Raw genomic sequence first — 72,089 nt, 5'->3', positions numbered from 1 at the left:
ATTTTTGAATGCTCTTGATCTAAATAACAGTCTTTATGGATTTATCACTTACTTTAGATGAAAGTACTGATGCAGAGCAAGGAGTCCCAAAATAGTAAGTGCGCCAAAAACAACGACAAAGTGAGCCAAAGGGTGAGTTTGGCGAAGTTCCTTCTTGCTGTAAGGGTTGCACCCATTTAGGAATCAGTAGATAGTTTGCATAGCTGAAAAAAGGCGACCTGGTTACGAGATGACACACCTGGTGAGTGAATCCTAGATTCTTTCCCCTTTGTATTACTTAATGTATTGTAAATATGTAACCAAGAATATTTTTATAATTAAAATATAACTTTAAATATGAGTTTTCTAATTTTAACTCAAATTAACATAATTCCTATCAAAGTGATACCATCAGGCGTATCAATGGTGCCGAGACACCTTACCACGCGGGTTAAGGAACAACGCAGTATTTTACTAATCTTAATTAATCTAGCTTAAATTTAAAGTTTCATTCACGCAATGTCTTTTAAATGCATTTATTTATTAATTGTTTTAGAGAATTTAGTTTATTGCTTGGTTTAGAATTTTTTTGAATTAATTTGTTAAATACTTATGTTGCATTATGCACGTGCTGAAAATTTCATGTACGTTATTTCATTTTCATGTCTCAAATGCTTGCAGGTCATAATAGAATTAAGATTTATTTTATGTATTTGTAAGCGTTAAGGAAATATTTATTTCATGTAATTGTTTCATTTTGAATAAAAATGAATAGAAATAGAGTAGGTAGACGGCAACCGGAGCCGTACGACGCGGGTGCGGAACAAGGTTTACGAAGAATTTCAATGCATTTAATAGAGTTAATCCCAAAATTTAAAGGAAAGAACGATTCAATTCATAGTTTTATAAAAAAAATAGATGAAGTAGGACGTATAAATAATTGGAATGACGAGGAGAAAGTTACCGTATTAAAACTTAAATTATGTGATGATTCGGAGAAATTCATCGAAACTTATTCAGCAGTTAACGAATATCATAATTTAGTTCATCTACTTAGGACCCATTTCGAAAAAAAAATTCCGTTAACTACACCTTTTCAGGAACTCGCGACTTGTACGAGAAAGCATATTTGAATTTGAAAATCGCCTTCGTCGATTGGGCGAAAATATTCTATCCGCTCAGGCGAATGGCGCAAATCCGGCAGTGAGAGAAGTAAATAATGGAATATTATTAGCAAGATTTTGTGCGGGTATTAAGCCAGAACTACAGAGACAGGTGTTAGGAAACAACCCTCAAACATTTGAAGACGCCGTTCAGTGCGATTAGAGAAGAAGCTAATTTTAAGATTTTTGAGAATTCGTCGAGAAACAGGGAGGGAACGGTCACTAACAGATTTCAAAAACAATTAATAGGTGAGTTGACGGCTCAAATTTCCAAACTATCAGTCGAGGTAGACACATTAAAAAATCAAAAGAAAACAAATGAGGCCGAGGTAAACAATCATACTGCGAGAAGATACCCCCCCATTGTCGGTTAGGTGCTATTATTGCGGGATTCAGGGGCATATTCAAACAAATTGTTATAAAAAAGAGAGAGATCAAAGACGAAACAGATCAAAATCGCGAGAAAGAGTTGGATATAGAAGACCAAATTATACTAATGCAAGAAATTTTGTAAACTATTCAGATGAAAGGAGAAATGCTAATACTCAAAATTATCGGTATTTAAACTTCAGAGGGAGGTATTAAAATCAAGGTCTGCTGTATCTCCCGGAAATTCTTGTAATTCAGACCAACTTAAATTGCCCGTTATTAGCGTAGTATCAAATCAATGTAAATTTAATTGTTTAATAGATAGCGGAGCAACAATTTCATTATTAAGTCCAACATTTTCGATAAAATAAATAAAAATGGTCAAGTCTCAGAATTAAAATCAAAAATAAATATAAAAGCAGTAAATGGAAGCCAGGTAGACATAAAAGGACACTTTAAACTTATCATAGAAATAGGAAATACATGGCTTGAACAAAATTTTTACTTAAACGGATAAAGATTTTTCAAGAAATTATGAAGCTGTTTTAGGAATAGATTTTTTAAAAGCCAGAGATGCAACTATTAATATTAAAGAAGATAACATTGAAATCATGGAAGAAAAAATTCCATTAAATTATGTATCAAATATAACTCATGAAAACAGTAAGCATTTAAAATTACGATTAAATCAGAAATTGTTAATTCCACCTGAAATTTCGTCAGTTGTTTACGTCGACGTACCAATGCTGCATGAAAATTGTTCTAAAATAACAGTCGATAAAAGTAAAAAATTAATAAGAAAAGGGGTTTCTTTTGAAGATACCAATAATTTATTAAATGTAATTGATAATAAAACTCGTGTCGTTTTAAATATTAAAACAGATAAAGCCATTATGTTAAATAAGCATACCATTATAGGCTCAATAAATAATTTTGATGATTTGCCAGAAGAATTACCCGTATCCGGAGAATTACCCTCACCAATTAACGAGCATGATTTTAAATTAAAACATTTGGATTCCAAGACGAAACACAGAGTTGCATGAAAATGCGTTTAAAGCATGAAAATGCGTTTAAAGCATGCGTTATAAAGCATGAAAATGCGTTTGCTAGATCGACAATAGAATTATCGGAAGCTATTGCTGATCCTCACGAAATTCAATTACTTCATAACAATCCCATTAAATGTCCTTCCTACAAAATACCTTTTCATTTGCGTGAAGAATTTCGAAAACAAATACATAATTTAGAAAAGGCTGGGATTATTTCAAAATCAAACTCAAATTATAACGCTCCTGCATTATTTGTTAGGCAAAACAGTAAATATCGCCTCGTATTAGACTTTCGAAAACTCAATGAGATAACGGTTTCCCAGGATTTTGTAATTCCAACTTTAGATGATATATTTTTCGAAATTTCTGGATCAAATAATTATATGAGTACACTAGACCTCAAGACAGCGTTCAATCAAATAAATATTAAAAGGAAAGATCGTCATAAAACAACATTTACCACTCCTGATGGTGTTAAATATGAATTTAATCGCCTTTGTTTTGGTTTGAAAAACTCGCCCAAGGCATTTCAAAAGATAGCACAGGAAGCGTTAGGTGATTTGCTTCACAATGGAGCTCTCGTCTACATAGACAATATTATAATATATAGTAAATCTATCACAGAGCATTTAACTCTTCTTAATGAAGTTTTGAAAAGATTTTCTAAATTGCAGTTAAAATTTAATCCGGAAAAGTGTAAATTTCTCACAAAAACGTGTAAATTTTTAAGGTTTGTCTTAACACCTCAAGGGTTGTCAATAGACCGCGATAAAACAGTTAAAATAAATGAATTTCAAGTTCCTAAAGATCAGAATCAGATTAAATCGTTCTTGGAGTTAGCTGGATTTTATCGTCGATATATAAAGAATTTTTCAAAACGCGCTTTACCTCTCACTAATTTACTCCGTAAAGATGTACCCTTTGTTTGGAATGATGAACATAAAACGCATTCGACGATGTAAAAAATGCAATTTTGAACCCACCTGTTTTAGCCCTACTTGACCCGGAAGCCGAATTACAATTAACAACAGATGCCAGTTCTTTAGGGATCGGTGCAGTACTCAAACAAAAATATCCAAAAGGGGAGGTTAAACCTCTTTATTTTTACTCAAAGAAATTAAATCCATCCCAAGCCAAATAAAGTGCTACAGTTCTAGAATTTTTTGCAATCTACTCAGCATTGATTTTTTTAGAACATTCTTAATAGGTAGAAAATTTAATGTTTACACTGATCACAAACCTCTCGGAGGTTTTTTATCCAATAAGAATCCCTCATCCAAAATTTTGAGGTGGAAACTAGCTCTGGAAGAATTTAATTATAAAATAATTTATATCAAAGGCAAACTCAATGTAGTCGCTGACCATTTATCACGATATGTCAATAATCTAACAATTGTTTTTCCAGAAAAATCAGAACTAGTTAATTTACATAGCCAAGGTCCTAAATTGAGAAAAATTATTGATAAAATAAAAGATAATAACAATTCTGAATATACAAATTATTTGTTAGATGAAAATGGAGTGTTAATTCATTTGTCTAAACGGAACAGTAAATCTCCGAGAAAAGATGTTAAAAAGCAAATTTGTGTACCCACTTCTTTAAAACCTAAAGTATTAGAATCAGTCCATTCAGAGATAGGTCATCTCCGATTTTTTAAAACCTATAATAGGTTAAATGAAAATTTTTATTGGGACAAAATGTACAAAGATACTAAAAATTTTGTGAATTCATGTATTCTTTGTTTATCAAGACGTAGTGTTTTTAAAATGCAATCAGCCCCGATGCAGATGGTCGAACAAAGTACATATCCTTCAGAGCGTTGCCACGCTGATATTTTTGGACCACTGAAAGTCACCACATCAGGGAACAAATACGTTTTCTCAATGATAGACGCATTTTCTAAATACATCCATTTAGCAGCCTTACCAGACATGAAATCAGAAACCATCTCAAAAGCATTTTTTGACAATTATATAGTTCACAGGGGTTGTCCTAAAATAATAGTAACTGACAACGCCAAATATTTTTCAGGTAATGAATTTACAGAGTTTTGTAAGATCCAAGGTATTGAAAAAATTCACACTTCAAAGTATGCACCTTGGGCTAACGGTAGGATAGAAAAACCGAACCAATCAATTGCAAATATTTTGGCAACAATTTGCAATGAAAATAACGAATGGGACAAACAACTTTCAAAAACTATGTTGGCAATTAACGAAAGCACACAAGCTTCCTCATTTTTTATCGAACACCTTAGAGACATGAGATTGCCCTACAGTTTGGGGGAGGGTGACAAATTTCAATCCCAATCAGAATATGTAACTAAATTAATTCAGTCCCTAGACGAAATTTTTTCCAAGGTTTTAGAAAATTTAAAAACTCAAGAAGAGAAGAATATCGTTAAAAATATCGACAATTTTAATTATCCAATAGGTTCCCTCTGTTTCGTAAAAACTCCAAATTTAAAGAAGTCAGGTCTGTTAAATAAATTACTACCAAAATTTGAAGGGCCATATCGCATAATAGAGCGTTTTTCCAAAGTGAATTATCGAGTTAAAAGTGTCGAAAATAATCGAAAAGTTTTTAACTGTCATGTAAACAGATTGACACAGTATATTCGAAGATTTAATTATTTGCATCTTACTCCTAAAAACATTGCAGACCTGCAGGCAAATTTCAAGGAGACAAATAAACCGGTTAGTAAATATAATTTACGTCACAGTAACAATTAAATACAAATGATAAATAAGTTCTAGATAAAATATTTTAATGTTCATAAATGCTTGTAAAATAAATTTTTTGTCCATTAAGATAAATTTATCACCAACATGAGTAATTTTTTTTTAAGAGATAGGTTAAGTTTATTTTAATTTTTTCAGTCTGATCACCTGGAAAAATTGTAATGAAATAATTTATTTCTTACTTAAGGTTAATTTTTAAATTGGTTCTAACACCCTGATCAAGTGTTTGAATTCATTTCAAGTTAGTTTAAATAATATAGTCATATAATACAATCATTTAAATTACGGGGGAAATCTAGGATGCTCACCAGGGGCCTGTGATCCCTGGCTATTTTTGGTCCAATTGGACTAACTAATATTTTTACTTACAAAGCTGTTGTTATTACTTATACTTGCATTTAGAGTTTAGTGAGGACGGAAGACAAATAGAGCGGACAATTAGGACTGCCTGCTAGCACAATTAAGGTGAAGTCTTGGCTTCAAAGCTACTGCACCAGGAGGTGTGCTGACCATCCTCATAGATTGTTTGTTATTCGTCCCCATGCTGATTATCTCATCGCTGCTGTTTGCTGATTATCTCATCGAGTGTTTGCTAAGGCTCTACGTACTGTTGGTGCCACAATGACTGTTCCCACTCACATGGTTCCTCCACCTATCCTTCAACTGGATTTCCCTGCTCCTCCAGTTTTATCATTTGATAGGATTCCTCCACAACCACCTTCGTTGCCAAAACCAGCTGCATCTCAAATACATGCTTCACCACTTCCTCCGAAAGTACTCAGCAGCCTCCATCTGACTACGAGGGACGAAGCATTAGCCTGTGAGATCCAGCTCGACATTGTTTCCAGTGCCAGAAGATTTCTTCAAGGATTGTAACTTCGTGGACTTTTGCCTTGGACACTAATGAAATTTTTTCACTTTGATTCAGCTCGACATTGTTTATAGTGCCAGAAGCTGTCTTCAGGAATCGCAACTTCGTACACCCATGGACTTTTGCCTTGGACGCTAATTTTTTTTCACTTTTAGAGAACTAGGTTCCTCACCAGGTGCGTCAATGAATTTCTCGGTAGTTCCTCGTCTGTGGCGGGAAAGGGATGATGCAGAGCAAGGAGTCCCAAAATAGTAAGTGCGCCAAAAACATCGATAAAGTGAGCCAAAGGGTGAGTTTGGCGAAGTTCCTTCTTGCTGTAAGGGTTGCACCCATTTAGGAATCAGTAGAAAGTTTGCATAGCTGAAAAAAGGTGACCTGGTTTCGAGATGACGCACCTGGTGAGTGAATCCTAGATTCTTTCCCCTTTGTATTACTTAATGTATTGTAAATATGTAACCAAGAATATTTCTATAATTAAAATATAACTTTAAATATGAGTTTTCTAATTTTAACTCAAATTAACATAATTCCTATCAAAGTGATACCATCAGGCGTATCAGCACGTCAGAACCTTTAGTTGACCTGCAGTTGTTAAAAAATCGCAAGCACCAAGAGATGACTAGAATTAAATGTGTTCATAATGAAAATTTCTCAATAATTGTTTAAAAAAATTTTTTTTTAGAAATTGTATTGTAATTAATTCACGTACATAATACTCTATTAAAAGTTCCTCACTACCGAATCGGTTCTTTAAATTTTCAACAGCTTTTAAATTATTCTCGGCGTCGGATGGTAGCTATCAATGATTTCTTTGGCTCGTGTCACTGGAGCCATGCACTGAATTAGGTATTGAAATTTATCTTCTGACTGAATAAGTTTATCATCGTGAATTCTGCTAAATAGGCTCCAGATAGCCAGTCTCACTTCTCCGCCAAATATCATGAGTTCAATTTTGGGGAGTTTCGGTTTCTCAACATTTGAAATACCAGATTCTACATTCTTATCAGCAATAGTTTGTAAAATCAAAGCTGCACGTATACGTGCATCATCATATTTTTCATTATATTGTTCAATGGATTCGTACTCGGCGTTGTACTCAACATCAGTTTTTGTTTCGTCTGCTAACAAAGTTTCTAAAATTTATTCATCAATTTCATTTAAACTAGCTTTTATCCTTTCTCATGATTATACATATAGTTTAAAACCGTTTGTTTGGCGCAGCATGTCCTCCTGTGGACTTTGTGCCACTAAACCCTACATTCAATCCAATCCTTTCTCATGAAGCAATTTGAGTTGTAATAGTTTCTTTCTCTAAAATAATCACAAATTGATTACAAACTTTTGTAAATGACGCTCGTAATGGCGATCTCTTTCTTACCAGTATCCATTGTTCAGTTGCGTTATGAACTGGCAATTGCAAATTTTGTTTTATAGCAAAATAACTAACCTTAATAAGGCATCAATCATATCCGGGACACCACGTTTTGGATATGACAATTAAAACCTTTAATTGTCTCTTCAAAATCTAAATTTAATTAATATATTTTATCAGACAAAAAAGGCAGAGCAAATCGACTTATTTTATTTTCTAAACTAACTTTGCCATCCAAAAAATTATGTACAAAATGATGGTAAATTTCAAATGCAGGAAATGATTATAGGTGGCGCTTTTAAAACTAGTTGCCAACGCAACAGACTTCGAAGGGCAGATTTTGAGAACGGCTCCAAAACGTTACCATGAAGTTGCTAAAGAAATATTCCAATTTTTGCGTGGTCATGACATATTGAAGTGGAATAACAAAGGTGAAATTATTCACGAAGAACAAGTCATTCCAAAAACAGGTATTGTACACTTAGTGAATGATTTATTACGAAATAGAAAGGACTCTCCGAATGGACGCACTACCTTTTTGAAAATTTTAGCTCGTAAAACTGTAACGAAACCTGCTTAACTCTAAACTTTTTGGCTATTGTATTTGTGTTTGTTTCATTTCTTTATTGCTTTTAATTAAATATACTAAATATCATTTTTCAAATACATTTTCTTTCAAAATACCTTTAACAAAAACCAACCGGACCAACAACTAAATGGCTAGTAACGGACATATTATGTTTTTCAGAAATAGAAGAAAGTAAATTTTCCAATTTAATATCAAAAACTTTTATCAATATACGCTTCGGAATCATCTATTTCTTTAATAATTTCTTTTTCATCTCGAACTTCCGAAAACAACTCAGTTCTTACATTTTCTTCAGATACAAGTAATTGCTTACCTTTGTCTGATATAATTCTTAATTTCAACAATTTCTCTTCATCGTTCATTTCAGTCTCAATTTTTGCGAAATCATTGCATGACTGAGTAAACAATCCACGATGCTGTGTTCTCACTTGCTTCAATACTTCCATTTTCACACAGATTCAGTAATAGTCGTTTTCTAAAATCTCAACAGAAATTCGAAGTCCTGTCGCGGGCGCCATATGTCAAAAAATACTTACTGACCTCAAATAAAACTCAAAGGACTTCGAATCTAATAATTAAAACTACTATTACGTTTAATATAAAAGGAAGATTTATTAACTAACCAATAAAATTACAGCATCGCAGTTCCAAAAAAAAAAAAAACAATCTCTTACTCTCTGAAAACTATTTACATTCTAAACCATCACCATGGCAACCACAAAAACTCTTCTCTTTGCCATCTATAAACTGATATATAATAAATAAATTATTTAACAAAAAATACGATAAGCATAAGTACATAATATTTTACAACAAAGGTGAAATTATTCACAAAGAACAAGTCATTCCAAAAACAGGTATTGTACACCTAGTGAATGATTTATTACGAAATACACTGGTTATCATAAATTAAGGAAAATTCACAAAAATCGCGATAACTCAAGAAATTACACATGGAATTTTATGAAACTTACCCACAATATACAACACATAGTAAGGTATTAAACAACATAAAAAGAAATTATCAGACATTAATAGTAGTATAGAAATTAGCACATGTATAAAATAAACAAATTGGAAGTATCGATTTGCAATAGAAAAAGTACCTTTAATATGGAATATGATTGCCTCTAGAAGCAATACAGCACAAACAGCGATGTGTGATGCTTTCAATTATGCGGTCTATCAGTTCAATAGGAAGTGAGAGCCATTGCTCTTGTAAAGCAGTTGCAAGCGTGGCAAGGGTCTGAGGGGGCGGATTGATGGCAGATACACGCCTCCTTAGAGCATCCCAAACGTGCTCGATAGGATTCAAGTCCGGGGATCGAGCTGGCCACTCCATGCGAGTAATTGTTTCCTGTTGAAGATAATCATCAACAATGCGAGCTCTGTGTGGTCTTGCATTATCGTCCTGTAACAGGAAGCAATCACCAATTGCCCCGGCATATGGGCGCACATAAGCATCAAGGATGTTGTCTCGATAAACCTGAGCATTCACGGTTCCCCTTGGAAAGACATGGAGGTATGTGCGCCCTCCTAAGGATATGCCTCCCCAAACACAGACACTGCCTCTTCCGTATGCATCTCTTTCACGGATGTTTGATGGATGATAACGGGTCCCAGGTTCTCTCCATATCAAATAACGTCTACTGTCACTTTCTAGACTAAACCTGGACTCATCCGTAAAGAGAACAGGCCTCCATTGATCTGACGTCCAGTGGACATGTTGTCGGGCTCACTGCAAACGGTCTCTCCTATGGCGTGATGTGAGCGGCACGCAAATGGCTGGTCGTCTCGCATACAGACCACCTTCGTGGAGCCTTCTGCGCACAGTTGACGTTGACACCAACCTTCCGGTGGCTGCAGCAAGAGAGGATCTAAGATGTGTCGGAGTAGCGGTTCTATTCCTGCGTGCACTTAATGTCAAATATCGGTCATCGGCACTGGTCGTAACAGTTGGCCGTCCTTGACTGAACCTCCTAGATGCCGAATCTGTGGTTTGAAATTGCCTCCAAAGTCTATGAACCACAGATGGACTCACATTTAGCCATCTGGCCACTTCTGATTGACTCTGCCCTGCCTCTAGTCTCCCGATGGCTCTCCATCGTAGTTCTTCAGGCAAATGATGCCTAGAGGTCATTATTACGAATTGGCTATCTCAGATTTTCAATGTCGCAATCACAGTAAAATTTGTGTGCTTTCTCTCAAACTTGGACTTTTATGCTCCAGGCAGATGACGTAAGCCGAGTGCAGCGCCACTAATTTGCATATTGCAATTTTACTCAGCTACTCTTAGTGGACAACATATGCAAATTTTGCACGGTTTGGCTTACTTTTGAAAGAGTTATCGCTATTTTTGTGATTTTTCCTTAATTTATGATAACCAGTGTAGTAAGGACTCTCCGAATGGACGCACTATCTTTTTAAAAATTTTAGTTCGTAAAACTGTAACAAAACCTGCAAAAAGACCTGTAATTTATGCTAGGAAAAATTCATGGATTTAACTCTAAACTTATTGGCTATTGTATTTGTGTTTGTTTCATTACTTTATTACTTTTAATTAAATATACTAAATATCATTTTTCAAATAAATTTTCTTTCAAAATACCTTAAACAAAAAGTTGCAGTTTTAAAATAGTATTTGTAAATGAATAGACACTTTTATTACAAATCAGACAAACTGAAATATAAACAATTTTCTTTTTATTTTGACAAAAAAAAAAAAAAAAATTGCAGAATTTGATTCCGAAATTTAACAAAAAGTCATTCATTTTGTTTTTAGCAAATCGTACCCATCGGTACGGTCCAAAAATCATCTACAACAGCTCGTTTATCAAAACTAAATAAATATTGTTCAGTTTCCTCTTTATTATCAATTTTAAGTTCTTAAATTTTCAGTTAGAATAGGATTTCCATTACCGTTAACAATAACGTTTTTTAGGCATTTAAAGTTTAACTTACAAGAGTTCTGATAATATAAAGTAATACCTCAAATTTTCAGACAGTATTTCCAGTTACAGTTTCATAACCATAGTTTTGCCTCTACGAATTCTATGATATGCGATCCATCTAGTTCGCCTGAAAAATCTCCTAGGTAGTTTCCGATCTCCGGGTCGTTTCTGCCGTTGGAAATTTAGATCACATCTTTGTCCAGCTTTATTAAAGCGTCCATAAAGGCTGCTATGAAAACTTTACCCCGGGGATAACATTCTGCAAAGTCTCTCTTAACTTTAAATTGTAGCATGGTGATCTACTCTGTCGGAAAAGCCACATTATGAATCTGAAAAATAAATACAACAGTTTAAACTGTGCTCAGGTAAAACTAAAATTTTAAATAGAAAAGGAGCTAACCTCAAATTCTTCACTTGAAAAATATGTGTTAAATTCCTGAATTGAAGATACAAATACTGTTCGAAGCTTACCTTCATTTGGACCAAATTTGCTCCATAAAGAATTCAACATTAATTTTGACAGAGCTTTTAACCCTTGTTTTTTTTAATATTGTTGGCATCCAGAACTATTCCTTTTCTGAAATAATCTGTAATGTAGACTTCTTTCTCCTCTTTTGATTCACACCCTACGGGCCAACCCGAAAGTGCCTCCTGCTTAATTTTCAGAAATAAATCTATATAAGGTTTAAACAAGCTATGTCTCCTCTCATCGAAATGATAAACTTCATGAATTTCCAGTAAACTATAATTCATATCAGTTGCTTTTTTGACTTCGATGGTAGTCCTAGTACCTGTTAAAGCTCGTTCGTTTTGAGTATGAACACAGGGAGAATTTTTTCTTGTTTCTATACAGGTCTGGCATAGACCAAATATCAGTTTACCTATTGATCTCATTAGTAGAACAGGGTGAAAGATGTTTTTTGCGGGTAGTATCCTACACAAAATCAAACCTAAGTAGTTTTCAATTGATTTATAATTATTAGTAATTATAGTAGGATTCCCTACCGGATAGGAGCAATATTTGTTTACGTAAGGATATAGACTTGTAAAGTCTATGCATTTGATTTTTTCTGGGGCTTTGGCATGGTGATAAAGTTTGGAGACTCCTGTTCTTCCTCCGTAAAAAGCAGATCGGGGGTTCAATCTAGGGATGCAATGTAAATATAAAAACAGACCTTTGTGTTATTTGCTAATACCGAATTGAGTAAATAAATAAAATAAGAAATTACGTTACCTTAAATCTTACAAGCCATTCTTTTAAGTTTTTTGTTACTTTTCTTTTTTTCTATAAAATCCTGCTCCCACATATATGTTACAAAAATATAACCAACTTTTTGAAGGGCCTATCTCCTTTCTTTTGTTTCGCTTTCCGATTTCCATACTTGTTTGTTTATGCTGAGATGAATTGTGGAGGGTTGAAAACATTTGGTGCACCCCTGAAAATAACATCCATAAAATTCGTTTGCAGTTTTAGCTCCTTCGTGAAAACCATCAACATATCGGTTCAGTATCTTAACTTCGCCGGTTGCTCTTCTCGGATGTTGAATAGTGTGACCTGAAATTGAAATTTTTAAAGAATGACAGAATATGTTATCTATAAAAAAATAAATAATTAAAAACTCGACTTCTTACCGCTTATAATTCCATGAAACCCAGCCATTCTAGGGCTAATTGACTTGCATTAATATTCTTTACGTATTCATTTTGAGGAATTATGGGTATAGAGAGGGGCTGTAAGAAGAGGGTAGAGTAAACTCTCATACAAGCGGCTGCGGTGGTTATTTGCTGAAAGGTATCCATAGGGATCATTTTTATAAAGTCCTCTCGAAAAATTCAGCAGCGCCTTAATATATTTACATCTGATCTGAAATTGATTAATAAAACACATTATTTATCAATTAGAGGATATTAAAAGAAAACTCCTCCTTTTATACCTGCTGTACTCTGTCAATTCTTTTCGGAAGTTAAAAAGACTCCTTTTGTCGATAACTATACCAGTCGAAAAACTTAATTCAGGGTTCATACTCTTTCAAAGAAAGTAAATTTCAGGAGTTTTTCTGGAGTACAATACAATAAATTCAGGAGGTGCGAGGAAAAATTATATACTTAGTATAATTTTAATATAGCTATTTAAAAAATTAAATTTACAACATTAAAAAAAAGCATAAAATAGTTAAGGTATCTCACTACTTGCGACAACTTTTTTTTGAAATAATGTTAGAAAGTTATTTTTTTATTAATTTTTTGTTTAGTTTTGTGCAAAAACTTAAAGAAATGATGATAAATTTAATCATTAATTTTTTTTTTTAAAATGCCATTTTTGGACAAAAATTTAGCGTGATTCGATCATTGCGGCAGACGCTCTAAAATAAATTCTATTGAAACAAATAAAAAAATCTTTTAGAATGTCATTCTGAAGATAACTAACTATGCTTTGAACTATTATCTTTTCATAATTTACACTTATAACTAAATTAGGTCACAAAATGGTATTTTTTAAAAAATTTCAGACTATTAGCCATGAAAAACCTATATAAAAAATGAAAATGCCAACAGATTTCTTATTCTTTAGTTCAAAGCATGTACGGTACTATACTATGCATTGTTGAAAAAATTTAGACAATTATCTAAAGAACTTTTTGAGATATCATGTTTAAGGTGGCACAAGATATGCAAAAAAATTATTTCTCAGAAAACACATTTGAAGATTGAAAATGTTTATCAACAAAAATTATATGAATTCAGATACTTGAAATCACTCATTATCAAAAGAACAAACCTTTCTTTGAAACATATCAATGTTTTGTGTTTAAATAACAAATATTTTTTTAATTTCATTTAATGTTCATTAGACCAGAAAACATTTTTTTTAATGCCGAAAGTTGCAAGTATTTTTGAATACACATATTACACAATTGAAAAGCAACATATATATTTACATTTTTAATAGCTGCATATATGTAGTAATTTAAGCATTTAAAAATATATGGTTTCAATTATATATCATAATAAAATTTAGGACTATATAAACCAGAACACAATTCAAATAATAAAGAAAAAATCACTTGATTCGCAAAATTTTATCATATAGGTTAAAAAAAAAATAATATATAAACAACAATTAAAAATAATACAGAGACACTTTAAAACCCTCCATAGGAATACACTAAACCCTCTTTTTTTCGAGATAATTTTGTCGAAGCTGAAGAATGTCGTTTTGAAGTTGAGATGCGTATTCTGTCAAAACTTACAAACTCCTTCAAAAGGCTTTCATGGACCGGATATGTAGTATTTTGTAACACGGATAACAAACCACAATATCCTGAATTAAGAATTATAACCGACAGCAATGCACCCTAAGCGAAAAGTTTCAAGTCCTATAAATGTGTCTTTGGGTAAAATGTTCCATAAAATGTTATTGTAACTTTCATTGCAGTTCTGCGTTTTTCCGTGGAGGCATTTTCTCAATAAAGATTCCGTACACAATTTTAAATACGTGGGTTTTATTAAATTGATAATTTTGTTGGATAAACCCGGTTTTTTTTCTCGGAATGGTGTTCCTAGTGCTTTTAATTTTTGAAACTGACACCAGCTTTTAGGGCCTTCAGGACATTGACCATGCAGAGAATTATTGGAACCAGAGACACTGTGAAAAAATGCTGCTACTACAGCGCTCATCATATTTTGAAGATTGCCGGCATTGCTTCCAATAGCTATGCCGCAGTAATTTTGTATCTTGTCAATCAAATTATCGGTAAGTTTACCTCTTCCACTCAGTCCTTTGGTTGTTTTCTTCAACTGACGTAGCCGCCCCCCTACACGCTTCTGTACATGACCAATGCATTCAAGTTTGGTAACCGTATCAGTTCCCTAAAATTTTTTAACCTTTTCAAATCCTTTTGAATCTCCGTCACCATAGTATTCAATATATTGGACATTTCGTAAACTGGAGCGTTCAAAAATACGGTACGCACCAACAACCTCCATGCTTCCGGCAGAACCCTTATAGTTTGCGCAAACATGGTTTGTTTGTTGATTCTGGAGTTCTGCTTCTCGAGCACATGCGGCAATATTGAGACATCACTTCTATATCTAATATCTTTCCGGTATCAATTGAGATAGCACTTACACAACCATTTAAATATAAGTAGCCTCTCCTTTGCCAAGTGCCATCAACAGATATTCCACATTTAATAAGATCATTCTTATCTCTTATCTCATTCAAAGCATTGTCTATATTTTTCTGAGCACATGTTTGAACTATTTTCAGCAATTTCTCTTCATGATTGCGAAAACTAAGATTTGACATAAAAGGTAAGCCAAGAAAAGCAAATAATTTTTTCCATACTGAAAAGCCTTTTCCAATTATCCTTAGAGCTAAAGTAATGTAAGAGTTGATGGAACAAGAATTTTTCTCTTTATCTGTTGTAAAAAATGCTTTGCTTACACTGTTGTAAAAAAAATCTGTTGTAAAAAGTGCAATGTTTACACTTTATGACCATATTTGAATACAATCCACTAACAGAGTCTTCTATTAGATCCAATCCCTGAGAATAACAGTTTGGACAGCAAACCATAGCAAATAATGACATTAAAGTAACCAAGCTTATGATTCTGTTACCTTGAAAAGTTTCAATTTTACTTTGAAGGTCCTTTTCCATCAATGTAAGACTAGTTTTCAATTTTTTTGAGCTAGCTGACTCTATGTTTGACATATCAGACGATTCACTATTCTTATCACTGCTGCTAGAACTACTAACAGTGAAGCGATTTCCGCAGAACTTTCGCTTCTTAGAACGCATTGATCTAGTTTTAGGCATTAATGTTTTGTCTTGAAAAAGACAGTTTTTGTTCTATAAATTAGTCAAAGTTTGAAGATAAAAATCTAATTCAAAGCTAAATGTGAAACAGTAACAAATCAAACGTAAACAACAAATGTAATATGCTGTTGCCAGGTTTTAAGATTATTCAATTCAAATATTTTCAATAAATTGACCTTATATTCATTATAAAAGCTTTCCTCCATCAAAATTTCGTCAAATATTCTAAAAAAAATACAAAAAAACATTAAAAAAATCGGCAATTTAATGAAAACTTCCGGTTTGTTTTCACTGCTGTCACTTGACGCGAAAACGGCTATAACTTTGCAAATAATTGGCGTAGAAACAAAAGTAAAATATTTTCGGAAACCTTAGAGAACAGGCAACTAGAATTTACAATAAATTTTTTTCGATGATCGAAAATGGCCTTTTTACACTAGTGAGATACCTTAATTAATAAAAAAGTATTTTAAAATATTATTTATTTTAAACACTTTTTAAAGACATATATGTCTTATTCAGTTCTTCTTCACATATTTTAAGCTCAGACATTTTTTCTTTAGCATGACGCCTTAAGGTATTTGCCTTAGAAATTAATGAGAGATCGCATTTTTTTTCTGCCTGATCAGAATAATCATCAGAAGTTTTATTAAGTTCTTAAATATCATCCTCCAAATGTTTCTTTTTCTTTAAATTATCAACATTTTCTGCTAATAGCTTTCTTTTTTCACTCTTAGCTTTATTAGTTGTAATTACTTTCTCTACTTCCAAATGTGCAAGATATCTTTGACGTGCACCTGTAGCTGAAACAATGAGTTCTTTTTAAATAATGACTTTTTCAAGTCCACCAACAAATCGTAGATGGTCATCAATTATTCTTTTAGCCACAATTGTTTGGTTTGCCAGATTTTCAACCAATAGGTTTTTTTTGACCGAAAACCCTCTCTCAACAGTTGCCTGGCCATGAGAAAGTAGAGGTTTAATTACGTTCCACAAATTGGGATATTGTGAACTTGATAAAAACTCATAGTAAAACACATCTAGTCTATCTACGCTAGGATCAAAATTATCACCGATGCTGGGTCTAAATTTTGTCCTAGTATCCATGCTGTTAAAATCTTCAACAAATGTAACATATTCCTTCGGAATGCTATCACAATCTTCTTCTTTTACTCTACCTGCATTGGTCAAATGAAATAATATTTTTCGAAGCTTGTTTAAGTTTGCTTCTTTATTAACAAGCATTGTACGAGGATCAAGACTAAAGATAGAATTAATAATTCTATCTTTGGTGGACATAGTATCGGGGCAGAAATGCCTCGAGTCAGGTAAATGTCCTACGTATTGTTGGTTACTTCTGAAATTAAAACATGGGACATGAATGGAATGCTTAAAATTGTTTTTAGAAATATCTAGATTGTAGAAGATTTTATTATTTACCTTGTATTGAAAATATGTGGAAAAAACCCTTTTTTAATCTCCTGTAAACTTAATGCCTCTAGTAATCTTGATAGTGGCATGGGTAGAAAACTACGAGAATCGATCATTCTGATTTTTAATGAGAGCAATGCTAGGCAGAGAACTTTACACCAGTTCATAATTACGTTTGGCTTTATTGTTTGTTTAATTAAATATGACATCAAAATTATGCCGTCATATCCTGGTATATTATGTGCTATCACTACATATCATACCCTTCAAACTGCCTCTCTGTTCCGTCCATATACTGCATTATGATGAATTTTACTACGTGTTCACCTGATGACTAATCCACCTCAAAATCAAAAGAAAATGTATTTCTCTAAAGGCAGACATATTTCTGTCCGTCTCATAAAACATAAATGTTTGGATGAAATGCAGGATTGTTTGCAAATATTCTCACCACAAATATGTGGAAACTTTTTTTATAGACCTTGTAACAGTCTCCGGAAAGTCCGAATTGAGCACATAGAGATATATGCTTTTTGTTATCATTTCTAATACTTTCAAAGCATTCTAATGAAGGACACATCTTGTAACAGTCTGGGCAATTTTACGGGGTGGGTTATAAGACAGGAGTCTTGAAAAACATGTAGGGCCTTTGTTTTTACATCTGTGGGCAAATTTAGTATTAAAGTAAAGTATCTAGGACTTTGGATAGCATCTGAGGGAATTGAAACAGACACAGATAAAGTAAATGCCGTCACCTCCATGCCTCCTCCAAGAAACGTGAAACAAGTTCAGTCGTTTATACAAACATGTTCATGGTATCGAAAATTTATTCCTGGTTTTTCCGAAATTGCCAGACCACTTACAAATTTGACAAAGAAAAATGCCTCTTGGGAATGGGGTGTTGAACAGCAAAAAGCATTTGAAGAACTGAAACAAAGCTTGATTTCTCCTCCGATTCTTAAAGCAAGCGGATGAAACTGAACCATTCCTCTTACGAACAGACGCTAATAGCTACGCTTTGGGTGCCGTCCTTTTGCAAAAACACGGAACTCAAGAACATCCTGTGCCTCCTCAAGAACATCCTGCGGAACGGAATTACTCGACAACAGAGCATGAGGCCCTTGCTGTCATTTGGGGACTTCAGAAATTCCGACGATACGTGGAAGCCACCGAAGTCATCAACCTCTCAGGTGGCTCATGAGTTTAAAATCTCCATGTGGACGACTGGCGTGATGGGCCCTGCAGCTGCAAGAGTTCAATCTTAAGATAGAATGCCTCCCCGAGAAATCGAACTATGTGGCAGGCATGCTTTCAAGACCCATATGTCAAACTGATGAAGTACTCTGCGAAGCTTCCCCTATTTCCGTAGACTTCCCTAAGAAACTCAATTCGCCTCTGCTGTCATGCATCAACTGTGTTTCCTTTTGAAAATAGATCAGAACCTCACACCAGTATATCATCCACAGGCGAACCCTGTATAGCGGAAAAATCGTGATCTGAAAACACGTCTTGCAATCCACAAGACCACACTTCCTGGGCTGAAAAACTTCCTATGATTAGATTCGCCATGAACAGTGATGATGTTACGAGTGATTTTCGTGCCATCGTCAACAACAATAATTTCGTGCCCGTGATCACTCCCTACCTAAAAAGATTAGCCAATATCTCAAATGATATCCGAGATAGAAGTGGTAGAGAGAAAGACCTACACAGATCAAAAGCGTCGAAAATCACCACAGTACGCACCTGGTGATAAAGTATGGGTTACTTTGCATCCTAAGAGCAATGCTGCAAAATCAAAGTCGGCCAAGTTCATCCAAGATATATGGACCGTACATCATCCTCACCCAAAGGTCCCCAACATCGTATGAAGTGGCCCACGTTGATAAGCCACATAAACCGTTAGGACAGTATCGTGTCTGCATTGAAAAAGTGTTCTGGTGAAAATGCAGTGCCTGTTCGCGTAAACGAGGCAGACCAAAGACTCTTGATCCTGACCCAAACACCTTGATGACCCTCAGAAGAAGCAAAAGACCAAAAAGTGCTCGATGTTTAATCGGAAAATGTTTAATCGGAACCAGAGGGGGAGTGTAACAAACTTTCCTCTTTCCCCTCACTATTACAGCGCCTCTGGCGGTGAACTATGACAGTCTGCTGCTGCCGTAAAATACGGTAGTTCAATTCGGAACCCTTAACCCCTCTTCCAAATTCTTGTAATTTTTTTAATTCTTATTTTATATGTGTTTTGTCCTTTTCAAGAAATATTTAGAGTTAGTTAATTTCTGGTTTTTCATTATTTATGTGAATTGGTAAAAATACAAATAAACCAGATTTTCCCCTACAAGATCTTAATAATCTTCTAATAAAAATTAAATAAATAAAAGAAAATATTTCTTTTGAAAAAATAATAATAAATAAATTAGCAAGAATTCGTTCATAATTAAGGAGACGTCAGTTGGTTCAATATAACATAACCATCCAGAGTGCGTTGCGAGGACCTTTCTCTTGTTGGTACTTCGAGGTATTTTTAAGTGGGGCGTCGTCACTACATTTTTTAAGGTGTTTTGCATCCACTATGCACGCTCTTTTCAAGTGGGTCGCCTCCACTAGCCAGTCCTATTTTATAAATTTAAAATCCGTAAGGAAGGGTCGAAAAATCAGCTGGGTCAATTACCCTTTTATCATATACCATCCCGTAATTTTTTGTTTCTGCAATATTGACCACTTTTCTATTCTTGGGTTGTCGTGTGATCTTTGAGGGGTTGTGGATAGGAATAGTAACATCTTGATCTAATGAACTCACAAGATGTTTCACTGACAAGATGTTAACATCTTGATCTAATGAACTTACAAGATGTTTCACTGACTCAAAATTCGATACAACAGAGTTTCTAGCATTTAAGGGGGGACCCCACCCTGAGATGGTAAGATATTAACGTTTTTCTTGACTCTTTTTTAAGTAATAGAGACAATGCAGAGACTCCTTGTTTTTTTTAATGTTATTTAGCTACAATTTAATAGTCTATTTTAAAACTTTTTCTTTTACAAAATAATAAAAAATATGTTGGTAGGCAGCTCCGTGTGTGGCTGGTCATCAAAAAGTAGCACCTCACTGGCCTCATGGATTTAGAAGTCCTGAAACATAGGAAAACGCTTTTTTTAGCTTTACGTTTTTCATTAAAAATATATTCATTAATATACTAATATAAAATCGATATATAAAAATATCAAAAAAATCTTATGCTACTTTCTAGAGAATATATTTTTACGTAATTTAAAATAAAGAACAGCTTATTTCGTTGTATAGATCATGAGAAAAACGTTAGGGAAGGTCAAAAAACAGCGTTTTGAGAAAAACGCGTTTAAAGTTTTGACTTATGTTCAATCTAGTAAATTATTAAATTAGTAATGACTAACCTTTATTCTGCAATTCCAAGTCAATATATCTCTCGTTCGACCTCCAGAAAACTGTCCTCGGCGTCCTTTCTAGCAGCGGCAAGCATTTGCCAGCCTATTTTGCTACTTTTATACTGCTTCACCTCTGGCTTGGCAATTCGTCTCTCATCCAACTGCACTTGATATGAATGGCTGATCGGTCCAATTTCCAGATGCATTTATTGCATCATTAATAAAACACTTTTATAGCCATCGTTGAATAAACAAAATGCTAAATAACTAGCAAAATCGATTTGTTTGCCACAAAACTTCGTTTTAGGAGCAATTGACCAGATGACAGAGTTGAAGCTTTCGTTAATATTTTGATTGAAACCTCCGACTCATCGTTCCAACAAATTATCACTCGAAAGTTCTTCATATATAGGTTTAATTGCGTCTTACACGATTTTTGGTAAAGGTTCAGGGTGAACATAACTTTTCAACGTCTTGGAATCTTTCGCCTCCAGATATGAACACCAAGCGTCAACAGAATGGATGAGACGCAAAAAGAATGTCGCCCCTCCTAATCCGGCCGAACGGACCTTTCTACCTGCTTAGCGACGACTCTCTATTTTCCGGTATAACGTCCAAACGAAGTTAGGTACCGAAGAAATCGTTTTAGACAAGACATTAGGATGGGTACAAAGATTCGGAAAAAAAATATTCAGGGTGGGGTCCCCCTTAATAAGAAGCCTCTCACTATACAGCATGTTTTGCCACCCCTAGTGGTGTAAGCGTAGTTCTTTGCTCCGCCTGAAAAATAAACACTAATAATAATAGAACTCATGAAAAGAAATACAAATTAATAATATTTTTCCTTTATATATATTTACCAGACACGAATGTAGTGATTACGTCACCATCCAGCTCATCTGTAAATTCTCCCAAGAAATTACCCAAAGGTGGATCATTATCACCCTTAGTAGCGTAAATAATTGAGTCTGTATCGTGATACAATACGTTCTCTCCTAACTTATCCATTTCTTCGTACAACTTGCGGTGTGGCTGTGGTAAATGTTGCAATAAAGATGTTAGTGGAGGTGTCTTGCTCTATAAATTCCCTGTGGGATTGTCACTGCAAAGCGGCTACCTCGGGGGTAGAGAAATAAACATCTTTAACCTATAATTGAAGAAAAAAAATTAAATTTTTTTAAAGAAACTATGAAACTTATCTCTTTTTATTTAAAATACAATATACCTTCTTGGTAGAATCCGCCATTATCTTATTGAATTTTGGAAGATCGTGGACATAGGTCAAATGAGTTTTGGAGAGGTTCATACTCCATCCAAAAAAATAATAATTATAAAATATACATTACGTAAAGAACAAAAGAAAGCGAACTATTCCGCACCTTCGCCCAAAAAGAATTTTGAAATTTGCCTGAGACCTGGATTCATCTCAATTTTGTCGGGGTCCAATAAAATTCCTTCCTTCTCTTTGTAATCTTTAATATATTGCTCTCTTTCTTCTGCTGTATTACACCCTCTAAGCCAACCGCTACTCTCTTGCTTAATTTTTAAAAAGAGTTCAATATAAGAGCGGAAAAGTTTATCCGAGCTCTCATTGATGGATAGACCTCGTAAATCTGCAATAAAAATAGAAAATTACAACAACAAAAAATTGGCTTATTAAAATGAACATCAAAAATGTATCATGATACATATCTACTTTTTCAACTCTAACCTTTATCATCAACAGCTAATTTCACTTCCTCGGATACCGATTAGAGAGCGCTCCTCGTCTTCCTGGGGGCAACGCAACGGTGTCATACTCTCCACACAAGTTCTACAGAGAGAAAACATTAACTTTCCATTACATCTGCAGGGAAGCACAGGCAAAAAGAGACCTCGTGGTGGAACAACTTTGCACTTAATTATCCCGAAATAATTGGATATATCCTAGAAACTAGATGTAATGATTTAGGGCGAGGCAGATTGGGTATGTGCAGTATTTGTTGACCTGTAAAAATAGTATGTTAAAATATAATAACATCAATAGAATTTTTAATTTATAATTGAAAAAATTTTTTCAAAAAGCAAAAGTTTATACTCATCCATGGATATAATGATGTGAAATCCACATATTTTGCTTCGCCTTCAAAAAATAATTTTAAAGCATTCGTCCTTCCACCGAAAAAGGAAACTCGAGGGTTGAGGCTTTGCTGAATTTCATGATTATCTGCGAACATCCTGAATTCTGCATTTTCTTTCATCATGGCTTTAAATCGGTGCTCCCAGAACTCAATTACCTCATATACTGGTGATCGAAATTTATCAGAAGTTTCCTTAGTTTTCGCCAGTAAAGTTGCTATAGGGCGTTTCTTGAGAGGGTGAATTGTATTTCCCTCATAGCAGTCTGAACATCCATGATAAAAACAGCCCTGTGAAGAATAAAAAGCCATAAAGATTTAATCAAACAATCATTATATACAATGAAAGTAATCATGCATTAAATTAAACTCACGTGAAACTGGTAATGGACTGGAATTTGTCTGCAAAATCCATCAACAGACACACCTCCAATCTTCCATTCAAAGCGTGTTCAATCGTTATGTCGTGATCAGCAGCAACAAAAACTAGCCATCTGATTGCATCAGAGCTGTAGTTGGTACTATTGATGTATCCATTTACAGGAACCATCACTATTGTACCTGATCGCAAATGTCTACTCCTTAGACAGCTATGCAGGATGACGCAATAGTGGTATAACTGAAGAAAAAAAAGTGTGAATCACTCGTTTGAGTTAAATTACAGTACAGATTAAATGAACTAATAAAAACCCACCAGAATGGGTCTACACCAGATATTCTAATCATCTCTTCTCTAAATGTCGAACAACTTCTCCTCAAAATATCTACATCAGATCTAAACATAAAACAAAACGCATTTTTTTTCGTTGCATTAAAAAACACAAATTAGTCATCGGTAAATATTAAAATTAATTACCTACAATACTCCAACATCTCCTTTTGAAAATCGAACTCTTTATTTTACTCATACCAGACAAAAAACTCGGACTTGCTTTTACTGGACATCGTGTCCGGACAAAAGAAAGACGGTTCAGGAAAAAGACCCACATATGCCTGATTTTCCCTTCTATTGAATAAGTGCAAGGGTGCTACGCCTGCGCCATTTGCAACAAACTGGGACAAAACGGCATAACTGCGCCATTTTGCGACATTCAGCTCAATTTCTGCCAAAGCTGCGCCATTCTGAGACAAAACGTCCAAAATTTGACAAACCTGAATTCAGTTTCAAATATTAATCCGCATCGCCGTGAGTCATTGGAGAGCATTTTGCTGTTCACGCTTCCTAAATACGTCATTTAAATGTCAGAAATTCCGTTTGGCGAATCAGCTATTGGAATGCATATAGAATATGCCTTTCGTGTCTACAATTGGATTATGTACAGCAGTGAGTAGCAATCAGTATCGTATGCACGTGATCTTGTAAAAAAAGAGGGACACAGTTACGTCATGAGGAGGGAAATCGTAGCTTCAGCTCTAAGAGCGGAGTGAACTAGCCTTTCTATTCTCTTTAGCCCTGATTAATTATAGCTAATTTAGTGAGTATTAGCTAATTTAGTGAAATATTACAATAAACTTTCCAGTTTAGACCAAGGCAATTTAACTGCTATTTACCTAAATAATTGGACCGGTAATCAAAGGCTAAAGAAAAACAGTCCTTTTAGTCATGTTAAATCACAACTGCTAATCGCTGAAAATACTGAACCTCTTTATCTTCATAGCAATCTCAGTACTTGCTTGGATCTTTCCAATGTTAGTTTCCATGAAAGCCTCCCTACCGTGCTTGATAAGAAAGACTGTGTGTCTGACTTCCTCAGACAATTGTCCCTGGAAATCATCAATAAAATCCCTCCAAACGACATCAAAATATTCTCTGATGGCAGTAAAATGGATAGACAGACTGGCAGTGGAGTATTTATTGAAACACCTCGAGAGAACTACACTCTTCATCAACGAAACCCTGATTTTTGCTCTGTCTTTCGATGCGAACTAATTGCAATCGACAGGGGACTAGAGAAAATCTTGAGTGAAGGGCACCTTGGAAATACTTGGATACTATCTGACAGCCGTAGTTCAATTCAACACCTCAAAAATTGGGCCCTCATTGGAGATAAAACCAGTTTTTCGATCTTACAAAAAGTAAAGCTCATTTCCCAGCAGCATGAGGTCCACTTTCAATAGATCCCGTCCCACGTCGATATCCACGGCAACGAGTTGGCTGACACTCTCGCAAAGAAAGGACTAGACCATCCAGTCCCTTCCACCTCAGAGCTTACATACCTTGAACTTTTGGCAATGCAAAAGGCCCAGAACAAACAAAAGTGGCTGCTTCCACCTACTCATTACTGGTATAAAGCAAAAAGACCAGGACTCTCTCTATCTCTTCCTGGTGACAGGCAAACCAACACTTGTTTATCCCGACTGGCCAGTGGACACCTGAAAAGCCTCACATTTTCTGCTAATCAAAAAAGCTTTCCTCTTTGCCCTAAATGCCAACAAAACCAGGCATCTCCTGAGCACATCTTGAACTGTTTAGGGCTGGACTGGAACGACATTCATTCCACTCCCATTCTGGTTTCGGATTTTCTTAATGTTAACGGATTTATTGATCTGGTCTGACCCCGTCAGACCAGATGGGAATTAGCAACAACAACAACCTGTGGGCACGGGAGTTCTCCAGGGGTCCGTTTGGAGGGAAGGGTATAGAGGGGACAGAATCCTTTTTTGGGGAAAAACAACCTGAAAGGGAAAATAGATTTTCCACTTACTATCGCTTAATCATATATTCAATCGACGACATTTTTTTTAGCCATTTTGAATAATGTCGGATATAAGCTACTTAAAATCTTCAAGAGTGGGGTATTTGATACTGTATAAAAATTATTTGTTTACTTTGCACAGTAAATTTAAAATGAAACTAGTTATTGGAAATGTGAACAGAAAAATTGCACAGCGAAACTCACTACAATAAATGGATTTTTGAAAAATGCTATGGCGACACATAGCCATGCTCCGGATTTTCATAAAATTCGCAGGAAAACGTTTTACAACAAATTAAAAAGCAGGTGTGAGACGGAGTTCTCTGAGGCTATTCCAAGAATATACAGGTAAGAAATTTATTTTTAAAAATGTTATATAGTATGATTTCATTTTAATTTTTCAATCGAGAATTTAATTTCTAGATAAGTCAGTTTATATATATATTATTATTATTCAAGTATTAATTTCTCTACTAGAGTCTCATAATTTTGATTTAACCTATATTTGATTTAACAAAACTGAGGATTTGAAGGGAAAAAAATCCCTTATTTGACTAAGGCAATAAACAAGAGACAGTGTTTTTAAACTAAAGTAACATATTGAAAATTGCTAATTTAAGAATAAAAATTTTTTTTTGCACCAATTAAATAATAATTTTTACAAGTAAATTTAAAAATAGAATTTGTTAATTTATGAAAGTCATTAAAAAAAAACTCTCTGAAATTTAATTACAAATTTTCCAAAAGTTTATTCAACCTAAAATTGATTTATTCAGAAAGTATTGGAATTATTCCCAGCCTTGTATAGAAAACTTTTTTTTAGAAAGTAGTAAAGCCATGAATAATTTATGGTACTGCAATTCGCTTATTTAATTGTAACGTTATTTGTTAAACTTTCTCTTTTAAATATAAGGACATAACAATTTATATACCTATTATCAGTCATGGAAATTTTTTTCCATATGAAAAAATTAACCATCAAGTAAATATTAAAAGGAAAAAACTGAAAATAAAAAACCTAAAATTGAAAATCAAAATAAAATAAATTTCTTTAATTAAAACAGTTAACGTAAGTTGTTTTATAGAACTTAATTTTTATAAAAATTACTTAATTTAATATAAAAAACTATTGAAGTGCCATATTCCAACACACTTCATATATACATTTAAATTAACAAACCATCAGATAATCACACCTGGCAATAACTCATAGATAATATGTTAGAGATATTTTAAATACATATCTTTAATGCAGATCTTATTTTCTCCCAGCTTATCGTAAAAATATTAATCAAATATAATTTCAGAAATAAACCAAAGAATATTTAATTCTGATTTTTTTTTTTCTTCAAATTTTTAAAAATTATTATTTGCTTTTGAAAAAGCAGTAAAAAATTACATAAAATTTAAAAAAATTGATGAAGTTGTTATTAAGAAGGGAAAAAAATGGTTGTTTCAAAGTGCATTTTTAAATATAGGGTACTTATTTTTAAGAAAATTATTACTCCTTAATTTTGGTAACTAGCGTAAAATGTCTCAAAGTTTCCCAAAACATTATTTTTACATTTTGAAGGATTTAAAGAAACTGTGTAGGATTGACTAGCATTTTAACTTTAAAATAAAAAAATTAATTGCTGTTAATTCATCATTAGACATTTTTCTCTCTATTCTAAAAAAAAGTTTTAGCAGTTAATTTTGTCCCCTGAAAAACTTTTTAACTACGTGATGAAAATCTAAGATTAAGGAATCAATTCATTCAGAATCTTTCAGGGAAGACATTTAGGGCATTCAAATCTTTTACATAATTTTAAATTTTTATTTATTTTAGTTTTAAAGCACGATTTTGCAGTTAATAATGAAGAATAACCGCCGTTCACAACAGCCAATCACATGTCTGAAAACGGCAAGCTTAAAAAAGCGATTTACAAGTCTGAATTTTCTTTTTCAGAGATGCAACCAATCACAAAATAGTTAGAATTTCATTCTTCAGTTTTACAACATCTCAACTTATTTCGTATTGATATATTGATTAATCTGATTATTTGTTTTCTAAAACGTTAATTCGTAAGTTTAATCTGGTTTTAAATCTTAATTCGATTTGTTTATTTACAAGTAATGCATAAAAAGAAAAGACCTAACATTACTAAAAAGTCGCAACTCAATGCGAAAGCTAATCGAAAGCGGGAAAAACGTAAACTTCATAGTATAGAAGAAAATAATGCTCTTTTGCTTATACAACCTAATGATGATTCAACTAACAAAAAAAAAGTTAAACTAACAAAGGTTGAGCTAAAAGAGAATGTGTGTAATTGCTACACAGTCGCAACAACATCGACTTTCATTTGCCCACATCAAACCAGACCTGTAAATACAGAAAATGTGGTTGGAATGCACACTGTACCAATTCGCTTTCGCAATGTTGACAATGATATGGACCAAAATCCTAATCCACCTATTTTAAAATCAAAACAACATGAGTTTGCTGGTGATTTATCGAAATTGTTACCTATCAAAGTGGCAAAACATAGTCTTGGCAAAATGTTTTCAAAATGCAGTTATTGTGGAGCTTTGAGATTTGCTTCTGCAAAAGGGCGCTCTGTTAATTCTTGCTGCCATAATGATAACATACATATACCTCCGCTGCATGAATATCCTTTATTTTTGAAAAACTTACTTCTTTCTGATGAGCAAGAAGCAAAATTATTTAGGCAAAATATCCGTGTATACAATTCATCATTTGCGTTTGCCACTTTTAGTGCTAAATTTCTTCAAGATGAAAGCAGAGGTCCACCGTTGATAAAAATTCAAGGACAAGTATATCACCATGCGACAACATCCCTAAATTCAGCAACCAATGCTCCAAGGAATGGACAAATATATATTTATGACAGTGTTGAGGAGGCTATTAAACTACGTATGAATTTAGACAATCTTCAGTTGACAAGGCATATTGAAAAATTATTAAGGGAAGTCAATCCATATGCACAGAAATATCGGATGCTCAGAGATTTAACTATTCATGATAGTGAATTTGTTTTACAATTTCAAAGATTTATATTCGATGATAAAAGAAGATACAATAAACCTACTTCTTCTGAATTAGCTGCCATTATTGTTTCCAAAGATGGTGTTGTTCCTGTATGCGATTTAACTGTATATCCTAAACAAGAAATAAGAGAAACGAGTATAATAAACCAAAGATCTCAACATGCTGATCCTATGGTCTTTCCTTTACTTTTTCCTAAAGGCGATTTAGGATGGACTTATCAAATGCCTTCGCAAAAAGGAAAACAAATAAGTCCAATTCAATATTATGGGCATAGGTTAGCCTTACGACCTAATGGTCCTTTTAACCCGTTATTGCATGCTGGAAAATTATCTCAGCAGTATGTGATAAATTGCTATTTGTTGGTTGAAAGTCAGCGATTAGATTTCATTACAAACAATCAAGGAACCCTGCGCACTGAATGCTATCAAGGGTTAATTGACCATGTTGAAAGGAATTCTTTAAATGAAACTGACAGAGTAAGGTTGGGCACAGCTGTTATACTACCAGCTACGTATATTGGGTCACCTCGAAGTATGCAACAACTGTATCAAGATGCAATTGCTATTTGTCGGAAGGTTGGAAGGCCTGATTTTTTTATTACGATGACATGTAATCCGCAGTGGCCAGAAATTACTGAAACTTTAAAAGATCATTTCATTAAAGGTACTACTGTAAATGACATTTCAATAATCGTCACAAAGATTTTCCAAGCTAAAGTGGATGAATTAATTCATGACTTAACAAAAAAACATGTTTTAGGCCCTATTGTGGCATACGTTTATACGATAGAATTTCAAAAAAGAGGGTTCCCACATGTTCATATTCTTGCTTCACTCCGAACAGACTGTAAGTTGTTAAAGCCTGAAGATGTTGACAGATTTATAACTGCTGAGCTTTCTGATGATAACTATCTTCGCTCTCATCAACTAAAACACATGATGCATGGACCTCATATTGCAGGCCTTATTTGCTGGAATGAAGAAAAAAAAGAATGCTCAAAAGGATTTCCTAAAGAATTTATCAATGAAACAGATATGACAGGTGATGGTTTTCCAAGATATCGGAGAAGAAATAACATCAATAAATTATACCAATATCCTGCTAAAATAAAAGGCACCACTGTGTATGTAGATAATCGCATGGTTGTACCTCATAATCCGTATCTTTTACTCAAATTTAATTGCCATATAAATGTTGAATATTGCTCCTCAGTGATGGCTATTAAATATATACATAAATATATTCATAAAGGCCATGATAGAGCCGGAATTGCTATTGTTCAAGAGGACAATGAAATTGCAAGCTATATAGATAGCCGCTATATTGGGCCAATGGAAGCTGCATGGCGATTAAACGAAATTCCACTGCATAATAGAAGTCACACTGTTGTTAGGCTTCAAGTGCATCTTCCTGGCCAGCAACACATCAGATTTGAGGAAGGCTGTGAGTCTGCTGCAGTTTCAAATAAAAAAGCATCCCTTACCATGTTATTAGCGTGGTTTAATTTGAATAAAGAAGATCCAACTGCACGTATTACTTTGTACGGTAATATACCAGAAAAGTACTCTTGGAATTACAAATTGAAAAAATGGATGCCAAGAAAAAATAATGTCCATGTCGTAGGACGTTTAATGAATGTTTCTCCTAGAGACTCTGAGAGGTTTTTCTTGAAACTCATTTTATGTAGAGTTCCTGGAGCTTTCAGCTATGAAGATCTGCGAACATTTGAAGGTACGACGTATAAAACATTCAGAGAATCAGCAATTGCTATGGGTTTAACTGAATGCTGTGAAGAATCTACAGCAGTTATGGAAGAGGCAGCAGCTAATATGATGCCTAAGCAATTAAGGCACTTTTTCGTGTACTATTTAATATGTGATGAGCCATCAGATGCAGTAAAATTATACAATATTTTTCATGAACAAATGATTGATAAAGATGCCGATGCCAACGATGCTTTAATACACATTGAACAGTTGTTGAATTCTGAAAATAGAAGTTGTAAGGACTTTGGATTACCCGAGCCCCCATTATATGAAGAACTGGTTTATGCTATGGATATAAACGAATCAGTTGAAAAGTTTACTCTCTAAGTTTAACGAAGATCAACTGTTCATTTTTCAAAGAATAATAAAGTCTGTCTCCGATGAATCATCAAATCAGCAAACTTTGTTTTTTATCGATGGTCCAGGAGGAACTGGCAAAACCTTCCTATTTAAAGGATTATATCATTATTTTGTGTCAAAGAGCATGAAAGTTGCTTGTGTAGCTTGGACTGGCATTGCGTCAATGTTACTTCCATCTGGAACTACTTCACACAGATTTTTTAATCTGCCTATTGATCTAAGTGACGATGGGATTTGTATTTTAAAAAAATGTGATAAGATTCGCTTAAAAAATGTTGACGTTATTATATGGGACGAAGCAAGTATGATTCCCAGAAAAGCAATAGAAATGATCGATAGAACTTTTCGTGATCTTCTAGCTAATGAGATACCATTTGGTGGTAAGATAATAATTTTAGGTGGAGATTTTCGACAAGTGTTACCTGTCGTTAAAAAAGCTACACATATGCAGGTTATTAATGAAACTATAAAATACTCTTTTCTTTGGCCATTTTTTGAAATCCTCCATTTGACAATTAATATGAGAGTTAAAGCTGGTAACCAAGAATTTGCCAATTGGTTGTTGACAATTGGCAATGGAGAACTTTTACATCTTGATGCAAGCACTCCTGATCTTTATTGTAAAGATATCATTTCTTGGTTTTTTGAAAAAATCGATTGTCTTAATACTAACTTCATTAACCACATCATATTATCACCGCAAAATGATGAAGTTAACAAAGTTAATGAAAATATTTTATCACGTGTGCCAGGTGAAGAGATTATAAGTTATAGTATTGATAAGGCCACACTATATTGAGTAGATAAATCAGACGGGAGAGAAGAAGAAGCTACTTTAAGGTATTCTATTGAATATTTAAACTCCATAAATCTCCCGGGACTGCCACCTCATCAGCTCAAATTAAAAGTTGGATGCATTGTAATGCTGATCAGGAACATATCTATTGTTGATGGCCTTTGCAATGGAACTCGATTGACTGTTCTTAAAATAGGGAAAAGAGTATTGACTTGCCAAATTGCTACTGGTTATAAAAATGGTAGTATTGTCAATCTTCCAAGAATAGAATTAAATACATTATCAAGTAATTCTTCCTTACCATTTGTGCTTTATCGACGACAATTTCCTGTTAGATTAGCTTATGCCTTAACAATTAATAAGGCCCAGGGCCAAACCTTCGATAAAGTTGGGCTATATATTGAACGGCCTATTTTTTCTCATGGTCAATTATATGTGGCATTGTCAAGATGCACAACGAAGGAGAACATTAAAATATTTATTAAAGATGATCCTGTCATTAACAATATTGTATATAGAGAAATATTATAACATATATATATAATGTCAAATTTATAAATGTTTAGCGTAAAGAAAATGCTATTGGTGCATTGTTTATTTTAATTCCGCAAAATTAATGTTTTCATTTATAGTTATTTTGCTGAATATTATTAAAATATTTTTTTAAAAATTACCCTGTTCTTAACAATATTGCTTATTGAAAAATATTATAGTGTTTGCATATATATATATACAGGGTGTCTCAGTTAAGCGTTTCAGAACTTCTAAGAGGGGTAGGGGGCATGCTGACGACTCGAAATCATATAGCAATGTGGGGTCGGAAATGCTTTCCTGAAGCGGTGACGTACACGGAAGCACCATAAAGAAAAGAGACTGTAAGTGAAAAATCGTTATAATAATACATTGAAAAAATTATATGGTACATGGGCCAAAGTAAGTGTTCGAAGTTTCTGCCACCGGCTACAGTGTACACCTCACATCTCCGGCTCATGGACATTCGAACATTCTGCAATACTCCAGGCATATCTCGCAGGCAGCTACTGCGATTCTTGCAACCAGTATTATCAACAGGGGTGTCATAAACCAGTGTTTTCATATGACTCCAGAAATCAAGACATGATAGGTCGGGAGACTGAGGAGGACATATAATTTTTTCAATGTATTTTTATAGCGATTTTTCACTTACGGACTCTTTTCTTTATGGTGCTTCTGTGTACGTCACCGCTTCAGGAAAGCATTTCTGACCCCACATTGCTATATGATTTCGAGTCGTCAGTATGCCCCTACCCCTCTTAGAAGTTCTGAAACGCTTAACTGAGACACCCTGTATATATATATATATATATTGAATTAAATGTGTTAAAAATATATTCATTTCTTTGGGACAAAGTCTGTATTATTGTGATTATCATTTTTTTAAAACAAGTTTCATATTAAGATTATATCTGCACATTGATGTTAATTTCTGACAATTTTGGCTCATTTAGAGAACAAATAGGACATAGAAGGAACTGTAATCAACGAAAAAAAGTGACATTGATATTGACACACTGCTTATTCTGCATTTAAGAAAATTAATTCTTTTCGATGATAACAGTTAATATTCAGTTTAATATTGAAATATATGAAATCAAAGCATTCTTGGTTTTGCGAAGCAAACCAAGCAAGAATTGCGAAGCAATTCTCCGGGGGTTGGCGAGCGTCAGCGAGCAGGGGGCGGAGCCCTCTAGTTTAAAAAAAAAATCAATTTTATTACATTAAAAATAAAATCAATATACACTGGTTATCATAAATTAAGGAAAAATAGCGATAACTCTTTCAAAAGTAAGCCAAACCGCGCAAAATTTGCATATGTTGTCCACTAAGAGTAGCTGAGTAAAATTGCAATATGCAAATTAGTGGCGCTGCACTCGGCTTACGTCATCTGCCTGGAGCATAAAAGTCCAAGTTTGAGAGAAAGCACACAAATTTTACTGTGATTGCGACATTGAAAATCTGAGATAGCCAATTCGTAATAATGACCTCTAGGCATCATTTGCCTGAAGAACTACGATGGAGAGCCATCGGGAGACTAGAGGCAGAGCAGAGTCAATCAGAAGTGGCCAGATGGCTAAATGTGAGTCCATCTGTGGTTCATAGACTTTGGAGGCAATTTCAAACCACAGATTCGGCATCTAGGAGGTTCAGTCAAGGACGGCCAACTGTTACGACCAGTGCCGATGACCGATATTTGACATTAAGTGCACGCAGGAATAGAACCGCTACTCCGACACATCTTAGATCCTCTCTTGCTGCAGCCACCGGAAGGTTGGTGTCAACGTCAACTGTGCGCAGAAGGCTCCACGAAGGTGGTCTGTATGCGAGACGACCAGCCATTTGCGTGCCGCTCACATCACGCCATAGGAGAGACCGTTTGCAGTGGGCCCGACAACATGTCCACTGGACGTCAGATCAATGGAGGCCTGTTCTCTTTACGGATGAGTCCAGGTTTAGTCTAGAAAGTGACAGTAGACGTTATTTGATATGGAGAGAACCTGGGACCCGTTATCATCCATCAAACATCCGTGAAAGAGATGCATACGGAAGAGGCAGTGTCTGTGTTTGGGGAGGCATATCCTTAGGAGGGCGCACATACCTCCATGTCTTTCCAAGGGGAACCGTGAATGCTCAGGTTTATCGAGACAACATCCTTGATGCTTATGTGCGCCCATATGCCGGGGCAATTGGTGATTGCTTCCTGTTACAGGACGATAATGCAAGACCACACAGAGCTCGCATTGTTGATGATTATCTTCAACAGGAAACAATTACTCGCATGGAGTGGCCAGCTCGATCCCCGGACTTGAATCCTATCGAGCACGTTTGGGATGCTCTAGGGAGGCGTGTATCTGCCATCAATCCGCCCCCTCAGACCCTTGCCACGCTTGCAACTGCTTTACAAGAGCAATGGCTCTCACTTCCTATTGAACTGATAGACCGCATAATTGAAAGCATCACACATCGCTGTTTGTGCTGTATTGCTTCTAGAGGCAATCATATTCCATATTAAAGGTACTTTTTCTATTGCAAATCGATACTTCCAATTTGTTTATTTTATACATGTGCTAATTTCTATACTACTATTAATGTCTGATAATTTCTTTTTATGTTGTTTAATACCTTACTATGTGTTGTATATTGTGGGTAAGTTTCATAAAATTCCATGTGTAATTTCTTGAGTTATCGCGATTTTTGTGAATTTTCCTTAATTTATGATAACCAGTGTATTTCGTAATAAATCATTCACTAGGTGTACAATACCTGTTTTTGGAATGACTTGTTCTTTGTGAATAATTTCACCTTTGTTGTAAAATATTATGTACTTATGCTTATCGTATTTTTTGTTAAATAATTTATTTATTATATATCAGTTTATAGATGGCAAAGAGAAGAGTTTTTGTGGTTGCCATGGTGATGGTTTAGAATGTAAATAGTTTTCAGAGAGTAAGAGATTGCGTAATTTCTTGAGTTATCGCGATTTTTGTGAATTTTCCTTAATTTATGATAACCAGTGTATATAGTCATTAAAAATAAATTAATGTTGAAATAAAAAAAAAGAATCTGTGAAGTTTAACTAAGCAATTTAAAAAACAAAAAATCTACTTTAACTCAGAAAATTGGAAATATAAATCTATATATTAATAGGCTAGCAATATTTTGTCTCGCTAAAAACTCCAAAACTACGCAACAGAATTAAACAAATAAGGCGACGTTTTAAAGGTATAGTTATGTAGATGTGCAATAAGGTCTTAAATTATGAAAATTTCCTTTAATTAATTAATAAAATTAATAATTTAGTTTCAACCAATGAGAATTCAACAAATCATTTTTCGGGTGGTTTGCATAAGCATTGTTTCCGTAAGCATCGTTTGATTTAAAGCATTTCTGAATTAATAGATTGATAAACAAAAATAAGAGTGGATAAAAAAAAACGGAACTGAATTTCTTAAAAAAAGAATTCAATATCTTTAGTTCCTTTGATAAATTTTTAGTTTCAGGATAAATTTTTTGTTTCGTTACAATAGAATGGCAATGGCATCGTGCGAATATTCAAACCAAAACAAACTTTCTACAAACAATTATTTTGATTTGAGATTTAAAACGATATCTTAGTTATTTAGTTCTATTTTTATTTATTTAGTGCCTGCTGCCTAAATAAAATGCCTGCTATCAGGCGTCGAAATATCTCTGGCAGACGTCAGAGAAATGAATGGCGGAATTCTAAACGGGAAAGCATTTCTCGCCGAAGGGAATCGCCACCTCTACAAATTCGAGATTTTTACAAATCTGCATTGACTGTTCATGACGATTTTGCCAGTTGTACCCCACTCTGGTCGCGCAGGACTAGTTGAGAGCAGTGTGAAATCCTGGCCATTTTGGTCTCAAATCATAAAAATGACGCTAACTCAAAACATGCGAGCCTTGCCAAGTGAACGTGAATTTATTAAATTTCTTAAGGAAATTGGCAATGGTACCCCTGATGATCTTATTGAGATACCAAACTTTCTGATCAGCTCTGCTTCTATCATTGATGAAATTTACGGTAATATTCCGGAAATTGTTCAAACTCCTGAGATAACAAATCGGGCAATATTGGCTCCGAAGAATGAAGATTGCGAGGAGATTAATCACCAAGTTTTAAGAATGATGCCAGGTGAAGAAAGAACTTACTTCAGTTGTGACTCAGTGGTTACTGACAACGAACATGAACAGACTCTCTATTCCACTGAATTTTTAAATAGCCTTTCAGTGAGTGGCTTACCTCCTCACAAACTCACATTGAAAGAAAATGCCATTGTTTTACTGATACGTAACCTTAACACTTCAAAGGCACTTATTAATGGTACGAGAATGCGCGTCAAAAGGTAGCACCGGAACTGTTTAGATTGCGAAGTTTTAACAGGTGCTTCATCTGGACAGCGAATTTTGATTCCAAGAATAAATTTGAGAAGCTCTGGAACACTACTACCATTTATTTTAAACAGAATTCAATTTCCGGTGATTCTTGCTTTTGCTATGACAATAAACAAATCACAAGGACAATCAATTAATAAGGTTGGTATTTACTTACCGCAACCAGTTTTTGCACATGGACAGTTGTATGTGGCTGCCAGTCGAGCCCGATCATTTGATGGCTTAAAGTTTTTTATTGCTGATACAGATGAGCAAGGACATTTAAAAAATGATCAGAGAGTCTTTACAAAAAATATAGTTTATAAAGAACTTTTGTGAACAAAACTATTTTGTTTTATGTTTAATACCCATTGGAAATAGGCAAGGGGACCTTCCAGAATCAAAACTCCCCATGAGAAATGAGATATGGCGACCTCCTCGCGGTATTTACATTTAAATTTAACAAATAGGTATAACACATTTTATTCAAAATGGACTCAAATCATTAAAATGATACTCACCCAAAACACTTGAGCCTTGCCAAGTGAACATAAATTTACTGAATTTCTTCACAAAATTGACAATGATACCTCTGGTCATCTTAAAGACATCATTGATGAAATTTACCGTTATATTCCAGAAATTGATCAAACTTCTGATAACAAACCGAGCAATATTGCCTCCGATAAATGAAGATTGCGAAGAAATCAAATCCAAAGAGGGATAAAGCAAACGCTTTATCCTTCTGAATTTTTAAATAGTCTTTCTGTGAGTGACTTACCTCCTCACAAACTCATATTGAAAGAAAACGCCTTTGTGTCGAAAATTTTCATCGGAACAGTTTAGTTTGCGTAGTTTTAACTGGTGTTACGTGTGGACAACAAATTTTGATACAAAGAATACATTTCAAAAGTTCAGGGACACTACTGCCATTTATTTTTGACATAATTCAATTTCCGGTGATTCTATTTTTCGCAATGACAATAAACAAATCCTCATAAAAACGCTTACCCAAAACATGCGAACCTTGCAAAGTTAATGGGATTGTATTAAATTTCTAAATAAAATTGGCAGTGGTACATTTGGTGATCTTATTGAGATATATTCTCTGCTACAGCTCCAAATTTCTCAGCTACATGAAGAAAAGATAATCAAATTGTGATGGGGGCAGAGAAGTGTATAAATTTCATTAAGTAATTGATTTCAATATCTGGCATTTTTATTTTAAAATTTAAATTTGTTAAAATGTTTTTATAAGATTGCGAAGCAATATGCAACGGAACTGCGAAGCAGTTCTGGTGGTTGGCGAGCGTAGCGAGCAGGGGGCGGAGCTCCCTAGTTCATATAATTTAGGCAATTTCATACATATTGTTTAATACCTTCTATTTCATCTTGCATTGTTCTTTTTTTCTTTGGTATTTAAGATATTATACATAATGATTGAAAATAGAATTAGTAGTAACTACAGAGAATCATGTCGAGCAGGCATAAGCAGTGCCATTTGTTATATTATGTTGGTACGAAGGTCAGTAACATATATTAACAAACAGCTGATAAGAGATTTACTATGTAAATACAGTATTTAACTTTTTACATATTTCTATAGTCTTGGGTTCAAATGTTTTCTCTTAATTATCATTTGGTTATTTCAAAAATTCAAGTCATAATATGATATATCATTTTCAGGCAGGAAATCGGAGAGTTTGCTCAGACAGTCGAGACAGCAGTAAGTCTGCCAGATTTAAAAACTGCCTGTCGCACAATGTACAGAGCAAGGGCAAAGGCATTGCCACCTTTGCCAAGCACTCTAAAAGATATTGTAGTCAATGGGCGAAGACAATTGATGGAAGAGAATTTCTCTTGGTCGATGACCAGATAACTGCAGAAAGGATTTTGGTTAGTATACTTTTTTCCCCCTTTTTATATACACTTTACACACCAGCTCACACTTTTCTGAAGAATAATTATTTCAAATGATACTAAGAACACATTAGTTGGCAAAAATATCTTTTATTTTGCCAGAATACTCTATGATATGTTTATTATGCATTTATATCCATGCTAAATTTATGTATGTGCAATTGTGGTCAAATTCTTTTAAATTAAATTTAAAAAAATGATACATAAAAAGAAAAGCTTAAAGTTTGCTTTCACGAATTAAAAAATTGCTGAAAATTTGGTTGCAATGCTATATTAATAATAAAAATATTTCAAAAGTTGCATTTTACTCCTAAAATGATAGAATAATTCATGTGTTAATATTTTTTAAACTAAAATAATAATAATAATATTTTGAGTTAAGAACTAAAACTAGATACTATAAAATACTTATTTTTAGAAAAATTACCTAATGTTTTGTCTTATTTTTGAAGTTGTTTGGTTAGAACACCGATAGTTATAAGTAAGCATTTCAGAGCGCAAAATAAATAATCTAGGGTTAAAAGAATAACGATTTTTCCCCACCACCCTTCTCGCCAAGAAAAAAAAAAGCCTTTTTGTGGTTACAAAAAATTGAAGTGCATTGTTGAAAATAATTAATAGACTAGATATCCAGGTGTCAATAAATTACAACATCAAATGCTGTCCCTGGCATTAAATATCCAATTATTCCACAGAAATATTCAGGTTAATAACAATGAAGCAACAAACTTTATAACACAAAATAACACTGCAGTGTATATTTTTAATTATATGCTTGTAAAAGAAAATTTCTTAGCATTTAGTTTACTTTTTCTTGGCATTTATTTTCTAAGTGAAAGGAAAAAAAGAGAGATAAAAACGAATATTGCTTATTTTTCCAGGACAAACAAAACCTCTTATTTAATAATGCTTTTAGATAATATAAAAAAATAATAATAATTCTATAATATTTGTTATTGCTTGAACTTGGATGTGAGAAGTTGTAACCGAGGTAAAATGTTCAATATAAAAGTAAATTTTGCAACTGAACTCTTTTTTGCAACTCTATGTTATGCCCTTCATTGCTCAACTATATTAAATAATTTTAGCACGTTCACATGTCTTTTTTTTTGTTGCTTTTTGTGACGTGTATAAATGTAACAAAAAAATTTATGGCAACTGTCTTAATGTGGAACTGACACCATATCATGTTTTTAACTGCCCTGCAGTCGCTGCAGGCCTTCACCTCTTAAACTACCCCACAGAAGAGGATTTGTATTCTTTTAATGCCATAGAAATAACAAAAACTATTTAAGCACACCATGAAATATGATTCTATAGAGGATACGACACCAACCAACCAAAAAATTTATTTGATTTTCAGATGTTTGGCACCAGGGAGAATATTGTGCCAATCCAAAAAAATTTACTTAGACGGAACTTTTAAAATGGCACCAAAGCTTTTTTGCCAGCTTTATACCATTCATGGTACATACATGGGTAAAATATTCCCATTAATCTATGGCCTATTGCCTGATAAGACGAAACAGACGTATTTACGTTTGTTTCAGCACATCAGCAACCAGGCTTGGATTAATGGGCATATTTTTAATCCAGAATGTGCCAGGATGGATTTTGAAGCTGGCGCAATGAATGCTTTAAAAGAAACCATCCCTTGGATAGCGATTAAGGGGTGTTAATTTCACTACTCCCAGTTGATTTGGAGGAAGGTAACTAAATATTGAGTCTTAATGTTATGCAACATTTAATTACTAAATTAAGTTTATTTTAAAAATCAATTTTATTCATACTGGATTTAAAAATTTTCAAATGATATTAATATTTTTTTTAATAATAACTATATATATTAGAAAGACTAAAAAAAAATCAAGGTTAAAAATTTTTAAGTATTTAGAAAAGTATTAACACTTATTCTAATGTCAACATTTTATTTTAGGTTCAAGCGCTAGGTCTGGTATCTGCATATATCAATTGTCATGAAACAAGGAGGGTGATACGCAGATTATCAGCCCTTCCTCTTGTGCCTCTACACCAAATCGAAGATGCCTTCTTAACAATAACGAGTGACACACCAATAAGCAGCCCCCAAATGGCTGAATTGAACCACTACATGGAAACGACATAGTTAAATCCTGATGCTATGTTTAGTTCGTAAGTTCTGTAGCAAATCTTGGCAACTTATTTCTAAACAATGTGTGCAATTGTATTTAAACACATTATTCTAAAAAGCAATATACTTCTTAATTTTCATTCATACAATTTTACAATACATACAATATTAGCAAGAAAAAGAAATTATGAAGTCCTTTCTTCGAATTTTTTTTAGAGGCACTTCTCAGCGCTTCGCAACTGTTTTATATCCAAGGAACGCTACACACTATGAAAAATTACTTGTGGAGAGCATACGTTAAAATAAATAAAAATATGTAATGCATAGACCAAAGTTTATAGTTTGTCTAAGTAAGAACACCCCTAGCCATTGTTCTGGTGACTATGGAAAGCGATATAACTATTTCAAGTATAGGTGTGAGGTTAGGTTTTGGCTAGGGAATATTTTTCTTTGGGCTATTGTGTTAGCCCTAGAGGGAAGAGAAACTACCCTCCCTGAAATGCACAACTCTAGGACTTTGTGGATGAACTCAGACATTGTTGGGGGGGGAGGACTTCTTACTGTAGGCAAATTATATGTATTTGTGAATTATTTAGTAGAGTTACAGGAGCATAATTTTATAATTATAAAAATATAAGTAAAATGAAATATAAAATATTGTTTTCACATTTCCTCTAATAAATTTTGTATTATTGTATAAAATAAATCATAATATCTAAAAGGAAACTTATGAATTAGCATCAATTTAAAAAAAGTTCTGCTGCTCATTCTTTTTCATAAATTTAAATAAGACAATCTCTTGAGGGCCAAAATCGCAATGACTACACCAGAACTTTTTCGAAAGAACTAAATTTAACGTAAGAAAAAAATCATGCTGCATTTTAGATTTAAATACTAGAATATTCTATCATTATTTAAAAATGCCTTATTTTTAATATTTTATTTTACAGATCCATTTGAAAACATTATGACAATATAAGGACTAATAACCATGTTGAGGGTTCCTAACTAAGCCGCAGAGGACAAACATCTACACTTTCATAGACATGATCAAGAAATTAGGACATGAAAATGAAGCAGAGAAGATTATGCTGCTATGTGAGGCACAAAACCCTCCAGTACAAAAAAAAAACAGTACTGGCTTGCCAACCAAAGACTTGCTTCTGTAAAAGGAAGATTTAACCTAATGACTCTAGGAGATTATATGGACGCGGCAGCGTATTATGGACAGTTAAGGTAGCCTGCCGTAAAGCTTTTTAAATAAATATATATATATAACAAAATAATTTTAAATTGTTACTACAAATAAAAATAATTTAAGACTGGTGAATTTCTATATTTATTTTTCACGTACGTTCAAAAACAATTGTGCTGTTCTAAAATTTTAGGCTTAAAATTGTATACAAATTTAAAAATCACAGTCAATATTTAAATTTCAACCTGAATTTATTAAAAACATACATTTAGCAGAACTAACACTAAAAGTTATATTCATTCTAAGAACATTTCAGAGAGAGAAAAATTTTTTAACAAACAAATAGAGGTCTATTAAAATAATCTTCCAATATTTTAAGGAGAGATTTTAGCATTATTTATATTCAAGTTGTTCCACTCGTTATTTAAATAGTGCACTACACATAAAGCTTCAGAGAAAAATGTTATGCACAATGTTTGAAGCCAACACTTTATCTTCCATGTTTAAACAAGAAGAAATTTTTTTTTTAAATAACTAAACTCATAACATGATGAACATAGCCTTCATTAGATTTCGAAGCTTTTGTAAATATAGAAATAATTCAAACTTCATAAAGCCTTCAAGCTTTATAAACCTTATCTTATGTTGAATATATTAACTATCAGCAAAAAGTTGGCATTCTCATAAGTCATTAATGGCTGATAAAAGCATACTTCTTTTATTTTTGTTATTATAATAACACATAGATCAATAAGTCCCGAGACTAACAATGAAAACAAAATTTTTTTATTCATTAACATAATCACCTTTTAGGGTGATACAATCGTTCCAACGCTTTTCCAATTTTTCAATACCATGTTTATAAAAAAAATTATCTTTCGCTTCAAAATAAGCTTCAGTTTCAGCGATGACCTCATTTGAGCCAAATCTTTTTCCCTGGAGCACTTTTTTAAGATCAGCAAAGAGCCAGTAGTCACTGGGGGCTAAATCTTTTTTGTTGCGAGTAAATAGCGATAAACAGCTTTCTGAATCATCGACTCGTTGCTGTTTTTGTTCCATCGAAAGCAATCGCGGCACCCACTTGGAAAAAACCTTTTTCATGCTCAGTTTTTCATGAAGGATAGTAAATACACTTCCATATGATATCTGTGTCATCTCAGCAATCTCACGGAGCTTCACTTTACGATCTTTCATTATAATTTTTGTCACTTCACTCACATTTTCCGGTGTAACGGCTTCCACAGGTCTACCAGAGCGTTCCGCGTCATTTGTGTCGGTACGACCACGTTTAAACTCGGCAAACCACCGACAAATCGTTGCTTTTGATGGACAAGAGTCCGGGTAACATTTGTCAATCCATTGTTTCGCTTGCACGGTGTTTTTACCCATTAAAAAACAATGTTTTATCAGAACACGAAACTCTGTTTTTTTCCATTTTTTAAACAAACTACAAAACGACTTTACTCCAACCTCGATAACTCAGCTGTTTCTGGTCCGATCGACTTAAAATTTTGACACGTTTCAAGCAAAGGTTAGTACTCTACAAAGACCTGGTTACTGGTTTACTACGAGCGCCATCTCTGGGTTAGTCTCGGAACTTATTGATCCATGTGTTAAAAGCGTCAGTATAACACTGCAAACAGTTTGATTTCATTTTTAACGCTCTTTTCTGCATCTTATACTTTTGTTTTGGTTACTGTTTGAGTTCCTTTGATGTTGCCATTCAGTAGTACATAATCTTTTTTATTTGTTTTATTAATATTTAAATGATCATACTGTTCTTTCATTAGACCATTCTGACTGCAACAATTTTTCATGTAAATAAGCATTCTCTCAATTACACATTTTACGAGTGTCAATGTATTCGATGCATGTGCACTTTTACTGCATGCCATCACAAGTCAGATTCGCACAGGCACGAAATGTCTTACTCACATTCAATTTCTAAACATCGGCAAGGCAAGCGTTTTTAAAGTTTTTGCGCATAGTGTAAATGTTTCCCTTGAAACTACGTGTAAAGGACTATTCTCTAACTGGATGCAAAAATAAATCGAATATGCGAATTCAAAAGCAACTTGATTAAAGAGCTTAATGCGGATAAATATATTTAACTTATCGGATTTTATTGGAATCGTTAAAATCGTATACGCGCTTTTTTCGCTTCCAGAGAGAACGGTCCCTGAGACGAACTGCGCAAATTGCATGAATGTCAATACTCTTTTAACTTCTCGTCCCGCAGTGGACTGATCGTTAAGTCACGGTTCCCAGCAGATCATCGAAGTCAAGCAGCACTGGCTACGGTCAGTGTGCGCGTGGGTGACCACTTGGATCAGCCTGCGTAGGGACCGAGGGTGTGCGGTATGGGTCCTCGTTGAACTGCTCTACCGTAAAGTGCTCGACTTCGCGTGCAGGTCGTCGGGCTACCGAAGCGGGGGTGCCATCCCCTCTACAGAGGATCAAAATTGCGATGGCAAGTCTTCGGATCATACTCAGGGATGTTTCCCAGACCGTCGCCAATACCCCTCTGTGCAGCTCTAGGGCGACGTAAATGAACAACAACAACAACTTTTAACTTCTCATCCCTAATCAAATTTTAAGCACCCAAGAGAATGGTCTCTAGCACACTTTCGAGTGTTAGCGATTCTTTTTATTGTGAGAGTGAGCCCCCATACTCACAACTTTCAAATTGCATTTGTAACCACATTTATGCTAGCTTGAGCAGTTCCCACAGTAGTGTAGCTGAATTTTTGGGACGATTTCATGAAACTTCACACGTTTGCCCCATACGCTCCTCGCAGTTCTTTTTTAGGAGTAATAACATTGTATGGTATCGCTTTAAATCTGACCTGTCTAGATAGTTAGTAACGTTGAATCTTGTCGAAACATTAACACACAGTATTAAATATGTTAATGGATTCCAAGATATTTCTCTTTCTTTTTATTCTAAATAAAGAGTTATGAGATGATCATCTTAAATAATCTTGTATTCATAAACTTTAAAAACCCAGTTTGGGAACTATTAGTTAAATTGCCTGCGTAATGGATATAAACTCCCGGTTCCAGTGAACCGAATTTCGCCCCCCCCCTTGAAGGTTCACTATACCGAGGTTTGACTGTGTGTATATATATGTCGGTGTTTTTGCATCATAAGATGAAATAACGACGATGATTTAACAATCAAACTTCACATAGAAATAAAAGGAAATAACAGTGACATGATTGGTGAGAGCTGCCTTCTCGGACTCTAACCCATGATCAGTCTACCACTGAGGATATTTCACGTCAGCATTGTGGTTCGTGCAAACCGGATGCGGAATTCGTATCGACCATCCATCTCCGGGATTCGAACCAATATCTCCTAGAATAAGGAAGGCCTCAGCACGGGTTAACATAAATGAAAAATCCGATCCGTTAGTAGTCCAACGAAGTAGACCTGAATGGCTGCCACATTCTTCCATTAGCATTGGCGTCATTCATAGCTTTGATTTTGGCGAAATGGAATTCCATTACAGTCCTTCCCTTTGGCGCCGGTTCTTCCCCTTCCACGGGTTGTGTTATTTTTAATTCGTTTTTGCGAAGTTACAAGTTTATGATAGCTACTGTTGGATTACATATTTGCAATTTATATTTATGTGTCATGCCTTACCATTGCTGTGCAGTAAACTGCAAAGGAAATTATGCTAACGGTCCAAAAGTTGCCGTATTTAATTTTCCCAAAGATGAAGCTCAGCAAAGACGTTGGCTACAAGCACTCTCACGGAAGGATTTTATCATCACTAAGAATTCTCGAGTAAGTTTTTTCACTTATTGTTTATTTCTGTTGAAATCGGGGTTTGTTGATTTAAATCAACGATTTCTTTCTTAAAATAATCATCATATAGTTAAATCAAATTATATTAATTTTTTTGGAAAAAAAATATATTAAATTTAGAAGGCATTTTAAATGAGATTGTACAAATTTTTCATGATTTTCGTAGTTTTAAAATTTGTTTTAATTACATTTTTGTGTGAGAAAGTTTGACAAAATGTGAAAACATAAGGCAGGCTATAAGACTCAAACAATATGAAACAGAAAATTTAAATCATTCAAAAAAATCACAAACCTCTGTTACAACAGTTCTATAAGTATTTTAATATTGTTTTTCCTCGTGTGATAATTTAAAATTTCAACTGAAATTAAAAGTTTTACTTAAATTTTAATTTGCATCTCTTACTTCATTGGGTATTTGTGCATTAGTAGTCTTGCTTTTGTGGGGGAAAAAATAGAAATTGTAATTGAAATTTTAATTTGAATCTCATATTTCATTGAGTAAAATATGACTTTCAACAAATATTTTGATTTTTCTGAAATTGTTTTTCGTTGAGTTTAAAAATATTTTAAGAGTGAGAACATTAAAAGTTTTTTTTTTTTACTTCAAATATGTAAAAAAGTTTATGACATCAAAACTATAAAGTATTTAGTATAATATTTTTTGAAGAAATAGTTAAAAATATAAACAAAATACTTGAAATGTATATTTGTTTTTAGGTGTGTGAGAAACATTTTTCGTCGGATGTCATAGTTAAAGAAACTGTGAAAACTGACCCAAAGACTGGTGAAATAAAAACAATTCTCCTAAGTCGATTTAAATTGAAAAAAGATGCCATACCTACCATTTTTTAAGGTTGTCCAGAGAATGTTTTTTTTTCAACATTAAAATATGAAATCAATTTTTGATACAACTTCTGTTTTTTATTTGTAACTTTTTAAACAAGTAGCATTATAATACTTTTTGAGTTTATTTGAAAAATATTTTGTGTGACTAAACTAATAAATTAATATTTAAGTGGTCATCCTTTTTATAAGCTGAAGAGATTTCAAATGAAATCTTGCATTGTTTATATATTTCTATTTGAAATAAATACACAGTTTTGTTGCTTGCTTCATCACTTTTGATTTTTGAAAGCTGAGAAAAGCTAGTAACTTGTAAATAATTTTACTATACTACACTAATTTGAAATTGGTTAAGTTCAATAAGGTTAAGGATATAACTTTATATCAGCTGCCTTAAAAAATGAAAATTTGTTTTCATAAAAAATTTTACTCAATGATAAAATTAATTATTATATATAGTTCGATTTATGTATATATTTAAATGAAAGACTAATAATAAATGCTTACATACATAAATTGCCGAATAATATTGTCTCATTCCTTAACATAAATTACAAAAGGTATATTAGAGTGCAAACCTTTTTTCATTATCTTTATTTCAATTGATAATACAATTAAAATAATTTGTCTCAGAATATTAGTATATGTTCGATAAATTTCATTCTTTTCAGTAGAGAAGAAAAGTGCTTAAAATATTTTATTTTTTGAAAGGTAAGTTTCTAATTAAAAACTAACTCATATAAAGTATACGATCGAAGCTTTTCTGAAAAGACGCAATAAGGATCCGCGTTGGACTACTAAGGATTAAGAGGGTTGTGTCGTGCTGAGGCCTTCATTCTAGGAGGTGTTGTTCGAACCCGCTTAACCTCATTGGAAGGCGAGCGCTCGATCGCCTGAGTCGGCGGATGATATGTATATATTAATCATATCTAAGGAACTAATTAATAATCAGTTTTTTATTATTGCAGTATAATTTAATTAGGTTTTAAAAATGTCTCTTCGAGTGGCACAGTTGGATGCGTAAATTTAAATTAATTATTTTTCATAATAAATATTTAAAAAAAAGGAGTTTGAAGAGCGAAGTCTTGAGGATAAAACAATCTGAGGATATCTACAAACTATGTTTTTATTATTATTTTTTAATTATTTAGTTGCAATAGTTAATTATCCACCTTTCTTAAAGTTTTTTTGTTCTAATATTATTATGAGTTTACTTTTAGTATTATTCTAAATTAACTAAAAGTGTATTTCTTTTCTTATATAAAAAAATCCTGCATCATTACACTAATATGTAACTTTTATGAAAAACATTGAAAACGGTAGTAACTAAATAATTATGCAATTATGTAAATAAGTTATATTTATTTATTTATATGGTAAGCTCAAAATGAAGCAATTTTAAGTTAAAATCTGAAATTAATTTGCTATAAAATTTTCAAAATTGTTAATATGAATTAACTTGGTACTACATTACTATGCAATCTGTTTAAAAAGTAAATTTATTATAAACGAAAGTTGGAACAATTTTAATTGGACATCTAATTAAATAATTTAAAATTTTCATGTAGCAGTCTGTTTGTCGTTAAAAAAATAAACCTAATAGCCAAGCATTCTCAAGCTTTCCTCCAGGTTACATTTGAACAAAACAAAGTGACAAATAGTACTAATCTTTCAACTTTGATGCTAGAAGCAAGCTATTTAAGAGTCTGCCATCCTCAGAAAACCCGAAATAACCCGAGTTTCTTAATAAAAACGTGATAAATGATTGTTTCAGTTATTATTTGTTAATTAATGTTATTTATTAATTAATATATTATTTATTATATATTTAGAAATTACTCATCCAGTCGCCAACTCTTGTAATTGTTTCTCATTCATCATTGTTTTTTTTATTCTTTAAAGACCGATATTTCCTACAAAAGATCGAATATTTTGTTTTCAAAATATACAATCATTTTGTTAACATGTTAATCATAACGATTAACTTGATTTGAAAAGCAATCATACGAACCTGATGAAAAAACTCAACTTAATGAACTGAAAATGTGTGATTCAACAAGAATTAAAAGATAGTTATTTTCATTTGTTGACGAAACTTATAACAATTTAAATAGGAAACTGTTCTTATCACTATATATTAAGTTTTTTTCCCAACATATCTCGAAACTTGAAGTTTCTAAGTTTTACTGAATTTGGGCAGCAAAACAAAATGTAATGCAAACTTAAAAGTAATAAAAACAATGTCTAAAAAGGCTAAATAATAAGCTAAGTCTTATAATTTCTGTCTTCTTTTCCTCTTTAACTTATAATTTTTAAACAACATGTAAGTTTAAATTGTACACCCAAAACAGCGTTACGAATTTTTAAATAGAAAGATTGTATATTAATTTTGTTTAAATAATTTTCATTTTCCATAACAGATCAAAAATGGGACGAGATTCTAAATAAATTAGTAATCCTATTCCCTCATTAATTGTGTAATAAATTTTTCCAAGTTATCTTCAAGTTAATTTGAATTTTCATTAAAGCCTAGCTAGTTATTTAATTGTTTTGTAATTAGTCGCATCTGTCCTATATAAATATTTTCAAATTATTAAGAAAATTATTTTTTAAACCAAAGTTATAAATTTAAGATCTTTGATTATTATTTTTTTTTCTTTTAATACTTTAAGTTATTCCATTTTACTACTTTATTAATACTATGATTTTGATTTTCAAACAGAAAAATTTTGAAAGCAATTCTACTTCAAATAATAATTAATAGAACTGCAGCATTTTTTTTTAAATTTAAGCAAACAGGTTTATTTATATTTGCTTAAGTTTCATAAAAATTAATTTATGATACGATTAAATCTGTACAATACTATCTGCAGCTAATGAAACTAGCACACATTAAAAATTTAAATTACTCATTATTTTATCAACATTTGTAAAAAAAAAAATTCTATACCACAGTTAGCCCAGACGAAATGTGGAATGTAATTATAATAATTTTAGAAAAGGTTTTGTTAAGTCAATTTTCTTAAAATAAATGCTCGAAATCCTCTTAATTACTTTGATTTTACAGTATTTAAGAAATCAATGGCTAAAGCATGAAATAATTATTGCTGATTCACATAATTTTAATATTAGATCATATTAAACTTTCAAATTCTATTATCAAAATTTTTGCAATTTTAAAAAAAATTTTATTATTATAAAAGTTTCAAAAAATCATCACTTTCAAAATAAATAAAAATAAATTTTTTTATTTAGTATACAGTACACCATTTCAACTATTGTGTTATTATAAATTGTTAAAATATGATTCTGTACAGAAAAATGATGTATTAAAGTATGCAGAAAAATGAAAAATAAACTATTTTTGAAATAGTAAATGATGTTCGAGCTCATTTGTTTTATTTATTCAGGGTTCCCGCGGCCTTGAAAAAGCCTTGAAAAGTACTTGAATTTCATTTTGATTTTCAAGGGCCCCTAGAAGTACTTGAAAATGATATTAAATCCTTGAAAAATTCGAAATGACCTTGAAAAGTATCGAAAACTCAGGAAAACAGCCCTATTTCCAGTATTTCTATGTTTAACTTTTGACGCGCGTAAGTGTGAGAGAATGACTTCCCCGTCTTTCAGATGATGACACATACTGTTTGATTTTAGGATTTTATGTAAGTTTGGCTGATTTTAGGAATTTTAAATATTGGGAACTGCGCCAAATTCTGACAAAATCTCGATACTTATTCAGGCGATTTTAATATCAATCATCGATCTTCGTATTAGACTTATTTAAAAATTATGTGTTGCAGGGATGAAAGACTTCCGCGAAAAAGCGGAAATCCGCTTTTTTTCCCCAATTTTGAAAATATCCGACCGTGTTCCAAAAACTAAAATTTTTGGGAAGTCCTATTGGAGAAACCCAAGCCGCCCGAGCGATAGTCGGATTACCGCGACTTCTGCTATAGAGTGGAAAAGAGTCTAAGCGTTTCGTTTCGAGCGCCGATGTTTGTTTTTTTTTCGGCTGATTTTTGGAATATTAGGAACTGCACCGGAATTTGCCAAAATCGCGATTTTTAATCAAACGATTTTAATATCAATCATCGATTTTTGTATTTAACTGATTTAAAACTTACGTGTTGCAATTTTTTTACACGATTTAAAAATCGTACTAGCAATTCCTATTCACTCAATTTCAAAATCCAACATCGCGATTCGTATTCACGCATTTTTAAATCCAATTTTGCGATTCGTTATCACGCAGTTGTAATATCAGATATCGTTTTTCGTATTTGTACGCTATTTAAAAATTACTGCGATTCGTATTCACGTGATCTAAAAATTATGTATCGTGATTCTTATTTACACGATTTAAAAGTTCAATATCGCAATTTGTATTTTCGTGTTTTTAAAATCCAATAGCGCGATTCATATTCACGGGATTTTAAAATCCAAAATCGCGATTCATATTCACGCGATTTTAAAATCCAAAAACGCGATTCATATTCACGCGATTTTAAAATCCAATATCGTGATTCATATTCACGCATTTTTAAAATCTAATATCGTGATTTGTATTTTCGGGTTTTTGAAATCCAACTGCACGATTCATATTCACGCGGTTTTAAAATCCAATAGCATGATTCACATTCACGAAATTTTAAAATCCAAAATCGAGATTCATATTCACGCGATTTTAAAGTCCAGAATCGCGATTCATATTCACGCGATTTTAAAATCCAATTTCGTGATTCATATTCACGCGATTTTGAAATCCAAAATCGCGATTCATATTCATGCGATTTTAAAATCGAATATCAAGATTCATATTCACACGATTTTAAAACCCAATATCGCGATTCTTGAAAGAAGTAGAAGTAAGCTTTCTCTTGAATTAGTTACTGTAAAGATGTGATATATTTTTCATTAGTAAGTAATTTAATAGTTGCGCCTTCCTATAATTGCTTAATTTTTTTAAATATATTAGTGGTCGAAATTTTAAAATTATATTTAAGAAAAATTTAAAGTTAACTGTCTAAATGCTTCTGCCACTTTAAATATTGAATAAAAATCTCCCAGCATAATTAAAAGTTGCTTTTATAAATCTCAGTATCATATAGAGCACCCCCCCCCTCCTCCTAGTGACCTGCGTTGTAAAGGTTCAGCTTTTTTTTATTTTTGTCCACTTTAATGCCTGCTGTTGCAATTCGTTTTCGCGTGATTCAAAAATCGCACTCGCAATTCCCATTAAAGCAATTCAAAAATCTAATATCGCGATTTGTACTTAAGCGGTTTTTTAGCGCAATTAGTTTTTCCGCGAGCTTAAAATCCAATGTCGCTATTCGTATTCGCGCATTTTGAGATATCAAACATCGATGTTGTAATATCAAACATCGATTTTCGTATTTATACTCAATTTGAAAACTACTCGTTGCAGTTCATATTCACGTGACCATGTCAAGTGCAAATGATCGATGCTACTGAAAAAAAGTTAATTCAAGTATGAGTGGTTAATTAAAAAAGTCAAAGTGACCAAAATTGTTACTAAGAATCTATCAGAAGGTATTGAGGTGAAAGTTGGCAACTGTTTCAATTTAAAATGGTTGACTGGTAATAAATTTAAAATGATAATTAAGCCGCAACATCCAATAATTGATTAATTTTCTTAAATAGAAAAGTGGTCGAAATTTCAAAATTATATTTAAGAACAATTTAAATTTCACTGTCTAAATGCTTCTGCCACTTTAAATATTAAATAAAAGTCTCCCGGCAGAGTTGTTTTTACACAGTATTATATAGAACATTCCCCCCTACCCCGTCTTCTGAACGAATCTTTGCTTATTCAGAGGTTGTATACCTAGCTTAAAATAAGCCTTAATGCAAAATTCAAACCTGACGTTTTTATGCATCATGAATTTTATTCTCGACTTGATGCCAATCACCCTTGTTTTTTTTTTTACTTAGATCACTTTCCAAAATCAAGAGAGAGCAATGGAAGTCTTATTTTTCAGTACTGCTATTATCGACTAACATTTATCGTCAAAACATTTTAGTTTAAAATGTTAAATTTTAGTCTATCTTTAACTAAAATTTAAGTCCTTGAGAATTTTATAATAAGTCTTAAAAAGTCCTTGAAAAGTACTTGAATTTTATTTTTATAGTAGAGCATGAACCCTGTTATTTATTTTTTTGTATTTATTTTAATAACCAAAAATTAAATAAATAAAAATTCTACATATTTTCATACTAAATATCAATGCATTTATTTATTTTTTAACTATAATTAATTCAGACAAAAACATTTTTATGTTATTATTGTAAAATATGTTATTGTTATCAAAGCAATATAAACTTCTAGAATTATGTTTTCACTTGAGAATCCCGCAATGTTTGTAAGTGAAGGATTTTATTTTGGGAAAACTAGATGATACACTAAGGCAAAGATGGGAATTATCTTTAACTAATCAAGATATTCCAACATTTTTAGAATTGGCTGAATTTCTTGAGCAACAAGCAAAAAGTATTTCAAATCAAACAAAATGCAAGCCAAGGGTTCTTCCTAAAAAGGCTATTGTAAATAATGTGGTTGTAAACAAAACCGAAAATTTATGCAATATTTGTAATGAAAATCATTCGATTGTTAATTGTCCCATGTATAATAAGATGTCTGTTGATGACAGGTGGAAGGTAATTAAATGTAAAAGGCTGTGTATAAATTGTTTAAGAAAATTTCACATGGCAAATAAATGCCGTTTTACTAACACCTCTAAGGCATGTCATAGAAAACATCATACTTGATTGCATAGATTTTATTCAAATTTAGATAATGCCAATTCTGAAAATGTTCATACAGTGAGGGAAAACATTCAACTTAGCACAACTTGTCTAAATTCTAATAGTGTAGATAGTAATACTTTATTATCAACAGCTTTAATAAAGGTTAAAAATGCTAAGGGACATTTCGTTAATTGCCGAGCGCTGATTGACAACGACAGTCAGAAATCTCTAGTGAGCAAAAACTGTGTTAAAAGACTGCAATTATCAAAGACTGTTACAAATCATTCGATTTCAGGAATTAATAATACGCTAGTAAAGTCTTCTTTATCTGAAGTATCTTTGGTCTTTTCTCCACATTTTAATGAGAAAATTTTTTGCTGTAAAGCCTTGATTGTAGACTGCATAACAAGTGATTTACCGAATTTCACATTTTCTTCATGCAACTGGCCACACCTGCATGGTCTAATGCTTGCAGATCCAACATTTCATGCAACTGGTTCAATAGACATTCTGTTAGGAGCCGACTTATACGCTGACTGGCTAATTGGAGAACCAATTTTAGGGAAGAAGGGTACTGCAGCTGCACTCAATTCTCATCTAGGCTGGCTATTATCGGGAAGAGTGTTCTCAAACTCCAATAAGAAAAACTCCTTTGTGAACTGTCATCTTACCTCATCGTTGGATTGTCAATTGGCTAAATTCTGGGAGCTCGAATCTTTACCTCAAGCTGAACTGAAATCAAAGAATGATTCAGATTGTGAAGCATTTTACGAAAAAACGGTTGCTAGAGATCCATCTGGACGTTCTATTGTGAGAATTCCTTTCAAACATTCTATAGAATTTGGTGACTCAGCTACTCAAGCAAGTAAAAGATTCAACTACATTGAAAGAAAACTAAGTAAGAATAATGAACTTGAGCATCAGTATACAACTTTCATGTCGGAATATCTTCAACTAGGTCATATGGAAAGGGTTCCTTCCGACGAACTGATTAAGGAATCAACATTTTATCTACAGCATCATTTCGTTATTAAAGATGAACACAACCAAACTAAGAGTGGTCTTCGATGCGTCAGCTAAGGATTCTTCAGGGAATTCTCTCAACAATGCATTGCATGCAGGTCCTCTTTTGCAGCCCGAATTATTTTCTCTATTACTAAAATTTAAAACTTTCAAAGTTGCATTTACTGCTGACATCGAGAAAATGTTTCGCCAAATTCGTATTCATGAAGAGGATGCTGATTACCAACGAATACTCTGGAGGTTCAAACCTGATGAAGAAATCCAGATATACAGATTATTAACTGTCACCTATGGAACAGCCTGTGCTCCCTATCTTGCTGTAAAAACACTTCAACAACTCGCTAAGGACGAAGAGAAGGCTTTTCCTGATGCTTCAAGAGTTCTTAAGGAAGAATTTTATGTTGATGATCTGTTATCAGGTACAGATTCCATCCCCAAAGCCAAAAATCTAGTTTCAAACTTAAAATCACTTTTGCAACGAGGAGGTTTCAATCTCAGAAAATGGTCGTCTAATTGTTCAGAGGTTCTATCAGATCTTTCCAAAGACTCTCTCACACAGCAGCACAATGTTACTATAGAAGAAAATCAATGTCAGAAGGTCTTAGGACTGTATTGGAATACACAGCAAGATACTTTTCAGGTGAACATTTCATTACCAGAGATAGTTACCTCAAAAAGAGAACTGCTTTCTGTCATAGCTAGGATTTTTTATCCCCTGGGCTTTCTTTCACCTGCCACAATCAGCTTAAAAATTTTGATGCAAAGCCTATGGAAAAATAAATTTAACCGAAGAGCTCTTATGTGTCTGGAAAACCTTCCAGGCTGAAAAACAGGCTTTAAAGGAAATAGCAATTCAAAGAAGACTGGTGTCTGTAAATAATTTAATCATTGTTGCCCAGTTACACGGATTTTGCGACGCCTCACTCAAAGCATATTCAGCTGTTTTTTATTTGAAATTAGTGGATATCGAAAATAGAGCTTCAGTGATCATAGTGGCAGCAAAAACCAGGGTCGCCCCTTTGAAAACAGTATCATTACCTCGCCTCGAACTGTGTGCAACTCATTTGCTAGCAAAATTGTATAGTAATCTTCAAATTTCGATAGATCAAATTTGGAAGCAAGTGTTCTTATGGTCGGATTCAGAAATCGTTCTGAGTTGGATTCGATCAGACTCTTTAAAGGATCAGTTCGTAAAAAATAGAGTTGCAGCCATAACATCACTTACTAATATTGGCGACTGGAACCATGTGGCTGGAGTTACCAATCCTGTCGACTGCGCCTCTCGAGGAATTTTTCCAAAGAAGCTTAAGGACTTGGAACTTTGGTGGCAGGGCCCGGAGTGGCTATCTAATGCAAATTCAGCATTCACCGAAGAGGTTAAACCAAACTCTGTTCACACTTCCAACCCTGACACTTTAATACATGCCTCAGCAGTTGAAAGTAATTCGATGCAAGAGTTAACTCAAAAATATTCATCATTCAGCAAATTAATAAGAGTGATTGCTTGGTGTAAAAGATTCGTGTTCAACTCGAGAAATTCGGATAAACGGTTGCCTTCAAGTTTGTGAACTGGATAATGCTCTTATCGCAATTAAATAAATTCAAAGGGTGGAATTCAGTGCTGAAATTAAGTCAATCAAAAATAAAGGCTGTGTTCCAAGAAACTCTAAAATAATAACCTTTTCACCTTTTCTAGATTCTGACAAGGTCTTAAGAATTGGTGGGAGACTCAAAAATTCAAATGTCGGCTAAACATCCTTTTCTTTTGCCGAAAGGTCATCATTTTGTCACGCTTATTATAGAATATTATCATAAGCTTTCGTTACATTCTGGCATTTCTGTAGTTTTATCTTTAATTCGGCAAAAATTTTGGTTTCCAGCTGGGAGAAACACAGTAAGGAAGATCCTCAGAGGCTGTATAACTTGTTTAAAGGTAAATGCTGTTTCGTCAAGCCAGCTCATAGCCGATTTGCCTCGTGATCGAGTTATTCCATCTAAACCTTTCCAACGTGTTGGGTTGGACTTTGCAGGTCCAATTTCAACCAAACCAAATTTACCATGATCTAAAGTCACCTTAAAGTCGTACATTGCACTTTTCATTTGTTTTGCTACGAAGGCTGTCCACTTGGAACTTGTCTCTGATTTGTCAACAGAAACCTTCCTAGCATCCTTTCGTCGATTTATTGCTAGACGAGGGTTGCCATCTGATGTATACAGTGATAATGCCACAAATTTTAAAGGAGCCAGTAACTATTGGAAGTCTCTGTACAAAATTGTTCGAGACAATTCAATTCAAGATTTTTCCAGCAATCTTCAAATCTCTTGGCTCTTTATTCCTCCTGCAACACCTCATTTTGGCGGACTCTGGGAGTCTAATGTTAAATCAACCAAGAGACACCTGCTAAAAGTATGCGGCTCAGCTATACTAAATTTCGAAGAACTGGCTACGCTCTTGTGCCAAATTGAGGCTTGCCTCAATTCTCGACCGTTATGTCCATTAACCTCAGAAATAAGTGATCTAGAGGCTCTTACCCCTGGACATTTTATTGTGGGTGCTCCACTTCTTTCATTGCCTGAGAGAGACCCATCACCATCCATGTGTCTCAAGTCTAGATGGTCTTTAATTCAAAAACTTCGTGCTCAATTTTGGAACAAATGGAGTAAAGATTATCTCCAAACTCTACAAGCAAAGTCTAAATGGACTGCTTCTGGCTCAGAGTTTTATATTGGAGACTTAGTTCTTCTCAAAAATGACAATGTTTCACCCCCATTGAAATGGACTCTTGCACGAGTTGTGCAAGTATTTCCAGGACGAGATGGTATAGTTAGAGTTCTTCAACTGAAAACAGCTCATGGAGAGTTCACCAGATCTGTTTGTAAGCTATGCCCATTCAATAAGAAATGACATATCCACCTCCTTGGGTGGCAGGATGTTTTGACTTTTAATTATAATTTCAAAAACAGATGGAGCCACTGGTACTGTTAATCAAGAAAGATTTGTTTTTTTTTTCTTCCCTTTTTTTCAGTTTCAGTTTAGATTTATTCATTATGTTGGTAAGATGAATAATATTTTATGTTTTGGCATTATGGCCATTGAAATTTCAATTACTCATTTATAATTCAATTAAAATATTTCAATGTTATCTTCAAAGAAATAAATTAAATGTCCGGTAAGATTTTGAATATTCTTTGTTGTGCTAAGTTGTGATTATTGCCATTTTCCCACATTGTATTAGTTTCTATCATTTTAATGACATTCTATTTAAATTTATGATTTTTCCATTATATAAGTTTATGATTTATTTAAGATTCATTCCACAGGCCTAGAAGTGACTCAGAGCAAAAATATAATAGGAAATATAGGAATTCATTTATGAAATTATAGGAATTTTATAGGAATGTTTTGAAAATAATATAAAAATCCCTAATATTTTGTTTAAAAAATATAGATTCAAAATTTGCATAGAACACGTATTCTATTTATGTGTTATTCAAAACTAATGTTATGAAAAAACATTTCTACAAAACCCTATCTTGGCTTTAAAACTAAATGTTTTATTAGATAATCTAACTGGAGAAAAAAAGAACACTGATTGTAGACAAATTTTAGCTTTCTTGTCCAGGAGTAGGTTGGAATATATTTCTTAATATATTTGAGTGAACCGTAGAATTATATCAGAATATAATGTTATGCATTTATAAAAGAATAATTAATAAAGTAATTATATTTTTAAAATTTTTTGAGGACCAGCAAAAGGTTTGAAATAGAAAATCTGAATAAAAACAATTAAGTTTATTAATACACAGCATTAGAGTTAAGAAAAAAAGTTTATTAGTAATTAAGTTGGTAACACTAATTAATATTATATGAAAATTTAACTCCTCATCTTTGCAACGCATGAATATAATCGAAACAATATATATACAATCGAAAATAATAAGTACAACTGGAATTAAAATTTAGAACAAAGTGTATACAAATACGAATATAATACACTAGAATATACTAAGAGTGAACAACTCAGTTAGAATCAATACATATACGTAGAATTATTATTTTTTATTAGTTTCAGCAAGCTTTTCAGTTAATATTTTAACCTGATTAGTTGCGGATTCTATGATTGCAGAAGCAATTCTCATTTCATTAAAGTCTTTAGTTTTTAATACTTTTTGTAGGCGGGCATTACTCTCCTGCAGTAAATTCTGGGAAAGACTTAATTCATCTTTTAAGGATTTCACATGATTTTCTAAATCACGCAGCTTTTCTTTCGCATCTGTCTTTTGTTTTTTCCGCAATTGTTCCGATTCTGATAGAGATCGTTTTTCTGCGTCTATCTTAGCTTGGGAAGCTTCTTTTTCTTTATATGCTGAATGTGCTTTAGTTACAGAGTTCAATAATGAGAAAGTTATAGGAATATTTAAAATGTTATTATCATGCCTCCGAACTGCATCTTTAACTAATCTTAGGCCAATAATTGCTTTTTCAGACAAACAGGATCTTTCTGGTGATAAAATTGCATTGTTGACTGAGAATCCTCTCTCAACATCTGCATTGGCATGTGAAAGAGAGAGGCAGGATTTTACCAACTAAGATAAGTTTTTGTACTTTAGTACACCAGTGTATTTGTCAGTTTGAGCACTTTGGCCCAATAACTGTCCACTCTTTCATACCTAACAGCAGAATTTTCAGAATGAATGAGAGAAGTGAACTGATTACAGAGTGTGCTGATATCTCCATCCAAACGATACGTGTGCCATTCTCTGACGATTGTGTCAGCTATGCGAAGATAGCCCCCGAAAATGAGGAAAATCAAAAATTCAAACTCCATTCGTTTGACCATTTTTTGACCACAAATGACCACCCTTTAATTTTTTTTGACCACCCTTATTTTGGACATAATCCTGAAAATTAAATTCGGGGGCTAACTTCGCATTTTCACGCCAAATGAATAAAAATCAAATTTTTATATTGTATTCGTTTGATCACTTTTTGACCACAAATGACCACCCTTTAGTTTTTTTTTACCACCCTTATTTTGGACACAATCCTAAAAGTTAAATTCGGGGGCTAACTTCGCATTTTTTCAAAAAATAAATAAGAATCCAATTTTTATATTGTATTCGTTTGACCACAAATGACCACCCTTTAAATTTTTTTGACCACCCTTATTTTGGACATAATCTTAAAAATTAAATTCGGGGACTAACTTCGCATTTTCACGAAAATAAATAAAAATCAAATTTTTATATTGTATTCGTTTGACCACTAATGACCACCCTTTAATTTTTTTTTGACCACCCTTATTTTGGACATATTCCTAAAGATAAAACTGGCGTGAAGTTACTCCCCAAAATTCAGGAAAATAACAAATTTCAACTGCACTCGTTCAACTGCACAACATTTTTGACTACAAATGACGACCTTGAAGTTTTTCCGACAATTCTTATTTCAGTCTTTCTTTTAGCGATATCAATATAATATATTTTAATTATAGCTGACATCTAAACGTAGTAATGATCAAAAACTTTTTCTTGCAATATAAAAATTTTAAAAATAAATTCCAAAACGACTATGTACTTCAAATGCAATGATTATAATCCATAAAAAAGAGGAATGCTAAAAACTATATGTATAAGTTTTGTTCAGATTAATCGTATCTTTATTTTCTGCAATGTTATTTTAAAATTGTTTTACAAGTAGAAAAATAAAAGTTTAATAAGATGTAGTAAATTTAAAACAATTATTAAGTAGTTATACTGTTTAAAAACATTTTTCTCAATAATGATATATAAAATTTAACATATTTCCTCTATAAAAGAGTAGAAATAGTTTCATAGCAATAAAGTTATTTTAGAAACCAACCATAACACCTTTTTCTCCAGTAGTGTATTAGCTCGCATTAACATGATATATATATAGCTAGTAAATAGTTATGCTTCTTTAGCCATGGTACGTAAAATTAGTTATATATTAAATTAGCATACAATAACAAGTATTATTTAGCTTTACTATCTAAGAATTCTTCATTAGCATTTAGGCATTTTATTTTTAAAAACATTGATTTTTGAAAAATATAGAAATAATTATATACAAAATAGAAACACATATCTTATCACTATATTAAATTACATTCTCAAACTGACATAACTTTTATTTATGCAAAAACAATGGAGAAAACAATTTCAAACAAACTACCAATACTATTTACTATCGGGTCTTAATCATTATTAGAATTTTAGCAATTACAAATAGAAAGGTATTTTTTTCACAATGTTGTAACCAAATAAATGTGTTAAATAATTACTCTAATACAAGTAAGAACATATGTAAAGTATGTACAAATGAAATGATTAAGACAGATTGTTAAAAGCACTAAAAAACACATAAAATAGAAGTAAATCCAATCGTGTATTAGCACATTTTTCAAAAGGTATTCTTTCATGAATCATTTCGTTACTATTTTAACAATTGAACAATTCGAAGTCTCGTAGACCCATTGAAATTTTAGTTTCAGAAAAGACAAATATTTTAATATTTATAATTTAATATCAAAACTTTCTTTTTCGTATTTTACAATTTAATTAATTTTCAATTGTTAAGAGTCCCAAAGAAAGCGAACACCTTGAAATCTTTTGATCTTATGATCAAATTGAAAATCCGATCAAATGATCATTAGTTATTAAGAAAATATGTTTTCTTTCTGTGCACTACATTAAACAACTACTTATGAAAAATTCGAACAGTATTTAAAAAGATTAATTCGACTAATCTTCATAATTTGTATAGACCAAAATATGTGGATTAATTTTTTTATTTAATGAATCATTTAAAAGTTTACGTTCCCCCAGCATATCATCTCGTATTTCCCAGGAATTCCGTATTCGTCTGCAAAAGGAAATGTAATGTAATGTCCTATTGAATTGTGTTCGATTGGTCCCATATACTGTACGAATCCAGCTAATATATACTGCTGTTTCTGAATCAATATTTTTTCTGGTATATCTTGAAGTACCGTCTGTTCATTATGATGTTGGCGAAACTGTTGAACAATTTCTATGTCGCAGAATATATGGATACCAGGCCCTTTTTTCTTTGTCATATCTGATTCGCAATTGGGACATTTCAGTTTTTTATCCAAGAAATATTGTTCCACAAAGGTTTCAATGTACTCTTTCAAACATAGCTCAATAATTTCATCATAAGGAATTTCAATCAAAGTATAATCTTTCTTCAAAATTCCACAGTGAGGACACATGTCAGTTTCGATTGCTGATGGAGTTACTTTAAACAACTGATTTATAATTGATCCAATATTAATTGCGCAGTTTAAAATACTGCAGTTATCGCTATTTATTATATTCATTAAAATTAGAGCTCTATTTTTGTAGAAATTTCTTGTAAAACCAGCTGTTGCATAATTTTTTATGAATGAAAATATTTGCTCATCATTATTGATATCATTTAATTTTAAAAAATAATGCCTGTTATCCATGTAAGCTGTAGACATTATTTCCACTATGGAATCAAATGCACATGTATTTCGAATTTCCATTAATCTTGTCCCAATATATAGAGCAGACTGAATGTTACCATTCCTTATAATAGAATTTTGTTTTTTTCTGATGGGTCGATTATGTATGAAAGATATTTCTGGACAAGGTGTTAGGTATTTCCCTCTTTTTTTATTATTTTGTTTTAGTGAAATTTTTAAGTTTTCTTCATCTGCATTCGTATTATTGGAATGGCCACATTTTTCTAAAACGGTTTTCTCGCAATAAGTATCCAATAATTTTTCTAGTTTATAGATTTCATTTGTCTTATTTTTGTTTCTCCAATTCTCTTCTGCGAACAGATAGCCAAAATTATCATCAAAAGCTTCACAGGTCGTACTTGTTTTTGCAGTTTTCTCTTTATTCAAATTATATAACTCATAATTTTCTGTATTATGACACGCTTTAGGTAATACTTCTTGCTTATTCGTGTTATCATTATCCACGTTAGCAAAAATAATATTTTTTTTATTCGAATCCAATTTATTTGATGCTGTTTGTCCTTCTTTTGAGTTAATTATAATTTCTTTATCAAAAAATTTTTCTTGTTTCGGACGTTTATTACTTGAAAAGTCTGTTTCGTCCTTTATTGTAGTAATACTTCTTTTTCTTTGGGTATTATTTATTGCTCTGTTGTATACACATGCTGATTGAATAGAATTCATATGCTTTACAAAAAATTCGTCAGCTCGAAGTATACTGCCATATCCATCTAAGACAGTTGTTTTTAAGTTTTTGAAATAAGCTTCAACTATTGCTGAAGACGCCACGTCGTAAGTGGAATTAAACGTTTGTTTTAAGATATTAGTCCATAAAACAAAATATTTCCGATAAATAATAGGGGTTAGGATTGTTAGTTTCGTGGCTCTTATCGGCATTCTTTCGAGCACGCTTATGAATTTTTTCTAAAAACTTATCAATAAGCTGCTCATCGCTTGAACCTAGTATTTCATTTTCAAAAATATCGATGTCTGTATAACTTCTTGTGCCCACTCCATCATCTCCACTTTCTTCATCATTATCGAAGGAAACGTGATCCAAATTAATTTCATATGTTTTTATTCTGTCAATTAACAGGCAAATTTCTTTTTGACATTCTATATCTTTTCCGTTGTTATCTTTACCACAGCATTCGCTCAGTGCAACTGTAAAAAGGGCAATTAACAGTTTTTTGAAATCCTTGATTTCGTTACACATAGAAAGAATTCCTAATGATCTTACGTAAAAATCTTTAATTTTGCTCATCTTACGATAAAAAACTTTTTTCGTGCTAAGTATTTTTATTACATGTGCAATATCAACACGCACAAAGCAAAATAATTTATTTGGCCCATCTTCAGCAAATATCATTCTTAAACAGTGCTGCACATATGTTTCTAAACGGCAGCTGTTGAAACTCAAAGTTATTGCATTTAGCAAAGCGAAGGAGAAATCAGACACGCATTCTCTTGGAATTTGCTTCGTATTTTTAACAAAAACTTGAAGCCAGTACTGTATGCTTATGGTGTCATGTTTCGTAGATATCATTTGAAAAACGGGTAATATTTGTTCTTCCCCTTCGACAACAGTTTGATTTAAAAATATATGCTTAGATTTACCATTCAATTTTACAATGGGCTTTGCGATTCCTCCTGTGGCATCAATTACTATACGTTTTCCCCGTTTTATTGCATTTTTATATAAAATTATTTGAGAAGGAGAAAAATAAATACAATAAAAGTTATCTAACCCTATGTCTTGAATATAACCAGCAAATTCGCCTTCATATTTTTTATACAGTAAAGATGAAATACAATCTAAATTTTTATTAATATTTAAATCCCTGTTTACAGCCTCTTCACGAGCTTTACGAAGCACGCTCAACGATGGAATATAACTTGGTACAGGTTAACCAAAATGCATACCTCTTGAAGCATCCATTCGCCAGGTGGATGCCTTTTTATGAAGGAGACTTTCGCCAACTTCTGAGCGCCTGTTACCTCTTAAGTGTCTTTTCTGGATGTGCAATATTCCTCTAGTGTCAGACGTTGAAACTTGAATTGAAATTCCACGATCTTGTTTGGGTTCATTCAAGCAATGACCCTTAAGCTGGCAACCACACTCGTTACAGACACCTTCAATTTTCAACCAAACCTTATTTTCAATGTTGGAAATTTTTGCATGTTTGAAACTAAACGCACATGGCAGCTTGGCTATTTCACTGATTTTATGGGCAATTATGTCTGTCCAACCTGTTTGTAATTCCCTATAATTACGAATGCAGTGCCACCGGCACTGCATTTTCATTAGAACATTTTTTCAATGCAGATACATGATACTGTCCTAACGGTTCATTTGGTTTATCAACGTGGGCCACTTCATATGATGTTGGGGACCTTTGGGTGAGGATGATGTACGGTCCATCTCTCTTTGGCATGAACTTGGCCGACTTTGATTTTGCAGCATTGCTCTTAGGATGCAAAGTAACCCATACTTTATTACCAGGTGCGTACTGTGGTGATTTTTGACGCTTTTGATCTGCGTAGGTCTTTCTCTGATCTTGTTTGGATTCAACTCTATCTCGGATGTCGTTAGAGATATTGGCTAATCTTTTTAGGTAGGGAGTGATCTCGGGCACGAATTATCGTTGTTAACGATGGCACGAAAATCACTCGTAACGTCATCTATGGTTCTCATTTCTCGTCCAAACATGAGAAATGATGCTGTTTCGCCAGTTGTTTCACACTTTGCACTGTTCATGGCGAATCTAATCATAGGAAGTTTTTCAGCCCAGGAAGTGTGATCTTGTCCCACAAGGATTGCAAGACGTGGCTTCAGGTCACGATTTTTGCGCTCTACAGGATTCGCCTGTGGGTGATATACTGGTGTGAGGTTCTGATCTATTTTCAAAAGGAAACACAATTGCTGCATGACAGCAGAGACGAACTGAGTTCCGTTATCACTTATTATTCTTCGAGGAATCCCATAGCGAAGAAAGATCTCTTCCACAAGAACAGTGGCGCATTCTTTAGCAGTGGCTGTAGTGAGAGAAAATAATTCTACCCACTTAGTTGAACAATCTTCCACTATAAAAACCCAGGATTTACCCTCTTTAGTTGTGGGTAAAGGTCCAAAGAGATCTATTGCCAAGGTTTCAAATCGTTGGCTGTATATTGGTGTCTGCAGAAGTCCACAAGGTTTTTGATTACTGGCTTTGTATCTGGCGCATTCAACACAGCTCTTAACATAGTCAGCTATGAAGGATCTCATACCAGTCCAATAATATCGTTGATTTATTCTATTTAATGTTCCCTCTACTCCGTAGTGTCCAGCACTTGGAGCGTCATGGTGTAATTTTAAAATTTGCGCTCTTTCATGCAAGGGTACTACCAACTGTGCTTCTTCAGCATCTGAAGCAGGAGAATATCGGAATAATACGCCTTGATTCATTATATATCCTCTTTGTGTCCAATTGGAATAGTCTACTCCTTTTTCTGGATCTTCAAAACATGTAATTATTTTCTTATGCTCTTCATCTTTCATTTGCTCCTCTCTTATTTCTTTAGAGGTTTTCTTAGGGAAGTCTACGGAAATAGTGGAAGCTTCGCAGAATACTTCATCAGTTTGACATATGGGTCTTGAAAGCATGTCTGCCACATAGTTCGATTTCCCGGGGAGGTATCCTATCTTAAGATTGAACTCTTGCAGCTGCAGGGCCCATCTCGCCAGTCTTCCAGATGGAGATTTTAAACTCATGAGCCACTTGAGAGGTTGATGATCGGACGAAATGATGACTTCGGTACCTTTTTCGTATCCTCGGAATTTTTGAAGTGCCCAAATGACAGCAAGGGCCTCACGCTCTGTTGTCGAGTAATTCCGTTCCGCAGAACTCAGCAATCTGCTTGCGTATTCAACAGGATGTTCTTGAGTTCCGTGTTTATGCAAAAGGACAGCACCCAAAGCGTAGTTACTAGCGTCTGTCCGTATGAGGAATGGTTTAGTTTCATCCGCTTGCTTTAGAATTGGAGGAGAAATCAAGCTTCGTTTCAGTTCTTCAAATGCTTTTTTCTGTTCAACACCCCATTCCCAAGAGGCATTTTTCTTTGTCAAATTGGTTAGTGGTCTGGCAATTTCGGAAAAACCAGAAATAAATTTTCGATACCATGAACATGTTTGTATAAACGACTGAACTTGTTTCACGTTTCTTGGAGAAGGCATGGAGGTAATGGCATTTACTTTATCTGGGTCTGTTTCAATTCCCTCAGATGTTATCCAAAGTCCAAGATACTTTACTTTAGAACATGCAAATTTACATTTCTTTCTGTTTCAGGGATGAGAGTAGTCAGAAAGTATAAAAGAGGAAATCCAAAAAACAAAAAAAAAAGAGAGAAAAAAAATATATATATATATATATAAACAAAAATTTGACAAAAAAGTGCGATTTTTAAACTTGTAACCATGTGAATATAAATCCCGATATGAGACTTTTAAATCACGTAAATATGAAACTCTACATCGAATTTAAAAAATGCGAAAATACAAATCATGATTTTTTAATTTTTTGATCACGATGCATAATTTTTAAATCGCGCGATATTACAACCACAAAAACGAATCATGATATTGGATTTTAAGCTCACGTGAATACGAATTGCTACATAGGGCTTTAAAAGCTCGTAAATACAAATCGCGATATTGATTTTTTAAATCTCGTAAGTAAGAATCGCACTGTACAATATTTAAATCGCCTGAATAAGAAACGCAACGTTCAACTTTTAAATCAGGTAAATACGAAAATCGAGATTTGATAATAAAATCGAGATTTTAAAAATGCATAAATACAAAACACGATATTGGATTTTTAAATGTCGTAAATAAGAATCATAATATATGATATTTAAATAGCGTAAATAAGAATCGCAATGTGCAACTTTTAAATCAGGTAAATACGAAAATCGATGATTGATATTAAAATCGCATGAATAAAAATCGAGTTCTGAATTACGAAAATACGAGCTATCCAGCCGACAGATAAAAAATACGGAAATTCTTATTTTCTGTTCGTGAAATCGGAGAAAATAGCTAAAATAAGTAAAAATGCGGAAGGGTTAGCAGCTAGGGCGTAGATTGAATTTTCTGTTTATCTTTGAAAATCGTAAATAAATATAATTATTTTATTTCAATGACTGAATTTAAAAAAAACGGGATATTTATTTTAAAAAAAACGAAACTTTTAGAGAATCGGAGTTTTTGATAAGAAGGCTGAAATTCGAGAGACAAAAAAAATCTCATCCCTGTATAAAGGTCAACCAGTTTTATCCCAAGGAAATGATTTTTAGAGAAACTTCAGAGGGAGGAAAAGGGACTTCAACAATTTCCCTTCGCGGAAAATTAAATTCCTCATAAAACATTTTAACTTGGGCAAAAAAAAATTTCAGCGGAAATTAGCGGAAAAATCTGAAAAAAAGCGGAAATCCGCGGAAGAATCTCATCCCTGTGTTTGCACTAAGTCGAAATTTGTCAAGACGGTCAAAGACATTTTTCAGATCTTGGACATGTTGTTCAATGGTAGGAGACAACACAAACAGATCATCTAGGTAAACCAGCAGTTTTACAGAAGGAAGTCCATTGCGGAAACGATCCATCAGGCGTTGGAACGTTGCTACAGCGTTTCGTAAACCAAAAGGCATTCTTTTGAATCGGAAAGTGCCAGAAGAACAGATGAATGCTGTTTTATCTCTGTCAGCTGGGTTAACTTCTACCTGATGATAGCTAGCTGTTAAGTCAATGATTGACATATTTACATGTTTTTGCATCATGCCATAAATCATCCATTCTGGGTAATGGATATGTATCGGGTAAGGTTTTCTCATTTAATTTTCGATAGTCCACGCAGAGTCTATAACCGTACGGGTTTGGAACTAAAACTACGGGTGATGCATAAAGCGACTCGCACTCTTCAATTATATCTTTCTCTAACAAATCATCAATTTGTCTCTTCAACTCTTCTTTCTTAGAAGGAGGTAATCTGTACGGGGGAACAGATACAGGAGGATGATCACCAGTATTGATGTAATGTTTTGCGTATGGAGTAGCATCTCCCCCTGGTCCGAAGATTCTTTCTTACTGTTTCAACAGGGTGTTGAGTTTGTTTTTTCCTTCACTTGACAGTTGTTGACCTTCTTCCTCTCTCAGTTGACAAGTATTGGATTCAGCACATAGCGTATTCTTGATATCACACAAATTGGCTTCTTCAGCAAAATTAAATTTTCGTCGGGGAAAATCGTAAAAGTACCATCTGCGACTTTTCAGATCAAGAACGATACCAGCATCTTGAAGGATATCTGTACCAAGAAGAGTACGATTTTCTTTAGCATGGGGTAATGCAATTAAGTTTGTTTTAAAGACTCTTCCTTCAAGTCCTATATCTACCAAAGTAGTGAAGACTTCCACTTGTCGTTTTTCTCCGTCAGCAAGCGTCATAGTGAGTTGGGTCTCTTGAAAGTCTGCACCTTCTTGTTTGAGAATTTGATACAACCGTTCTCCAGCAATACAATGGCTTGCTCCACTGTCAGCACCATTGCATTTAGGACAGCGATATTTGATAATGCCAGGTTCACCACATCCATAGCACCTTCTACCAGTTCTGCTCTCTTCAAATCTGTCATTGTTTACTTTATGATGTTGATCATCATACATAAAATCATTTCTTCGCGGAATTCTTTCATAATTAGAAAAGTCCTGCTTGTTATGACTTTGAAATCCAGTATCTCGCCTATTTTCTTGTCTGAAAGAATGCATGTTATATTTCTGGTCATATTGTACCCTGGGACTACGCGAATACTTGTTTTGGTTATAAAGTCTTTGTGATTCTGTTTGTTTCAAATTAAGCTTCTTTTCTGTATTTGTTTTCTGTAAATTTTTCTTGTTCATACGAAGATTTTCATACGCATCCATTTTCTCAATTAAATCTTCGGGAGTTTTCCATTCACACCAGACATCTAAGAAGTGCTCTTTAGCTTCTGGAGGAATTCTTTTTTTCATTTCATCGACGATCATCAAGTTTTTTAAGTCATCAAAAGTTTTAATGTCTAATTCCATTAAACAATTTTCGAAAAAAGTTTGGAGTTCAAAATGAAAATCTTTCCAAGTTTTCTCAGGTGTTTTTCTGTGAGTGGCATACAACTGTCGAAGCTTTTCTGCACTTAGCTTAAATCTTTTCAGAAGCATTTCTTTGATATAGTCAAAATCTTGGGCTTTATCTTCTGCTTCTCTTGCGATGAGTTGAGCAATATCGTTTGGCAGGACACCAAGCAAATAAGCTACCCAATTCTCTTTGTTTACTTTTAAAAATTTCAATTGGCGTTGAAATAAGTTGAGATATAAAACCATATCGTCCTCTTTGGGATTGAATTCAGGTAGTAATTTCTTTAGCTGTAAGTTGACAGGACAAGTACTAGTTAAACCAGATGATGGTTGTATGAATTTTTGGGCTTCAATTTGCAAACGTAATTTTTCCAGCTCAAAATTCTGTTCTTGTTCCTTTTCTTTCAATATTCGATATTGTTCTTCTTCTTTTTCTCTATTTAATTTTTCGCTTCTTTCGTTTTCGACTCTGTCATCAATAATATTTTGTAGCACATTGAGGCAAAATTCTTCATCGTATGCTTCATTTTCTGTGATTAGTTTCTTAATTTGAATGACTTTAGCATCGGGGGGAACCTTAAGATCCATTTCTTCAGCTAATACACATAAATCGACCTTTTTTTCCCTTTCCTAAAAATGTCATTGTAGCAGATTGTGAAAGCACCACTTAATAGATATTGTTTAATACCCCTAATAGTCTTAAAATGTCACTGATAATGAAATGTCACTTATTATTTAATATAAAATGTTTCTAATTATAGATACCCTATCACACAATATTACTTGAGATAATTTGAATCAGTTAATATAATCAATGGGAAATGAAAATATACCATGTATTAATTATAGAGCCAGTAGTGGTAATGTGAATTATAACTATCAGTACATCATCAAAATTCCCATATAAAACACTAATATTGTTAATAAATAAATATTTTGAACAATAAACATTTTACTGTATAAACACTATACAGACATTTTACTTTTATTTTTCTGGATAAAATTCTATTAAACCAAGATAAAAAAAAAATTTCATCCCAAAATACACTACTCTTCATTTATCAAAATTATCCACCTTTGTTACTAAAGTGTATTCAATATAGAAACATATATATAGAACACATAGCAATAGAAAAAAATTCTTCTCCTTCCTTTCTTTTTTTTTTTTAAAGTAATAACAAATAGAAATTGTAATAATAAAACTATACTACAAGTTACATAAATGAATTAAAAGAAGCAACATATTCTTAAATTTCTTTTCCTCTTTCTTAGTTTTGATTTTTTTTCTTTTAAATAACAAGTTTTATTATAACCTTAGCTAAATTCAATTTATATCTGTAATTGAGATCAATGAAAATAAAACAAAATACAATATAACAACAACTAAAACATAAGTTCTTTATAATCATTAGCATAAGTTTCAATCATTAGCACAAGCTCGAATTAAACGTCCGTGCTTAACGGCGGTTCCTGGCAGGCTGTCTTAGTTCACCGCCAGAGGCGCTGTAGTGGGGGGGGGGAAGAGGAGAGTTCGTTACAAATAATAATATAAACAGAAGAACTTACCTTGAAAACGAAAATCACTTTATTGAATCCGCATGACTACACTAAAATATATTGTTTCGTTCTGGGTTCCTTCTTTTCACACCCTTTCCATTCTATATCTTATTCCACAAACTTCACATATATTTCCTTCACTTGCTGACGATTCCCTTTTACTTGTATTGGTGCAGCTGGGTTAAGACATTGCAAACGGATGATTGGTTAAAGAATTTTTAGGTGTGGTTTGATGATTGACATCAGACTAGCGCAAATCGGGAGCGCGGACGTTGAGAAAGGATTATAAGGGAAAATTAAGGAAAATAATACAGAAAATATAGGAAAAAATGGGAAATATAGCAATTTTTCCAGATTAATAAGAAATATAGGAGCGCTGCGAGGCCTGAAAATGTCGGATGAATAGAAAAAATGATGGGACTCTCAAAAAACCATCTCAGCTGCGGTTCACCACAACAAGTACATCTCAAAATATTACGGCTCTATCTCATGAAGATAAAATTCTTTCAGCTGAAATAATGCATTCAGCATTATTTCACGCAATGTGCCATATACCTATGGTGATATTGCTACTGTAATGTTTACAAGAACGTTTCCTGATTCTTCCATAGCCAAACACTTTTCGTGTGGAAGAGCTAAACTGTCCTATTTTAAATCTGATGGAATTGGACTGTATTTAAAGGAAAAACTATTAGAAGAAATTCTAAAATACAATTCCTATTACAGTATACAACTTGACGAAACACCAATTTCAGAAAAAAGAGCAAAGCAACTAGACGTGCATGTTAGATTTTACGGTGAAGCTAGAAAACAAGTAATATCAAATCATTTGGAGTCTTTCTTCATTGGGCACGGAACAGCGGAAATTCTTTTCAACAAAGTAAATGAGGCCTTGTTGCGCTTACCTTCTGACAAACTTTTTTTTTAGAAAGGTTACACCATTATATTTTAAAAAATAAGAAAGTTAAAATTTACTTTGTAAAATTCTGGAACAGATACTATTCATTGGCATAAATGATAAATGCAATATATATGAAAACAACAGAGTCCACAAAACAATTTTGTGGACTCTTATAATCAATCATATGCAGGTTTTCTAAAATCCTAGCAATAGTGAATGTATGCATAATTGTAGTACTCCTAGTATGCTATTAATGGTTTTATGGATCCTGAAAATTATCTTTATATTGTTATCAAACTGATTAATAGTCATTTTAGATGAGATAAACTGAGTCAAAAAATAATTTTAGCTGAGACAAACTGAGCCAAAAAGATTTTAACTGAGACGAAATGCAATTTCTGGTGAGACAATTTGATATTTTGCGAGTAGCACCCCTGTAAGTGTGGAAAAAATATCCTTTTTTCATCTCAGTAAGGCCAACATCGGGTGTTAATCCTTGTTCTAGTAGCCACGCCATAATAAAATGTATAATATTTTTTTTAAATTTTCATATGAAATCATCTTACCCTTTCATATTGTGAGCAATGGCTGTGAACTGTTTATAAAGAGGGGAGAACAGCCAAGAACAAAACTCCTGCAGCGCTGAGTACCCTTTAGAAACTCTCGTCACGGTTCAAGTACTGTGCAACAGCATAATTAACTAAATGCTCTCCTGAGCTCTGGTCAGTCTCGAAATCAAAATAAATTATTTCCTCCGATGGCCTCTTCGCATCAATTTTGCACAGGTGACATAAGTCACAAATTCGCCACATGATCCACACATCG

At 33.2% G+C, this 72,089-nt stretch overlaps 4 protein-coding genes across 4 annotated transcripts; all 4 read left to right on the top strand.

The window, feature by feature from the left end:
* Window positions 1-27,675: 27,675 nt before the first annotated feature.
* On the top strand, window positions 27,676-30,702 carry LOC147803128 (uncharacterized). Its single transcript, XM_087152914.1, has one exon. The coding sequence runs from the start codon at window positions 27,676-27,678 to the stop codon at window positions 30,700-30,702; it is 3,027 nt and encodes a 1,008-aa protein (XP_087009040.1).
* A 14,416-nt stretch (window positions 30,703-45,118) lies between these two features.
* On the top strand, window positions 45,119-46,521 carry LOC147803127 (THAP domain-containing protein 2-like). Its single transcript, XM_087153450.1, has 2 exons — window positions 45,119-45,478; window positions 46,217-46,521. The coding sequence occupies exons 1-2, from the start codon at window positions 45,278-45,280 to the stop codon at window positions 46,349-46,351; spliced, it is 336 nt and encodes a 111-aa protein (XP_087009576.1). The 5' UTR covers window positions 45,119-45,277; the 3' UTR covers window positions 46,352-46,521.
* Window positions 46,522-53,572: 7,051 nt separating this feature from the next.
* LOC147803126 (uncharacterized) lies at window positions 53,573-54,187 on the top strand. The gene has a single exon (XM_087152913.1). It carries the CDS (start codon window positions 53,573-53,575, stop codon window positions 54,185-54,187), a length of 615 nt encoding a protein of 204 aa, XP_087009039.1.
* Window positions 54,188-54,311: 124 nt separating this feature from the next.
* LOC147803125 (uncharacterized) lies at window positions 54,312-57,035 on the top strand. Its single transcript, XM_087152912.1, has 3 exons — window positions 54,312-54,770; window positions 54,952-55,570; window positions 56,296-57,035. The coding sequence occupies exons 1-3, from the start codon at window positions 54,312-54,314 to the stop codon at window positions 57,033-57,035; spliced, it is 1,818 nt and encodes a 605-aa protein (XP_087009038.1).
* Window positions 57,036-72,089: the final 15,054 nt, after the last annotated feature.

The sequence above is a fragment of the Parasteatoda tepidariorum genome, chromosome 10 (genome assembly GCF_982258835.1).
Source record: "Parasteatoda tepidariorum strain Cologne lab strain chromosome 10, Ptep-v5.0, whole genome shotgun sequence".
In the NCBI taxonomy this organism is placed as follows: domain Eukaryota; kingdom Metazoa; phylum Arthropoda; class Arachnida; order Araneae; family Theridiidae; genus Parasteatoda; species Parasteatoda tepidariorum.
Note: the sequence above shows the minus strand (reverse complement) of the source record. Positions and strands in the feature narration are given on the sequence as shown.

What these genes read in the sequence shown, in the direction of transcription:
- LOC147803128 (XM_087152914.1), top strand. Translation starts at nt 27,676, where the DNA reads ATGCATAAAAAGAAAAGACCTAACATTACTAAAAAGTCGCAACTCAAT.
- LOC147803127 (XM_087153450.1), top strand. Translation starts at nt 45,278, where the DNA reads ATGATAGCTACTGTTGGATTACATATTTGCAATTTATATTTATGTGTC. An exon ending in TCATCACTAAGAATTCTCGA is followed by an intron (nt 45,479 to 46,216) that starts GTAAGTTTTTTC and finishes ATTTGTTTTTAG; the next exon opens with GTGTGTGAGAAACATTTTTC.
- LOC147803126 (XM_087152913.1), top strand. Translation starts at nt 53,573, where the DNA reads ATGCTTGCAGATCCAACATTTCATGCAACTGGTTCAATAGACATTCTG.
- LOC147803125 (XM_087152912.1), top strand. Translation starts at nt 54,312, where the DNA reads ATGTTTCGCCAAATTCGTATTCATGAAGAGGATGCTGATTACCAACGA. An exon ending in CACAGCAAGATACTTTTCAG is followed by an intron (nt 54,771 to 54,951) that starts GTGAACATTTCA and finishes AAAACCTTCCAG; the next exon opens with GCTGAAAAACAGGCTTTAAA. An exon ending in ACATGCCTCAGCAGTTGAAA is followed by an intron (nt 55,571 to 56,295) that starts GTAATTCGATGC and finishes AAACCTTCCTAG; the next exon opens with CATCCTTTCGTCGATTTATT.